The sequence below is a fragment of the Triticum urartu genome, chromosome 7 (genome assembly GCF_003073215.2).
Source record: "Triticum urartu cultivar G1812 chromosome 7, Tu2.1, whole genome shotgun sequence".
Classification (NCBI taxonomy): Eukaryota; Viridiplantae; Streptophyta; class Magnoliopsida; order Poales; family Poaceae; genus Triticum; species Triticum urartu.
The window spans coordinates 19,724,038-19,796,126 of NC_053028.1; the positions used below are offsets into that span (position 1 = coordinate 19,724,038).

Genomic DNA, 72,089 nt, shown 5'->3' on the forward strand with positions numbered 1-72,089 from the left:
ACGTTTCCCGGACTCCTGGTTGAAAGTGAAGAGGAATTGATTCACTCCAATCTCCTTACACCCGATCCCCTTGATAGGGCACCAGACCTTGCCAAGGGATAGACAGATTGCATCCGGGTGTGCCAGCTTCTCAGACATGACCTTGCCTACTGCCTTCAACTCCGATTCCTTCCCCTTCTCCTTCGCTGAGTACCGGATCTTGACCCCCTTCCTCTCTTCCTCTGACAGCCGCAAGCCCTTCATCAGCCCTGCCACCCCTTCCATCCCCCGATCTCCCATGCGACCAGACGCCTGCACCTCCTCCTCCTCCTAGGGTTGGAAGTGTTTTATGACCGCGCGCCCTAGGGAGCACACGGAAGGTTTCTGGTGGATGGGACGGGATGGGAACCTTGCACAGGGCGACGACCACAATCTGGATTCACCGGCGGCGAGACGGAGAAACCCTAGCGCGCAACCCAGATCACGATCGCCTCCGTAATCGTCGGACCTAAACGCTAACCGTCACCACGTGGGACGGACCCCAGAAACCTTGCTCTAGCAGCCCGGTTACAGTCCGAGCAGAATTCGGACTGTAATTAGGTGGCTGGATACTAACTTTGTATCCTGGGTAACTTGCTATACCCCCGTAAAACTCTTCTCTAATTTCAATGAAATGCTGCATCATGCAGTCTTTTCGTCAAAAAAAAGTTTATGATCAGCCACCTTGCTCCCTCTTCCAATCTTTCTTACTCTGCAGGATGGAGAATTCTTCAGCAAGTCCAACGAATCATTGTACGTAGCCCACTATCTTGGCGCTGGATCACAGAATTTGCATTGATGGCCTCAACAACAGCCGCGCAGTCTGTCTCAGACATCGGTGGACCAATATATACTTCTTCCAATGGTCGGATGCCTAAAAGCATCGTCCGCCCTTCAGCCTCTTCAGCATCACTGCAACCAGGAAGGGTTCAGCCCGCACTAAACGAAACCTCGCCGTCGATATTTCTTGCAACGACTCCAGCTGCTACCAAACCCGTATTATAAATTTCCTGGGTGTAGCCCATCCAAGCATATAACACAACAGTCGATAAAGCTATTAATTCACAACACATTCTTGGGAAACTATCTTGCAGCCGATCATGCATTTTCCCACGAAATAAAGTTACAGGTGATCCCAGGTTCACGAAAATATATTACGGCTGGACCAAGATTACAAGCAGATAGGTCTAGCTAAGCTAGTTGAGATTCCAGGAATAGGTTGATACAAGTTTCTGTGACTTTATTGGCCATGTTTGGCAACGACATGTACTGCCTACAGTATTCCTCCAGCTCCGGGCAGTTGTGACGTCGTGCTACCTTCACCGTGGCTAGCGCGCTCAGCACCGTCGCGACATTCTCGGCCAGCAAGTTTATGCACAGGCGCTTCATCCTCTCTAGTCGGAACCGGCACGCCGCCGCAAGAATTTCTCCAGCCATCATTGTAGAATCTCCGTCCGCAGGGACTAGGTCGTCGACATGAGGCGACTCGTCGGTGTAGATGAAGTGGAGCATGGCCTTGAAAGCCATGGCTCTTATTCCGTCGATCCTTACATGGTCAGTGCCACTAGCCGATTCCACTGCCTCATGTAGCACCGGCGACCGCGTGGCTATCACAAGCCCGTGCGCACGGATCTCACTGTCCTCGACCAGGAACTTCACGTCCGAGCCTTCCTCCGTCACCAACAACTGCTCAAGATGCCATGCGAAATTCGACGGTGGCACAACAATGATTGTGCCTACCACTACCAGACTCGCGGGCTATGCCTACGGCCACGGGCCGTCGGCATAGGCCCCCAGGCCGTCGGCATAGATATATGCCTACGGCTGCCGTCGGCATATCCCCGTCGGCGTAGATGTCGTCAGCGTAGTCTTGTCAGACCGTCGGCATAGTATAGCCGTCGGCATAGGGTCCTATGCCGACGGCCTGACGTCAGCCGTCGGCATAGTATAGCCGTCGGCAGTGTTTTTCGTCTGACGGCAACGGACGGCGCCGTCAAAAGCGCCGACGAATCACGCAATGCCACGTGGCAGAGATATGCCGACGGCTTTGCCGTCGGCATATCTCTGCCATGTGGCATCTCCTGGTTTCTCCTGGCAGCAGGGCTATGCCTACGGCAAAGCCGTCGGCATAGATTTTCATATATGCCTACGGCTTTGCTGGAGGCATAGATGTGCCACGTGGCAAGCCCTGGTAACTCCTGGGCGTATATATGCCGACGGCTTTGCCGTAGGCATAGTTTTTTTCCCCTGTTTTCTCTTTTCCAATTCATTTGACAGCATTTCAAAACAGAACAATATGAAATTATGCAGAAATATGACAATTCATCATGTAAACATACTCAAGTTCATCTAAACATACTCAAGTTCACCATCATCATCTAAACATACTCAAGTTCATCACATCATCTAAAGATCATCACCGACGGAAGTTCATGAACATAAAAGTAGTGCAAGACATGAAACATGATAAAAGTAGGAATATGAAAGGCATGGCACGATGGCCACATGCACGGAATCATCAAGCAAGAGCACCTCCGCCAAAACCACCACCTCCGCCATAACCACCACCACCTTCGCCAAAACCACCACCACCACCTCCGCCAAAACCGCCATCGCGACCACCACCACTCTGCCAGATCGGAGTGACTGGGGTCAACGGAGCAGGAGTCGAGCCACCGGTCCCCTACATGTTTCAGAAAAGATTCTAACAGTAAATATGATATGATAGTGTTTCATGAACGAGAACTAGTTTGCTAGTAGTTAGGCAAATGTACTAACCGGGCCATCACTGCCTAGTGCCACCCATTCATCGAACGTGGGCACATGTGGGGGTTCTCCCGCAGGTGGTGGTGGGGGTCCCATTTGTGGTGGATCCGTGCGGTTAGTCCAAGACGCCAACATAGCCTGAATGTTAGTTAAAAAAGCAAACTAGAAGATCAGAAGGAATGAAAGTGCAAAAATTTAGCTTGGTTTTAAGAGGGCAAAACTAACCGTCATCATCTGACGGTTGTAATCATCGTTTGCCTTCACTCGTTTCAAGTACTCCCGCACCTCGAGATTCCTATGCTCGACAAACTCCTTATATGCCTACATAATTTAGGTTGTTTCTAAGTGAGCAATGCTGAAAATAAACTGAGAATGCAAGATAGAAAAAGATAAAGAGGAAGTACTTACAGCATGCTGGCGGGCTAAGGGAGTCTGTGAACGCCCCGTACTCTCTAACTGGCTCTGGTTGGTAGCCCGAAGCTGTGTGTACGAGATCGAAGGAGTGATCAAGCCATCGAAACACGGATACCAGCCATTCTTCTTCCCCTGGATGGCCACCACCGCCGTGTCGTCGATCTGAGACTGGGCGACCTCAGCAACAGGAACATCCGGATGCAACTCCTGATAGTGATGAATGTAAGACCCCAGGTGCTCCTCGGTCTTGCCGTAGTACTGGCTCTCGCCCTCCTTGCGATGACTCCGCTCGCGGGCCAGCTTCCACGACTCCATGTCTGAGAGCGGCCTCTTCAACTTGTCCTCCTACAACGTCAAATAGAAGTCAGCCATACATAAGAACATGACATAAAGAAGAACAAAAATGCATCATGCACATAGATATACCTTCATGGCCTTGAAGCCCCAGTGGTTCCTGTTTCCTTGGCCGTGTGTCCCGTCGTCTCCACGGTTAGCCCGGGCCTTGATGCTCTTGGCAGCAAACTCTGCATCGGCGCCGAGCCACCTATCCACCAAACTCGCCCATCCGTCATGCCTTCCATAGCACCAACGAGGAACAACCTATGCAAATTTTGGAAGCATGACATGTGAGCACGAAACATATAGTTGACTGCTTGAAACAATGAAAAGTTAGTAATAGTTACCATCATGAACTGCTCCTTGCTCAAGGTAAGTCGTAGCTTCCGCGCTTGAGTTTTGGTCATCTTTTGGTGCAAGTAGTAGTGGTAGTACTGCGAGACGGCAACCCAGCGCACCTCGTACTGCAACTGACGAGCTTTCTTCTTCGCAGCCGCAAGCAAGACCACGTCGGCTCTGGCCTTGTGCTCGTCAAGAACTCTATAGAGTTGCTGCAATCATGCATAAACCAGAAGCAAACAAGGCATCAGTTGAGTGATTCAATGATAAACTATGAACGAAACTGAAGACAAGTGATTCAGAAGAGAACTTACCCAAAATTTGGTGATCACGGCCTTAGCGGTCGTCCCGTACTCCGCATTGCTGCAAGCCTCGTAGCGGGCCCAGCTCGTGGCCAAAACCCGCTGCTGCGGGTCCCTGTCTGGCCGCGGGCAGAATAGGCCAGGCCAAAACCCCTTCAACAGAACAGTGATAAGGCCGTTCGGTTTATGGCCCTTTCCGCGAAGGATCCAGTTTCTGCAAAAGAATCAAATGATTGCCATGTGTACAATAAGAAAATGTTGTCATGTGTTGAAAATATGATTGAGAGGCACTTACTCTGTCCCCACAGGTTCAATGAGCCACTTGTGCTCCTCGATAGAAGGTGGTGTAGGTAGTCCGGCATTACCACGCAGCCACCCCTGCGAAGAACCCGGTGGCAAGTCACCCCACAACGCGGGATCAACCTCCCCTCCACTCTCCTCGCCCTCCTCCTCACCCTCCTCCTCGGCCTCCTCCTCCTTGCCATCAGGAACATACTCCTCCTCCTCAGACTCAGAAGGTGCCTCTGTATAGGAGGGCATCGAAGAAGACCCTCCTATTTCAGACACGGCCCGGAGTTTTTTGCCCCGGTTGCCTCTCCCCCCACCTCCTCCTCCTCTAGGGGCTCTCCCCCCACCGCCTCCTCCTCTAGGGTCTCCTCCCCCGACCCCTCCACCTCCCTGTGAGGTGTCATCCTCGCGTAGTCGGGAGGGAACCTTGTGGGCTCGTCCACTCCGAGTAAGTCCTTTAAATTTACTGAGGAAACTAGCGCCGCTGGACTTGCCCATGATTAGCAAACCTGCATTGAGAAGAGAATAAACAATTAGTAAGGATATCAATTAAACAAGCATACAGGAAAAACATTAATACCAGAAGAGCACATTAAGCATACTATTGTAATGATCATTAAACATCTATGCCGTCCAGGCCGTCGGCATAGATTTGACGACGTTAGCCGCTGGTCACGGGCGGGGTCGCCGGGCCCACGTGTATGCCGACGGCCTGGGTATGCCGACGGTTGCTGTCGCCATGTTCGCAGCTGGGCCGACGACATATGTATGCCGACGGGTGCCGTCGGCTTAGCTCGTTGTAGCCCGACGGCCAAGATACGCCGACGGCCAAGACGTGGCTGTCGGCATAGTGCAAAGTAGGCCGACGGTAGCCGTCGGCATTGATTTGGCCGTCGGGGTAGGGCCAGTTTCTGGTAGTGTACGCCCATGGTGCTACTAGTGCAGGACTCTGTGTGTACCTTGACTTGGCACTGTATCGTGAATGAGCCGTCATGTCCCACGTAATGTGAGTTGGCAGATTTTGCGCTGATGAATTTTGGCCAAACCCAGCCATCGCAGTTCCCGCCAACATAGACGTGTGTAAAATTATGGGTAGGAAACGGCGGCAACTCACCGGTGGGGTCAACGGGATTTAAAGTCACCGTTGCTTCTACCTTGGTATCATCGCCATCAATTGAGGGTCTGACGAAGACACCAATCATGTCCGCGGTGTCTATAGCCCACTGATAACCCCCCACTTGAAAACTACCCGATCGTATGTATTGGCCGACACCATGCGTCTTTCTCATGGCACTCAAGCATTGGATGGTGAACTCGTGTGTGGCGCTCATCATAACCGACGAGGTATACTTCGACGCGCTTCTTGTCATCCTGTTGGTACCACCGCGGGTGGAAGAAGTAGATAGAGATCTGTCATGGGAAACTGCACTCTTGGCTATTTTCTTGATGATCTCATTTATAAAAGAGGGGCATGTCTTTTCAAGTTCCTTGTACTCCTCAGTGGCCTCCACGGTGTCATACACGTTGGGGTCAGACGCCAAGAACTCGACGCAGGATGCCTCAAGCTCCTGGCAGCTACGTCGGTCGTGGGCCAGCATCAGCGTTGTCATGACATTGCCGATGTCGATGCTGTCGGAGAGTAGCTTCTCGCACATGAGCCTTAGCCTCTCGAGGTCGTAGAGATCTGCTGCCACGAGCAGCTCGTGCGCCATGGCCACCGGGCATCTTTGTGTGTTGGGTGTAGGCTCCTCATCGGTGTAGATGAAGTAGAGCATCGCACTGAAAGCTGACGCGGTCACGCCGCTGATCTTGAGACGCCGCGCGCTCCGCTCCTTCATGTCCCCGCGCAAGAACTGGGAGTGGAACGCTGGCGATCGTGTGGCCAGCACCAACTTGTGCGCCTAGACCTCGGTCTCGGTGCCGTCGTCATCGAGGATGAAGGTCACGTCCGGCTCTGGCGACCGCCTCTCCCTGAGAAGGTTGTGGAAGTCCCGACAGATGCTCGGCGGCATGATGACGAGGCAGTTTTTGGTGGCGGTGGAGTCCTGCTGCTGCGGCTGCTGGAGGACGTCGACGGTGCAATGTATGGTGAGGCTGTCGTCGATGATGTAGCGTGACTCGTGGTCCCGAAACGTGTCCGGGACGGCGAGCTCCCAGGCTACGGTGCTCATGGACCGAGCACCGAAAGTCTTGGCCTGGTCACTCCGCCACACGGCAGCCGGGAACTGGCCGGTCCGGTTGGGTTCGTCGATCCTGTTGTTGCCGTAGCTTTGTCTCTCTAGCTCGCCCTCACTTGTCGTGGCACGAACCAACGAAGAAGGAGGTGGAGAAGAACACAAGCACAGAGATGACATGGTGATGTTTTTCCTGGAGCCCGAACTCCACCCGCCGCATGTACAGCGTCTTTTCCCTCGAGCACGTACTTGAGGTGAACCCACTGGCTACATAGTTTGGCAACTATATCTCCCCCGGTTACAACACACACTCGATGGCAGGCCTTTTTGTAGTCCCATAGCAGCGCAGCTCCCACGTTACCCATGCGCACCACGCGCTCATCGTGGCCGCTGGCAACAAACCCGCTAACTGCCTCGTGCATGCAAGCGATCAGCCCGGCTGTGCGTGCGACCCGGCCAGCTCCACCAGTTGATGCTAACAGCCTGCTAACTAACTCGCTAGCTAACCCACGCCACTGACCACCACGCCACGCACACCACAAGCACGCACACACGCACGCATCACGGTTTACTGGCTAACAGATCCGTAGGCTGGCCATGGCGACCACGTCCATGGACGTGTCGTTCTTGGAGAGCTCCAGCGAGATTGACGCGAGGCCGCATTGCCCGGCCGCCGGAGTGGGGGCTTGGAAGCGGCAGACGATGGCCCAGAGGAAGCCATCGGCGCCGAAGCTGCCAGACCGGACGGAGCCGCCGAGGGTCTCCCGTGCGGCGCTGTAGCCGACTATGTCGAACCGGTGCGTGCCCTGGGAGAACGCCGACCTGTGCGCCGACCACGTTTTGGGCGTTGTTGCGGCCATGATCGATCGATCACACAAGGAGCCAGATTGATCCACTTTATTATTTTACTAGCACTAATGCACGTGCGTTGCAACGGGAGAATACAACGATTCTTATGAACCACGTTGCCGAGCCGAGAAACTATATCGTGGGACAACGATTGCCGATGAGAAAAAGTGTTGAATCATTTGAGAAGGACAACAATCAAACCAACCTAGAATAACAATTGCAGCACCAACAACAGCAAGCGAACCAACCTACATGGAACCTAATTGCGAAAAACTTCCATAATTTAACATATCTATTTGATCGAATGCAACTTCATCATGCAAACCTGAAGAGTTTCATAAATATTAAGGCATTGACTTCACATGGAATTAAATTGCATATGTAGGTAAATTGTAATTGTGGCCAATGAATTGGGGACTCTAGATGAAAGTAGCAAAACACGCATGGAAGCAAGCAAAGAATGTATCAAAACAAAGGTGAGAAAAAAAAGAGGGTTGATAAAAATTAGCGGCCGAAGACTACATTTGGTTCGAGGGTTAGTGGATGCAGCCAGATATTTTATGTACTTTTTTGTTTTGTGATCCAGTCACATGTAATCGATCGATTTTATTATAGCGGCTGTGTTCTTGGAGTATGCGTGCCCCACGGGAATCCATAGCCATAATTTGTTTATTTAACTCGTCATTATAATTAGCTAATCATAATTATATGCGCCATGCATGTCTCTCGGAGATTGTCATATACTATACATAATTCATTTAATTAGCCCAACATTAATTAGCCAATCATAATTATATTTTTTCGCGAATACGCAAAACTTGCGTATCATTGCATTGATAGAAAGAGTAGAATGATTACAGAGAGGGGTACAACACATGGCACGCACACACGCATGCGTGAACATGGTGTCCAGAGCAGAGAGACAAGGGGTGCTCGGCCCGAATAGAGGAAAGATCACAGCTAAACCTACCAAGCCCAAACCAAGAGCGGCAATACCGAACCAGCACAAATTCCAACATCGCCTAAGCCAGAACCTGGGGACACCACGATCGAGCAAGATAGCGCCTTCAAGAAGGAAGTCGTCGCCGAGACGTCGACGCCATCCGATCCGGAAGAACCAGACCTAGGGTTTCCCCTGAGCTCGAAGAGGGGCACAACTGAAGGCCTTGACAGCGCCTCCAAGGAGGGAACGACATCCGCAGACGCCGCCGCTGCCAGCACCGGTATGCTGAGCAAGGATTTCTCCCAGGCCTCACACTGAGCAAACCCATAGCCGCCGTATCTGGAGTCGGGGATGAGGGGAGGGCACCATGTCGGAAGGGGATTGGCGGGGTTACACCTGCCGTCGGAGGGTGGCACCGCCTCCGGACACACGAGCGTTGGATCTAGCAAAAGGGAAGGCTTGGAGGCGTACAAGGTAGGACAGACGGCGAAGCAAACCACAAGGGCGTGGGGTGGTGGCGATTAGCAACGCCGGCAAACAAGGACTAGAGGGACGCAGATCCATGTTGCCGAGGCCATAGCCGTCGGGACGTCGGTGAGCCAGGCAAGCCGGAAGGGACACAGCTGCTGGGTCGTCGAGGCCGGAGCTGCCCGGCATAGGACGCCGTCAACCATGGACATCGGAGAGACGCGGCTCCAAAGTCGCCGGGGCCGGAGCAGCGCCAGCAAATACCCGCCTTGAGGAGCCCCGGGACTGTCACTAGCACTGTAGCATCGCCGCCTCCGTGCGAGAGCTGTCACCGTGGCTCGGTGGGGGAGGAAGGGCCGCCGGGGAGGAGGGGAGGGCACCTGCGCAAGAAGGCATGCTGCGAACACCCCCGCCACCGGCCGCAGATCCGCACCCAACCCACGGCCGAGCAGCACCAGGAGGGCTGGGCCACGCCAGGGGTAGGAAGACCGCATGGGGAGGGCGCCATGACCGTGGCCAGCATGCCGCACCGGTCGCTGGACCGGCAGGGACGCATCGCAGCAGGAAGATGGGCGCCCGACACGCGCAGGGACGCGGGGAGCTCGGGGACGCGCCGGGGGGAGGGGGTGAGGGTTGGGGAAGTGCGGGAGGAACGGATCTGGCCCGCCGACACCATCCCGAGGCACGGCGCGGCCTCGCCGGCCGGCCCTCCGGTGGCGGCGCAGCAGGATGGGGAAGCTTCTAAAGGCGGCCGGAAGTGGATCTCGGGGCTGCGCGGGGCAGGGAGCGCGCGTGGGGGACGGATCCGCCCCACCGCCACCATCCCGGGGCGCGGCACAGCTTCGCTGGCCGGCCCTTCGGCGACGGCGCAGCGGTGGCGGGCGGGGAGGAGCCTCCCTAGCGGCGGCGGCTGGGTGTTCCCCCGTGTCGCCAGAGGTTGGCGACGCGGGGCCGTTTTTTCCCGTCAAGTGATGATTTTACCAATTAATTATATCCAATCATAATTATATGCACCATGATGTCTTGTCTCTTGAGAATCCCATTCAATTAGCCCACCATTAATTACCATAATCATTTTAATTAGCCCACCACTAATTAGCCAACATAATTATCTCATTCGGGAATCCCATTCAATTAGCCCACCGTTAATTACCTTATTCTATAGGAATAAAATAGCCCAGGACACAGCGGACCAAGGATGACAAAAGCCATATGTCCGCTTCCTTTCCAAGCGACCAGGGATCGATTCCCTTATGGCTTCAATGGCTCTGCACGAGCTTTGATCGTGTCCGCATATAACTTGATCAGATTTGCTATTTTTAGATGGAGCTGCTACGCGTCGGCTGGCGGATCTGTTTAAAAGATTCACCACCTTGCGAGCCGTCGGATTGACAAAATTGAGCAGTTGCACGTCTTTCTTTACTTCACATCAGAGATCTTGTTGCAGAAACACTTGTAAAAAAGATTGTTTTGTGGATTTTTTTGCAACATAGGTGGTGTTGTGGGAATTTTTTTTGCAACACAAGTCGTGTTGCGGAATTTATTTTTCCGTCTCATTTTTTTCCAACATAGGTTTTGTAGCAGAAAAACTTTGCAACTGAGGTGATGGTGCGGATCTTTTTTCTTTGTCTTCACCTTTATATGCTGGTACAGAAGGAAGTTTTGCAACATGACTGATGTTGCAGAAATCTTCCTTGCAATAAATTGGATGTTGGAGAAAAAACACCACAAGCTCCAGCTGGACGGTGGTGAGGAGGAGCGATTTAAATCCGCGATTTAATATTTTGGAACTTCAAACGACCGACCAAAAAAACGATGTACGAAAACCATTGTAATGGACAAAAGAAGTGGAGAAACGATCCTTCTTTTAATATTAGGTAGAGATACACGATCCAAAAATTCCATGGTCAGCACCGATCGATCGACCAATATGGAGTGCATACGTGTCGTGATCATCAAGGGCTCGGCTTCGATCGTGTCCGCATATAACTTGATCAGATTTGCTATTTTTAGATGGAGCCGCTACGCGTCGGCTGGCGGATCTGTTTAAAAGATTTGCCACCTTGTGAGCCGTCGGATTGACAAAATCGAGCGGTTGCATGTCTTTCTTTACTTCACATCAGAGATCTTGTTGCAGAAATACTTGTAAAAAAGATTATTTTGTGGATTTTTTTTGCAACATAGGTGGTGTTGTGCGAATTTTTTTTGCAACACAAGTCGTGTTGCGGAATTTATTTTTCCGTCTCAATTTTTTTCCAACATAGGTTTTGTAGCAGAAAAACTTTGCAACTGAGGTGATGGTGCGGATCTTTTTTCTTTGTCTTCACCCTTATATGGTGGTATAGAAGGAAGTTTTGCAACATGACTGATGTTGCAGAAATCTTCCTTTTAATAAATTGGATGTTGGAGAAAAAACACCACGAGCTCCAGCTGGACGGTGGTGAGGGGAAGCGGTGCGACCCGCCCCGCCATCGCGTCGCCGCCGACGTGCGCCCGCCAGAAGGTGGTGATAGAGAAGAGGCGCCGCCCGTCCCCACCATTGCGCCGCCGCCGACAAACTTGCCATGTCACCATCCTCCTCACCAGCAAGATGTATCATTGATAGGCACTTGTATACGGGAGAGAGAGGTCGGGAAAGAGATGAAGTGAGGGAGAGAGACGAAGAGATAAGACGTGGGTGGCCACGTGTCAAGCAAAGGCAGCGGTGGATGTGGGCGTGAAAACAACCGGCTGACAGAAATCTTTTCCCTTTCTAGATACCTTGATACACAATTGAGAACGATTCATTTTTTGTCTGAGTTGTAAATGCACCCTCTCGACATGCAACTAGGGTTTAACCCTTTTGTCCCAGTTGCAACTCCACGCCCGACATGCAACTGTGAGCTCGTCTTTTTTTCTATCCTAACTGCAAGTCCCCACCTTCGTCACGCAATATTTTTTGGTGGGGCAACCATTTTTGTCCATAGTTGCAGGTCCACCCTTTTTGGTGGTGAAAAATTGCAAATAATTAAACAAAACTCCCCCATACTATTGTTGGTATGGACGGAACCCGAGGATTCGGCTAGCCATGACTTGTGTTTGATAGTGGAGGGGGAGTAAACTTTACTTTTACTGCTTGGGAACCACTGCCAATGTGTTTAGCATGGAAGATATTGATAACTCTTGGTCGTAACGTTGACAATAAGGGTATGCCTCCCAAAATTATATTTATCTCTGATTTGAGCTTCGAGCTCTCTCACCTCTGCAAATCCCTGCTTCTCTCTACGAAGGGCCTATCCATTTGCTTTCATGTTATTTTACTTTTATGTTGAGTCATCACCTTCTCAAGGAAGCACGAGACCTGAGAGCACTATTGTCATTCTCATGCATTGTGTATAGTTAATGTTAAATGCATCATGACTGGATCTCTTCTAACATGAATTATAATGTCTAGTCGCTGCTTGAACTTTGGAGGTGCTGTGCATTTATTTTTTGCGGTCGCAGAAAGGGCTAGCGAGGTACCATCATTGTCATAATATATCATGATTGTTTTGACAAAGTGTTGGCATTTGAAATAACTTATTATTGATATGAGTGAATATAATCTTTAAGAGCTATCTTCTGCATGGTTAGTTATGATCTTTGCTGAAAACCTGTGTGCTATTTAAGCATATTTATAAACACAAGAACAAAAGAATTCATAAAAGTTTTTCTTTGCCACTTTCAGTTTGTTAACTGAATTGATTGAGGACAAGCAATGAGTTAAGCTTGGAGGAGTTGATACGTCTCCATCGTATCTACTTTTCCAAGCACTTTTGCTCTTGTTTTGGACTCAAATTTGCATGATTTGAATAAAACTAACCCAGACTAACATTGTATTCAGCAAAATTACCATGGTGTTGTCTTTGTGCAGAAATAAATTTTCTCGGAATTGGACGAAACTTTTTGAAGAAATATTTTAGAATAAATGAGTATTTTTGGAACCAAGATCCACTGGAGGGGGTGCCCCAGCAGTCCACTAGGCACCAGGGCGTCCCCCCCTCAGGCGCGCCCTGGTAGGTAGTGGGGCCCACGAGGCTCCACTGACCCTAATCTTGATCCTATAAATTCCTATTTTTGGAGAAAAAATAGAGGATAAAGTTTCATCGTGTTTCACGATACGGAGCTGCCGCCACCTCCTGTTCTTCATCGAGAGGGAAGATCTGGAGTCCGTTCCGGGCTCCGGAGAGGGGGACTCGCCACCATCATCATCACCAACCCTCCTTCATAACCAATTACATGATGCTCCCCACCGGGAGCGAGTAATTTCTTCTTAGGATTGCTGGACGGTGAGGGATTGGATGGGATTCATCATGTAATGGAGTTAGTTTTGTTAGGGCTTGATCCCTAGTATCCACTATGTTCTGAGATTGTTGTTGCTATGACTTTGCTATGCTTAATGCTTATCACTAGGACGTGAGTGCCATGATTTCAGATCTGAACCCTATTTGTTTTCACCAAAATATTTATGTTCTTGATCCTACCATGCATGCTATACGCAACTACTACGAGTTTTGATCCGTGTACCCCAAGGTGCAACAATTGGAATTTTTTCCGGTGATTACCTTAGTTTGAGGTGCTCATGTATTCACTATGTGTTAATGCTTTGTTCTGGTTCTTTATTAAAAGGAGGCCTTAATATCCCTTAGTTTTCTTATGGACTCCGCTGCCATGGGAGGGTAGGACAAAAGATGTCATGCAAGTTCTTTTCCATTAGCACGGATAACTATTTACGTTTTGCATGCCTACATTATATTTATGAACTGGAACTAGTTCTGTGTGGCCCTAAGTTATGACTGTTATATGATGAATATCATCTAGCAAAATCACCGATCCAGTGCCTTCGAGTTTTTCACAAATTGTTCTTACTAAGTTACTACTGTTGATGCTATTGTTACAACTGCTACAAAATTATTTCTATCATTGTTACCGTCACTACTGCTGTTACCACTGCTATCAAAACTATCATACTACTGTGCTACTGATCACTTTGCTGCAGATGTTTAATCTCCAAGTGTGGTTAAATTGACAACACAACTGCTAATACTTACAAATATTCTTTGACTCCCCTTGTCTCGAATCTATAAATTTGGGTTGAATACTCTATCCTTAAAAACCGTTGTGATCCCCTATATACTTGTGGCTTATCATCGACCCAACCCATGATTGAGGGCCCGACATGGTTATCACCCCCTAGTTTAGGACATCGTCACATGCCCTCTTGATGGAGGTAAAATCCCTACTTCCTGCTCAATGCTTCATATAGTCAAGGTGATGGCATACACCATGTTACAACTAGGCCCTATAGAAAGTATAAATGACACACACATCCTTGCATTTTATAAAAATCACCCTAAAATGAAAAGAGAAAACGCAGTCGGGTCCTTGCCACACCTCGTTGGATACAATCGTCGTTGGTGCCGAGGTCGGGCCACTTGGTCCGGCGAGACCTCTGCAGCAGCGTGTGATGGCGTCCTGGATTTAGGGGTGCTAACCACGTCGGCTCCTGGACATATGGACCGGGCGGAGGACCCCCAAAGATTATCAACGCGTGGGCCACATTCGTTAGGCCTAGTAGCGCGAAGATGGAATCTTTCAAAGACTTGGTGCTTACTCCAAGATTTAGAGGTGATCTTCGACACGTTTATCCTTATATTTAACCGACCTATGTGTAACCCTAGGCACTCCTGATATTTATACAAGCCGAGGGGTGAGGACCATAGACGCCAACTCTGATACATACATGACATCGTGGTAGAACCCGTAACTTGTATTCCCTCCAAATAAATACAATCAAAGCATGGCATAGTGTATTATCTCTACGAGAGAGCCTGGACCTGGGTAAATCATGCATCCATGTCACCATCGTGCCAAGGCTACCAGCTCGGGTCCCCCTGCACGAGATCTGCTGGATTTGACTCCATCATCGGTGGCCCATGCAGGTCCCTCTGAGTAGTCGAAGCAATTCGATGGCACGCCTCCAGATGGACGATCAAGTTGGCTGCGGCATGACCTTTCAGCCAATCCTGGCCCCGCCACTGACCACAAAGCTGTGTCGGCGGCATCTACTGTGACCAGCTACTGATCTTCACTATGCCTACATCTAGTAGGCAGGGGGCATGGCCTTTGCCAACAATGGCCAAGGCCATCTCAGGTTCTTGCTACGCTTCCTCTTCAGCGCCTTCGTCAGGTAGAGAAAACAGGGCCGGTCTTGAGATTTTGGGGGCCCGGGGCGAAACTAAAATCCGGGGGCCCTTAACTAAAGCATCAAAATAATAGACTATGAAGAAAGTAGAAAACGATGCGTGATGCAAACTCATGTTTATTTCATGGGTGAACTACAACTGTAGGAGTATATTATTTTATGTACCAAAACGACAGAAAACTCTAGAATAGTCATAAAGAATTTGCATCCAAAATGCATAGTTGGATTCACATTTTTAGTTCTTGGAATGACTATGGCAAGACTATTAGTACAAATTAGAATATCTGAGAAATTAAATAGAGGAGCAAAATCCATACAGCTGATGTGAAAAATATTATTTCTTATATTAAAAAATTAAATACCTTCATAATTTTAAACAATAAATCTGTGGTGCCGCGATATTGCAAAGTTACTCCCACCTATAGCGAGTTGTGCAAATGATTAAATTAAGAGATAATTACCGGATTGTGCCGTCATTGCTCAGGTCATATATAAACCAACCGCCATGAGCAGCATCCAGAACCTGGTTCTTCCCTTGATCTACTTCATGATGAGATCTATACGAGGACCACCACATGAACACCAATATTAAACTGAAGAACTAGAACCATTAACTGTACTCTGTACAAACAAGGGACAATGTCGACCGGCCGGCAATACTCACCTCTACAGACGACACACAACAGCTCCGGCGCGCACCCGTCGCCCCGTCCGTTGAGATCTGGGCCTCCTCTCCTTGAGCAAGTTTTGGTTCATCCGTCATAATCCGGCCCTGTAGACAAAGCCCATAGCTTGGACTGCGAACGGCCAACCTCGAGAAAGACCACAGGCCATAGTGACACATATACACTGGTTAAACAATATTCCATTTTGCAAGACTGGGCCACGACTAGTATATGGTCCATCCGACGCGCTGCCCGGTTTGATGAGGTTTCCGTACATCGTTCACCGAAAGACACCCAAGTGTGTAACTTCCAGATAGTGGAAGGGGTCTGGTGTCTGCGTCAGGTTGACTGTCACCAATCTGTTAACTATAGGTGTAACCAGGTTGCCCACTTATCCCCCGATGAGGGTCAGCTTTAACTCTTAAACATTTTTTTTTGTGAACAGTGTTATATCCGGCTGGATATCTAATGGCGATTTGCGCTCCATAGCCAAATGACCTCCCGAAATCTTGTGCTAAGGCCATTGCCCGTTGATAAAGGGCTTCTGCGAAAACGGTCATTAATGAAACACCTTTCCAGAACGGCAAGTATATTGGCTTTGCTATAAATGAATATGGTTGTACATTACAAAACCTTAGCTGCACATTTCTAAAAGGGCAACTAGTGTAGATTACATGTACGTCCAACTGCAAACAAATCATCGAGTTTCATATCAAATATACACAATACAGTCAAACATACAACTAAAACTCTATAAATAAATAAAGCTGCACATCTGCGTAAACAAACGTGCAATTTTACAGTAATACGTATATAAATCAATCAAAATTGCTAAAGAACTGGCTAGAGCGAAAGTTCCACTGGACTCATTAGAAGTAAATTTTTAGTAATTTTATTCCCGCTAATCCGAGAAATGACTATCCCGTGCAGATGTACAGGTTGACGACCAGCTGATTTTATTTCTAACCAAATAATAGCCTGATACCTTTGGGAAAATATTAGGTGATACTAGGGAAAGTATCCGGTGATACCAGCCCTCACATACTGCCATGCTACCAACTTACAAAATTCAAATTTAAACATGTCAAAAAATTCTGAAAAAAATCATGGATGTTCACAACATACATCTCGACGGCCACTAAAACATCCAGATCGAAATTCGAAATACAAATGGAGAAACAAAAAAAAGACAAATCCATCATAAATAGTGTCATGAATTTGTCTTTTTTGTTTCTCTATGTGTATGTTGAATTTTGATCTGAATTTTTTTAGCGATTGTCAACATCTGTTTATTTCCAGAATTCTTGACATGCTTAAATTTGAATTTTGTAACTTGGTAGCATTTGAGGGAAAATATCAGCTAATACCTTTAATCCATGATGACCAGTTGGTTTCTAGTTAATCAAATAACTTGATACCTTTAATCCGAATCCCTTTGCCCACATCCTCACACTCCTTGACGTGGTGAGACAGCTCTTCCTTGTTCACCACCTTCCCCTGGCACTGCACATCGGGGGTCATGTGGAAGCACGGCTCCATGGACACGGCGCGCACGCACGGCGGCTCGGGCACCTTGCCATCGTCTTTCGGGATCATCAGCATCGTCGGCCGCAGTCCTGCGAGGCTGCTGCTCATGTAGCCGAACGTTGACACCCCCGTGGTGAGCAGCACGTTAGAGAAGCTGAGCAGGTAGATCTCCGCGAGCACCTTCTGGTTGTGCGAGCGTTGCCCCATTATCTGCTGCTCCTCGTGGGTCGGCTGGAACACCCCCACCATGCCGCCGCCCCTGGCTGCGTGCTCATAGTACGTCGACTTGATCCTGTCGTAGTAGTCTGCTTGCAGCGACGTGATCAAGACTGCCTTGGATTTGGAATTGGAGCCACTGCTCGCCGCGGCGTCAACGTCGATGTCTGGCAGTATGTGCTCCCGTCGGGAGCACGCCATGATTTGATTGTACATGTCGTCGACGGGGATGGATGCCCAGGAAAACATCCTGATCTGCACGCCGATCCTCTCCTCCGCCTGGGCCATGTACGTGTGGTAGTACCTGGTGATCATGCCCCAGACGGAGTTGGACGGGTGGAACAGGTACCGGCCGAGAAGATGCGACACGCTCTCCTTGGCTGGGAACAGCCTCCGGAGCTCACCTTCGAACTCGGCCATGTCGTACAGCGCCGGCACGAAGTAGAAGTCGCTCTGCAGCAGCAGCCAGTTCACCTTGGCCAGCACGAGCTGGTCGTCGTTGCAGTAGAAGAGCCGGTCCGAGCGCCGGAGGTCGTGCGCCAGGTGCAGGTACACGTACGGCGGCACCGATTGCGCCGTCGCCTTGGCCGGGTCGTTGTCGATTTTCTTGCCGTCTAGGAGGTTCCCGTACGACTGGTTGGAGCGCACCCCGAGCCGGGATATGTCGGCGACGGGGAAGTCCGGCGGGAGCACCCAGGTCGAATTCGCACCGGGGAACGGCTCGCAGAAGAGGCCGGAGAAGTCGTCCGGGGAGTGTACGAGGAGGACGCGGTCGGTGAGGAGCGCGTAGAGGAACGTGCTGAGCAGCGACAGCATCCGATTGCCGAGGCCATTGTAGGGGATCCACACGAGGTAGTTGCACTCCTTGTCGTCCCCCGTGCTGCTGCCGCCGTCGGACCGGAGGTGATCGACGGACTTGGCGTACGTCGGCGTGCCGGGGCCGCACTTGCTGTGCCGCGCCTCGTAGTCGCGCAGCTTACGCAGGAGGTGCGGCGAAGGCGCGTACGGGGAGTGCTTGTAGTAATGCGGGGACTGGTACCGGCTCAGGCACGCGCGTCGGTCAAAGCCCAGCGAGAGAAGGCTGCCAAACAGCTCGTCTACACCGGCGGCGCTCTGACGAGAGACGTTCAGTAATCCTGAGGAATTATCAAACACAAGAATTGTAACGTGTTTACCAATTTGATGTGAGACGATCACGAGATTAAATTCGATCAAGCATGAGCAGGCTTGCGTTGTGGGGATCGCTAAAGTGGACGACATTGCACCTAATCATGGGCATGCAAATCACAAGAGAGAGCTTGCTTGTACCTTCACCCATCAAGGTCGGCCGGGCGGCGTTCTGCCACTCGGCCAGCGTACCCGCCCGACGGCCGAAGTGGAGCACCATGAACGGCAGCGTGAACAGGCACACGATGTGTGACGCCCGGGTAATTAAGTTACAGTAATCCTCACTAATGATGCCACGTCACCTCTGTCACTGTACTTAATCTCGGGTTAAATCAAAACGGTTTCGAAATTCAATTCAAAATTATGATGGTAATAAAAGTTTTCAAAAAAATTAATCAAACTAAAATGTTCGGGGGTTGTCAAATATTACAAGGTTAGTTATGGTGGGGTGCACACATTTTTATAAAGTGTCTGAATATTTTAAAATGAAATAAGACAAAAGAGAAAATACAAAAGAGAAAAACTAAAACCTAAGCTAACAGGAAAAAAAAAGAGGGAACCCCCCCCTCCCACGGCCCACTGGCCCAACTGGTCGGCCAGCCCGCCAGGCCCACCCGGCCACCCCCCACTCTCTCCATAACCCCCTGGAGGCCGAAACCTAACCCGTAACCCCCCACCGACACCTACCACTCCCCCTCCCCTCGTCTGGATCTGGATCGGGGGATCCCGATCCCCTCGCCCCACTTCCCCGCGCGCCCGCCGCCGCCTGGAACCGCCTGACGCCGCCCGGAACCCCGTCCCCGGACCCCCCCCCCTCGCCGGCCTGCATCCTCCTCGCCGGACCGTCCCCATCTCTCCACCCCGAGCCCCATTGCCCCGATCCCTACACCCCTCGGTGAGCCCCGCCGCCGCGCTAGTCTCTGCCGCCCCCCTGCTACTCTGCCGCTGCCGCGCGACCTCGCCTACGCTGTGGCTGCTGGCGCCGCCTCTCCTCCTCTCTGCCCTCTACACGCGCCGTCAGTGAGCCCTGCTGGCTCGCGCCCACGGCGGCCTCGCCTCACGCCCGAACCACCTCGCCGCCGTCGATCCCGTGGCGCTCGACTCCGGCCACCACAGCCTCCGCAGTCACCCCCATTCGCTCCGCCGTCGTCTTGCCGTTCGAATGCGACCGGTCCCGCCCATTTTGGTGGCCTGCAGACGAAACCCGCCACTCACCCGAGCCCCGACGTCCGCCTCTCTCCTCGCCGGCGACAGCTCCGGCGGCCTCGGGACGAACCACCACCACCACTAGATGCGCGTCTTCGCGCTTGTTCGAACGGGCCCAGGCACGCGCGGATCCGTGCCCTGAGCACAAATCCTGGCGAACTCCGGCGGGTCGGCGCCGTGCTTTTGGTCGCCGGCGGCGAGAGCCGGCCCTGCTGACCTGGCACCGCGGGTCCCACCACCTGGGCCACTGACTGGTGGGCCAAGGGCCCCCCCTGTTGACCTGTTGACTGGGTCAACTGCTGACTGGGCCGCCCCTATCTCACTGACCTATAGGCTCCACTTCAATAAACAAAATAAAATAAAAATGAATTAATAAAATTAATAATTAATTAGTTAATTAATTAGTGAACTAATTAAGTTAATTAATCTTGTTTAACTAATCTAATTAAGTAGATAGTTTAATTAAACCCTAGTTAGACTAATCAGTCAATGACGAATGGGACCCACAAGTCAGGTTGACCAGGTCAACCGCTGACGTCATGCTGACGTCATGATGATGTCAGCAAAGACTATTCTGGATAATGTTGATTTAATTAATTAAATAAATCCTAAAAATGATTTAAATCTTTAGAAAATCATATCTTTTAATCCGTAACTCGAATTAAAATATTTTTAACATGAAAGTTGCTCAGAACGACGAGACGAATCCGGATACGCAACCCGTTCGTCCGCCACACCCCTCTAACCTATCGAACTCGCAACTTTCCCCCTCCGGCTCCTCTGTCCGAAAACGCGAAACACCGGGGATACTTTCCCGGATGTTATCCCCCTTCACCGGTATCACCTACTACCGCGTTAGGGCACCTCTAACGCCGTAACTTGTCTTGTCATGCATCACTATGCATATGCTTGCATTATATTTATTGTTTCTTCCCCCTCTTCTCTCTCTAGACACCGAGACCGACGCCGCTGCTACCCCGTACGACTACGGAGTTGACGACCCCTCTCTCTTGCCAGAGCAACCAGGCAAGCCCCCCCCCCTTTGATCACCAGATATCGCCTACTCTTCTCTATACTGCTTGCATTAGAGTAGTGTAGCATGTTACTGCTTCCCGTTAATCCTATATTGATGCATAGCCTGTCCTTGCTACTACTGTTGTTACCTTTACCTGCAATCCTAATGCTTAGCATAGGATGCTAGTATTTTCATCAGTGGCCCTACATCCTTGTCCGTCTGCCATGCTATACTATAGGGCCGTGATCACTCGGGAGTTGATCACGGGTATATACTATATGCTTTATACATGATACATGTGGTGACTAAAGACGGGTCGGCTTGTGGAGCACCCGCGAGTGATTCACGGATTGGGGGCTGAAAGGACCTTTGTCCCAACGGCCCTCTGTGTGGATCTTTGAGGCGGAGCGACAGGGCAGGTTCCGACCACCTAGGAGAGAGGTGGGCCTGGTCCTGGTCGGCGTTCGCGGATACTTAACACGCTTAACGAGATCTGGGTATTTGATCTGAGTCTGGCCATTTGGTCTATACGCACTAACCATCTACGCGGGAGTAGTTATGGGTATCCCGGCGTCGTGGTATCAGCCGAAGCCTTCTTGACGTCAGCGACGGAGCGGCGCGCGCTGGATTGGACTGGAACGCCACTAGGCTAGGTCTGCTTCCGGCCGCCCACGCAACGTGCAGGTGTGCTAAGGGCGATGGGCCCAGACCCCTGGGCGCTTAGGTTTAGACCGGCGTGCTGACCTCTCTGTTGGTCTAGGTGGGGCTGCGACATGTTGATCTTCCGAGGCCGGGCATGACCCAGGAAAGTGTGTCCGGCCAAATGGGATCGAGCGTGTTGGGGTATGTGGTGCACCCCTGCAGGGAAGTTAATCTATTCGAATAGCCGTAATCTTCGGTAACAGGACGACTTGGAGTTGTACTTTGACCTTATGACAACTAGAACCGGATACTTAATAAAACACACCCTTCCAAGTGCCAGATACAACCGGTGGTCGCTCTCTCACAGGGCGACGAGGGGAGGATCATCGGTTAGGGTTATGCTATGCGATGTTACTTGGAGGACTTCAGTCTACTCTCTTCTACATGCTGCAAGACGGAGGCTGCCAGAAGCGTAGTCTTCGAAAGGACTAGCTATCCCCCTCTTATTCCGGCTTTCTGCAGTCCAGCCCACATATAATAGCCTTATTCCAGTTGATACCAATGCATACATATGTAGTGTAGCTCCTTGCTTGCGAGTACTTTGGATGAGTACTCACGGTTGCTTTCTCCCCCTTTTTCCCCCTTTCCTTTCTTCCTGGTTGTCGCAACCAGATGTTGGAGCCCAGGAGCCAGACGCCACCGTCGACGACGACTCCTACTACACCGGAGGTGCCTACTACTACGTGATGCCCGCTGACGACGACCAGGAGTAGTTAGGAGGATCCCAGGCAGGAGGCCTGCGCCTCTTTCGATCTGTATCCCAGTTTGTGCTAGCCTTCTTAAGGCAAACTTGTTTAACTTATGTCTGTACTCAGATATTGTTGCTTCCGCTGACTCGTCTATGATCGAGCTCTTGTATTCGAGCCCTCGAGGCCCCTGGCTTGTAATATGATGCTTGTATGACTTATTTTAATTGTAGAGTTGTGTTGTGATATCTTCCCGTGAGTCCTTGATCTTGATCGTACACATTTGCGTGCATGATTAGTGTACGGTCAAATCGGGGGCGTCACACGATGAGCACCACACCCATCCTGCCCATCCTATCCCTCCACCTTGCCACATGCCTCGCAGGGCATGCCGGGTCCGCCACCGGATGATCTTCCGCCTTCTTGTTGCCACCCATGTCCATCATCTCCATATAGCATATCCATATATACGTCACCCGATCGAGCTGCGAAGTCCCCATGGTTTTAACAAGATCCATACCTTGTCATTATAGAACTGTGCGCATTAGCCAATTCACCCACAAGCTCAAGCTGATGAGAAAAGGTGGGCTATGCATTTATACATCAACAATCATGATCCTTTTGTCAAGATTCTGTGCTATGCTTTTTATTTTCCCTGTTTCATGATTTCTTAGGCTCGCCCCTGTTTAAAGGTAAGTAGATTTTTCTATTGGGCTTGAAGGCCTTTACCCATCACCTATATTTTTTTGTTTGTCGGTGGTTTTAATTTCCTTTTTATTTTTAGTCGGTTTTTCTTTTCTCTACATGTATATTTTTGGCATGTTGGTGAGTGGAAATGTATACACGCAAGTACTACATGGTATATGTATAAGTAACACCAAAGTGTGAAAATTGCACTGTTATATGCTTGTTCTTTGCATATTCAAAAAGTGCAACTTCAGTGCAAAGTTGGGTGATTCTTTCTTTCTTTCTTTCTTTCTTTCTTCTTAAAGGGTAATAACAATGCCATCAATTAATCTTTTCTAAACTTGATCATTTCAGTTTTGTTTTATTTTTTATTTTATTTTTATTCTTCCTAAAAGACAATACAAAAGGCGCTAATTCATTCTTTCTTATAAAACTTCATTATTTTAATTTTGTGTTAGGTTTTATTTTAGTTTTTTATTTCTTTTTTAATGGTAATACCAATGTCACTAATTCATTCCATCTTAGAAATCTTCCTTTTTAGTGTAAGTTCCACTATCATATTTATATGTTTATTCTTGCATATTATTAAAAAAACATCATTTTTGTGTTAATTGTTTATCAATTTTTCATCAATTTTTCATCAATTTTTAATTTTATTTATTTTAAAGGGTAATATGCATGCACTAATTTATATACTGATTTTATTTTAGTTTACATTTAATTTTCTTCCATTCTTCCTTAGAAAACTTCATATTTAAATTTTCCATTAGTTTCTATTTCTTTTTTTTCTTTAAGGGTGATACCAATGCACTAATTCACTCCTTATTGGAAACTTCTTTCTTTTGAAAATTTCACTATTATAGGCTTATTCTTGGATATCATAAAAGAACACAATTTTTATGTAATTCTGTGCTAAATTTGTTAATTTTTTATTTTCTAAAGGGTAATACCAATGCCATTAATTCCTTCTTTCTTAGAAAACTTCATTGTTTTGATTATGTTATCATTTTTATTTTATTTTATTTTATTTCTTATTTAAGGGCAATAAGAATGCCCTGATTCATTTCTTCGTAAGAAGCCATTTTAAAAAATGCACTATGTGCTTATTCTAGCATATTATAGAAAGTGTAATTTCTGTGCAAATTTTATTTTTGTATTAAAAAAACTTTAGTACCATTGTTAGTAATTTATTCGTTCTTAAAATGCTTATTTGTGTGTGAAAATTTCATTATTATATACTTGTTTTTGCATCTTATAAAAAACACAATTTCCGTGTAAATTTTATGCAAGTTTTCTCATTATTTGCTTTTTTTTGTTCTTAAAAGGTAATACTAATGCCACTAATTCCTTCTTACTTAGAAACTTCATTGTTCAATTATGATTTAGTTAATCTTTCAGTTTCTTTCTTCTTCAAGCCTAATATCAATGTCACTAATTAATTTCTTCATAAGAAACCATTTTTTTAATTCGATGATGTGATTATTCTTGCATACTATAAAAAAATAGTTTCTCGGTAAATTGTGCGTAAATTTATTTATTTAATTTTCTTTTATTTTTAGATTATCACTAACTTGTTCTTCCTTAGAAAACTACATTATTTTCATTAAAGGGTAATAACAATGTCAATAATAAGAACACATCCCATTGCACATGCAGGGAATCTGTGCGGTAGGACAACGATGGGGCGTTCCGTGGACTGATCCACTGTTCCAATCAAAATCCGTGCGTCCACTACACAATTACTTTAGTACATGTGCATACACAATGGGCTGGAGAGTGAGAGATGTGGAATGCTATAATTAGTTACTACTCCCTCTGTTCCTAAATATTTGTCTTTCTAGACATTTCAAATAACTACTACATACGGATGTATGTAGACATATTTTAGAGTGTAGATTCACTCATTTTGCTCCGTATGTAGTCACTTGTTGAAATGCATAGAAAGACAAGTATTTAGGAACGGAGGGAGTACTATGTAGATAGGTGACCGGCAGGCTGGGCGAATGTACGCATCGGCATCGGTCCTTCTTAGTACCTAGTTGTACTAACCATTTCTCAAGAAAAAAAAAACTAGTTGTACTAACCATGATTGTTCAACATTGATTTTTTTTAAAAAACTTCTAATTTATTTATAATTATGGCAGTACAACGAACACAAGAAATAATAAAAATTACATTGGTATTCATAGACCACCTAGCGATAACTACAAACACTGAAGCAAGCCGAAGGCGCGCCGCCGTCATTGTTCATCCCTTGTCGGAGTCTTGTTGTACTAGACAATCAGCAAGTCGTCATGCTAATGCCTCATAGCACTGATACTTGCTCCTTCTCGTGACTCCTTGCATTCTTTAGCCGGTCTTCAAAACAAGAAAAAATGACTGACCCAAATTATAAAATCACCTGACCTTTTCTACGTCAAATTTTATACGGTATAGATATCTAGCGGATGTTCGCTAGCAACAAATCCCTAGCGAATGCCCCCATAGCCACATGATCTAGATTGTATGGATGGCGGTTTCAGAAGAAATTTACCTCGAAATAAATGAGCTGACATGCCCCACCAACACTAAAAATGACATCCGCGTCGTCCGCAAATGCCATCTCTTGCAGCGAATGGTTGTTGGATATTGCCATCCAACTTTATAAATTTTAGCCGTGTATGCTAGTGTGTTGATGGGATGCCCAAAGAAATCGCCCGATTCGATATTTCAAGATCGACGATTCCTCAGCGGCGGCGCCCATCACTTGTCCTCCCTTCCAGCGTCCTCGCCCATTGATTAGTCCCTTTAGTGATATCGTAAAAGAGCAGAAATGGTTTTCACATGTTTCTCTAGAGGTCACCTTGAGTTATCAAATTCACGAGAGGAAGAGGGTTTCTATCAAACTTCCGCAAGAATTTTAGTTTAGTTTTTGACTGGATCAAAATCAAGTTTAAACTGAAGACACTTATAATATAAATAGGCATGAGTATGAGGACTTGTTCTTATAACTATATATTTGCGAACGAGGTTATCCTATATACCTAAGAGATTCATACCAACTGTCCTATTTATCTTGACATGCAAGCTATCCACATCATCTAATAGGTCCATCATTTAAAAATGTTCCCCACTAACTCTTCATGCACATGCTCCCACTAACTCTTCATGTGCATGCAGTCTACACAAAAAAATCATTAACTATTTTTCTCATGCACTCTCAAGCAAGCACGCCATCCTAGGTCTCTTTTGCTATTTGTATATGCATTGACGCCATCCAATCTACTGCAGACGTACATCGCGAGTCCCCGTCCAAGCATTTGGTTGGACTTCATGTGTTGTTAATACTCTCTTCTGATTCGGAAAGCTCAAACGACCGTCTTTTTTCATTCTCATTCTCTTGGGCTTTTTTTCTGGAATTCCAAACAGCCCCAACATGTTTTCACCATGGGTTTCCAAGTAGCAGATGACACGACACCATGGGCACATGACAAACGTGCAAAAATTCTACACAACAATATTTCCCCAAAGTAAAAGCTAGCAATATCTAGTGCGTAATTTGGATTTCACCTTCGAACCACTTCAGCGTGTATGGTCTTTCAAGCGGTGTCATTTTCAGCCCCAATTTTTCCACCACCTCGATACTCACCATATTGACTGCAGTACTCTCGACGATTGTCAGATTGACACGTCGTCCGTTCACAACGCAACGAGTGTGAAAAAGAATGACCTCCCCAATGCCTTCCTCCTCCATCAATATGTTCCTGCTCAACATGTTGATGCTCGCCTCTGCAGACGATATTGCAAATTGAATCGCCGTGACTAACCTTAGCTCTTAATACAACTTGATGAAGCATAAACTAGCGAGATGCTGATTCGCACGCGTAGACGGCCTAATCTTTTACGGTGATGCTTGATCAATTGTTTGTCTCCCGTATTCCTCCTCGCAACCTTTAATAATAATTTTCACCCGCGTACAAAAATACACGAACAAAAATAATGACCCCCTTGGATCAGCACATAGGTGTCGATGTGATGATCAACCCTCCGTCACTAGCAAATTTCCACGATGAAAAAATCAAAGATAATACACAAGATATAGTCACCCAAAACCTGAATGTTTTACTGTGTTGTTCATAACTCACGAATAACATAAACTTAAAACTAATATGCTCCTGTACACGGCCGTAGCCTGGCCTTTAAATAGCCAACTTACGCCCCTTCCAACAAGCAAAATAACTAACAAGAATATCTTGCCTAAACAAGTCGTGCAAGACTTGGACTATGAAAGGAAACAAAAATAAATCTTAGCTAACTAGCCAAACCGTGACTAGTAGTCCATATAGAAAACCTTTTAATAAAATATTCTAGACAATCCTATACACATGCAAGTACTTTTTAGATTGCATGCACCATGAACATCTTGCTCCAACGCAATTAAAAATTGCACCGATCCTGACCCATCCTAGCGGAGTTCTCAACGTGGGTCGCACCTCTTCTGGTTCTGGTTCATTGCTCTTCATCGATCGAACAATGTTATAGTGAACCCCTGACGCCTGTACACATTTAACCCCTCGCAGATGTATATATTTATTTTCATCTTTTATTCTTGGAGTGCATAATGCTCGCAACTTTCCGTCGATGAATTTTATGTAGCACCACACTAGGTCTACTCTGAAAAGCGGGTGTCACCGTGGTCCTATCACCTAGGTTAGGTCCAAGGATCAGTCACCGCCAAAGCTACAACAACAATGTGATCACCCACCGCCTCCTCTCCTCGCTACCCACATAGCCAATACAGGAGCCACCAAGTGTTGTCGCTTTGCTCACCGCAGAGCCAATCCACGCAACCTCACCATTGGGGCGTCGCTGCGACATCCGAAGCCCTGCCCCAACACCACGCAAACTTACGTCACGTCCATCACCCACCAACAGAGGGACGAAAACCATCTTGTTTTTCCATGCCTGAGATCCTAGCCAACCCTCCCGGAGAGGTCAGAGAGGGGCCACCCTGATGATGACGCACGAGAGGCAGATATGCAAGCGACCAAGAAAGAGGGGCGCCGTAGCCCACCTGGCCGGAACACCCACGAGCCCCGTGCCCAGCATCCCGGCATCAGCGCCAGCAAGGGCGCCGCAACCACCAACCACGGCACCCGAGCGGAGCCAGCACGCCTAGGGAGGGACCATGAGCGCACTGGCTATGGATCCAGAATGATAACAACTCAGTCGCTGGAATCCGGGGCATGCTCCCATGGACAGGGGCGTGACGCATTTACATTATCAATCCGTGGTTGGGTGATTAGGAGGTCAAAGTCCTAGTACTCGTATTTTTATAGATTTATTTCACATACATGGCACGTTAACAAGTGGGAGCAGCAAATCTGAGGGCCATCGCTGCGTCATGCGTTTTTCGCTTATTTATTGGTATATACTCCTAATATCAGATGTGGCAGTGTCGTACAAGGATCATGCTGTGAATAGGGATGTGTCGTGGTTGCTAGGTGTGGTTGAGGAGCTATAAAAGGACGCTTGCTGCCGGTAGCTAGCCTCATCACCCCATTCAGCAAAATGGCTGGTAGCGAAACGGCTGGTCTCCAGGTCCCCGTGGCGTTCAAGGACGCCGACGACGGCACCATCCCAGTGCGCCCTCCTACCGAGTATGCCGCCGCCGTGGCGTCCCTGCCGTTGAACCCTGCCAGCAAGCTCAAGTTGCGCTGCTATCAGGGCGTGTGGGTGCTGGAGGACTGGGTACCAGGCATCATGGCCATGCAGCGCAGCTTCTCAACGCGCCCCGGTGACGTGGTTCTTGCGAGCTTTCCCAAGTGCGGCACCACTTGGCTCAAGGCTCTGATATTCGCCACCATGGCCCGCACCGCATACCCGCCGACAAGCCCCGCCCACCCGCTCCGCCGCCTCAACCCGCACGACTGTGTGATTCTCTTGGACAGGCTCTTCGCCGTCGGCCGTGAGGCAGTGCTGGACAGGCTGCCCTCGCCGAGGCTCATGTGCACGCACATGCCTCTCTCGGTGCTGCCGGCGTCTATCTCTCGTGGATCCGACTGCAAAATTGTCTACATATGCAGGTAATGTTGTTGATGTTACAATAGTACAGTTTTACATGATCCGTTCAACAAGCCCTGACCCAAGGATGTCACATCTAACAACAAGAACAGCGGCAGTCATGTCTTTCCGTCATCCGCTATTTCTTGTTATTTCTCTCATGCATGTTAGCATATGACTTTACAAGAAGTGAGGATATGACTCGAATCTCCATCTAAAAGCTGGGAGAGGATTAAGTAAAATTTTGCAAAGTGGATCTCTATTTGAAAGGACGTTTGTAAAAAATATGTAATCCACATGATCTCTTTTTTTTCGATAAAGGGTGAGTTTTATTGGCTCAAATGGAGCACCGAGGAGATACAATATGAGCATACACCCAGCCTCTACATAATTAGAATGCACACAGCCAACCCAACACACACACAAAAAACGCCAATAACTAGCAAGGTCACAAGACCAAAAGCTATGCATAGGCGTGGAGTAGAGAAAATAAAAAGGAAAAAAAAACTCCAAAGCGATCAGATCAGCAATGGACAAACTACAACTAAGACCATATCCACATGATCTCTTTTATACTCATTCTTCCGTTCTACTCAGATAGATGCATGGCTTCTTAATTAGATATTAGCATAATCTTCAACAAAATTTTCTTCTGTTACTTAAAATGGCAAAAAATATATTATGTGGATATATTTTTTGTTACAAATAGCATAATATTCTTATTTCATCTTTTTGACTAGGCGCCATGTATTTTGCAAATTAGGAGTAGTATGTATGTCCCTTTTGTATGATTTATATTATTTCTGGTGCTCTATGTACTACCATGATAGTTGATGAACAGAGCACAAAGTTTTTCTGGAAAAAAAATGCATATTTCCTCCCTAGAAGATTTGTTTGCTTCTCCCTGTATAAATATTTATAGACATTTTTTGCTTGCACTTAAAATGCAAAAAAACTTCTTATATTTTGATACAGAGGTTACGGTTGCATAAGATACATTGAGTTTTATACTAGTAGTAAAACATTCAGTTAACATATCTTAAAGAGAAATCTATTTTGTTAAACGTCCCATGTGTTTGAGATCTGTGAATTTTTAATCAGTCGCTGATTGGCAGGGATCAGAAGGACATGGTTGTCTCGATGTGGCACTTTGCCAACCGTGCTCGACCTGACATATCACTCCAAGAGGTGTTCGAGACGGTCTGTGACGGCACATGTTTTGCCGGGCCTGTCTGGGATCACATCCTTGGATACTGGAGGCTAAGCAATGCAGAGCCAAACAGGGTGCTTTTCTTGACCTATGAGCAGATGCGTCAGGATCCGGTTGATAAAGTCAGGAAGCTAGCTCAATTCCTCGGGAGGCCATTCTCCGACTGTAACGTCCTCGATGCGTCTATAACTCCCACGTGTCGAGGCACGACTTAGAGACATAACCGTATTGAAAGCAATATCGTAAATTAGGCAATCATCACAACATCCCATGTAATATAAAATAAAAAGGGAAGATACATAGTTGGCTTACACTCGCCACGTCAAATCAAAGTACATAAATAACATACATCATCCAAACACTCATGGCCCGACTACGGCGCCAAAATAGAAGAAAACCCAACATGCGACACGGTCCCAATCACCCCCAACTGGGCACCACTACTGATTATCAGGAAAAGACACATAGTATCACTGAGAGTCCTCGTCGAACTCCTACTTGAGCTCGAGCGCGTCACCTGGAGCGGAATCACCTGGACCTGCATCTGGTGTAATAGGAATCTGTGAGCCACAAGGACTCAGCAATCTCGCACCCTCGCGATCAAGACTATTTAAGCTTATAGGAAGGGTAAGGTGAATATAAGTGGAGCTGCAGCAAGCGACTAGCATATATGGTGGCTAACTTATTCGTAAAAGAGAGCGAGAAGAGAAGGCAAAGAGCGAACGCATAACTAAAGAGGCAATCCTGCGGAAAACATTACTCCAACACCGTGTCCACTTCCGGACTCCGCCGAGAAGAGGCCATCACGGTTACACACTCGGTTGATTCATTTTAATTAAGTTTAAGGTTCAAGTTATCTACAACCGGACATTAACAAATTCCCATCTGCCCATAACCGCGGGCACGGCTTTCGAAAGTTCAATCCCTGCAGGGGAGTCCCAACTTAGCCCATGACAAGCTCTCACGGTCAACGAAGGAATATACCTCCTCCCAAAACGTTCCGATCGGACTCGGTATCTCGGTTCTTCAAGACAACTCCGACAATGGTAAAACAAGTCCAGCAACACCACCCGCTGTGCCGACAAATCCCGATAGGAGCTGCACATATCTCGTTCTCAGGGCACACCGGATAAGCTAAGTGTACGGGAGCCAACGTAACCCAAGTTGCCAAGGGACGGCCCCGCACGGTGCTCTAGGTTGGACCAACACTCAGAGGAGCACTGGCCCGGGGGGGTTTAAAATAAGATGACCCTTGAGTCCGCGGAACCCAAGGAAAAAAGGGGCTAGGTGGCAAATGGTAAAACCAAGGTTGGGCATTGTTGGAGGAGTTTTATTCAAGGCAGACTGTCAAGGGGTTCCCATTATAACCCAACCGCGTAAGGAAGGCAAAAATCTGGGAACATAACATCGATATGACGGAAACTAGGGCGGCAAGAGTGGAACAAAACACTAGGCGAGAGGCCGAGCCTTCCACCCTTTACCAAGTATATAGATGCATTAAGATAACATAGCAATAAAATGATATCCCAACAAGTAAATAAATGTTCCAACAAGGAACGGACTCCAATTTTCACCTGCAACTAGCAACGCTATAAGAGGGGCTGAGCAAAGCGGTAACATAGCCAATCAACGGTTTGCTAGGACATGGTGGGTTAGAGGTTTGACATGGCAATTGGGAGGCTGACAAGCAAAAGGTAGGCATCGTAGCATTGGCATATCAAAGAGCGAGCAAACTAGCATAGCAAAGATAGTAGTGATTTCGAGGGTATGATCATCTTGCCTGCAAAGCTGTCAGAGTTGACTGGATCCTCAAAAGCAAACTCAACGGGCTCCTCGTTAGCGAACTCATCTCCCGGCTCTACCCAAATAAGACAAACAAGAAACAAAGATACAATCAACCACGTGCAAGCTCAAACAATAAGATGCAATGATGGTATGCTATGCGGGATGCAAAATGCAAGATATGACAGGAAATGCATGAACCTGGCCTCAACTTGAAAAACCAAGTGTTACAATGGAAAGATGAGATGAAATCGCTTGAAAACGATATAAAGAACGCCGGAATCGGAGTTACGGTTTGGAAATGGCAAGCGATTCAAATATGACACCGGTCTGCGATTTACAGCAAGTAGGCCTCTAAATGCAACGAAATGAACATGCTACAGCACTCAAACATGGCAACAAAATACATGGCAGAGAAGCATTCAAGATGCTTAACAAAAGACTAGCACTGAGCCACGGCCAATTCATCAATTAACAGGTTCAAACAAGCATGTCAAAAACGCAAATGGTAAACAGATCTCAGACTTAGTGAAATTAACACTTGTCTGAAATTTCAGATCATCAAGCCCTCTTCGGAGCAACAAAACAACATGCTACAGGACCTGATTATGACAAAGAAGAACATGGCATGGAGCTACTCAACAAGCTTAACAAAAGAACCTTAGTGACCTTGAGCCAAAAGGGATCACAAAATATACTAAAAAGCACACGAACATAGCTAAAACATAATCAATTTTCAGACTTAGTGAAAACTGACACATGCTGAAACATAACTCATGAAGGCATGTTAACGAGCTCGATGCACTCACTACGGTGCAAGTCATGGCAAGGCAAGCATAAATCCATAAATAAGGCACAAAATGCAAGCTAGACATGGCAAGAACAATGGCATAGCATGCACGGATCAACTACAACAACATCGGCAAAATCGCAAATATGTTGACGATCTGCCCAGATTCACAACGAAGCAAAAGTAGAGCTCGATTGACTCAAGCTAGGGTGCTCCATAATTGCAAACAAATGCATGGATGGATAGAGCATCACAATATTAACAAAACTCCTTTACTGATCATCCTAAAAAGAGGCACGGATCACTAGGAAACAACCTGAACATATGGCATCATGAACTAAACAATCCCAGGACTTAGTGAAATTACTAAGTCCCTGAAAACAGAGTTACCGGGTGCCTCTCTTTGCAAGCTTGCACTAGGCACCACGCATATCACAAAAATACATGGGTTGCACCTCTGGAAAGATGACAAAACCCTTAACAAAATATATGTAGGACTCATGGGCATATCATGCACACAACAATCATGCCAAAAATGACAAAAGTCTAAGATGAACTAGCAAATCTGACAATTAACTCACGAAGCCCTCTTCTAACAGCATTTCGGGCATCAAGATGAACTCAAATGAAAATGATGCAATGGAATGAAATGATGTACTCATCGAGACGAACATATTGATATGATATATGTCCAAATCGGAGCTACGGATGCGGAGATATCACGGGTCAAAGATAGCATAAAAATTTAGGGTTTGGAGGGAAAAGTCAACCGGAATCTTCTCAGATCCAGATCCAGATCGGGTTACTGTAGCACAGCGGCGCGGAAGCCGAGGTTCGTCAGCCGGAGAAGAGCTCGTCGGAGGGAGGCCGTGGCCGGGGCGCTCGCCGGCGACGAGGCGCGGGCCCGGGGAGGCACGGCCGGGGCGCAGGACGGAGGGGCGCGGGCCTGGGCGGCGGTGGCGGCCGCGGGAGGCGGTGCGGCGGCGGTGGAGCACGGCGGGGGCCGGAGCGGCCGGGCGGCGCAGGCGAGAGGCGGGCGGCGCGGCGCCGGCCGGGTGCGAAGGAGACGGCGGCGGGGCGCTCGGGGGCAGGCGGCGGACGGAGTGGGCCTCGGGGGCCCGGTTTGGGCCTCCCGGGCCGCCGCGGCGGCGAGGTGGCGAGTGCCACGTGGCGGCAGCGGACTGGCTGAGGCGGCGGCGGCGGTTTCGTCCGCTAGGAGGCGGACATATCCGGTGACGGCGGGGGCAATTTTAGGGTTTCGGAGAGGGAGAGAGATCCGAAAACGGAGGGGTCTTTAAATAGGCATAGAGGGAGCTAGGAGAGTCCAAATGAGGTGCGGTTTTCGGCCACGCGACCGTGATCGAACGCTCTAGATGATGGAGCAGAGTTTGGTGGGTTTTGCGCCAATTGGAGGGGTGTTGGGCTGCAACACACACGAGGCCTTTTCGGTCCCTCGGTTAACCGTTGGAGTATCAAACGGAGTCCAAATGATACGAAACTTGACAGGCGGTCTACCGGTAGAAAACCAAGGCCGCTTGGCAAGTCTTGGTCCAATCCAGAAATGTTTAATCCCCACACACGAAAGAAAGCTAGAAATGACCACCGGAGGAGAACGAAGCGCCGGAATGCAAAACGGACAACGGGGAAAACGCTCGAATGCATGAGATAAACACGTATGCAAATGCAATGCACATGATGACATGATATGAGATGCATGACAACGAAAACAACACACGGAGACAAAGACCCGAACCCGAGAAATAATATAACTTAACGCCGGAAACGGCAAGAGTTGGAGTACAAATTGGGAAAGTTATATCCGGGGCGTTACAACACTCCACCACTACGAAAGGATCTCGTCCCGAGATCTAGGACTGAAAGAACGTCGGGTACTCAGAATGGAGGTGATCCTCGCGTTCCCAGGTAGCTTCACGGTCGAAATGGTGTGACCACTTGACTTTGAGAAATTTGATTGACTTGTTGCGAGTCTTGCGTTCAGTCTCTTCAACAATGGCAACTGGGTGCTCACGATAAGAGAGATCTTCTTGGAGCTCAATGTCCTCGAAGTTGACTGTGCGGTCAGGAGTCTTGAAGCACTTTCGAAGCTGTGAGACATGGAACACATCATGAACATTTGTAAAGTTTGAAGGAAGCTCGAGTTGATAGGCGAGGTCGCCTCTCTTGCTGACAATCTTGAAAGGTCCCACGTATCTAGGGGCAAGCTTCCCTTTGATACCGAAGCGACGAGTGCCTTTCATAGGAGAGACATGGAGGTAAACATGATCTCTGATCTCGAAAGCCAAATCACGGTGCTTACTATCATAGTAGCTCTTCTGGCGGGATTGGGCTGCTTTGAGGTTATCACGAATGACTTTGCACATTTCTTCTGCCTCTGTGATTAAGTCATTACCCAGCAGCTGACGTTCACCGGTTTCAGACCAGTTGAGAGGGGTACGGCACTTCCTGCCATACAGAATTTCAAATAGGGCCTTGCCCGAACTTGCTTGAAAACTGTTGTTGTAGGAGAATTCAGCATAAGGAAGACAATCCTCCCACTTCATGCCGAAGGAGATCACACAAGCCCTGAGCATATCTTCAAGAATCTGGTTGACACCCTCGACTTGACCGCTTGTTTGAGGATGGAAAGCAGTGCTGAAGCGGATGTTGGTGCCCATGGCCTTCTGAAAAGAATCCCAAAACTTGGAGGTAATGATGCTGCTACGGTCTGAAGATATCACTTGAGGAATACCGTGCAGAGAGACAATTCGAGAGGTATAGAGTTCCGCCAATTGAGCTGCAGTGATCGACTCTTTGATAGGCAGAAAGTGAGCCACTTTGGTGAGCTTGTCGATGACAACGAATATAGCATCATTTGCCATGCTTGGACTTTGGAAACCCAGTCACGAAGTCCATTTCAATGTGGTCAAACTTCCATTCTGGAATGGCAAGAGGTTGGAGGAGACCAGCTGGCCTTTGGTGTTCTGCCTTCACTCTTCTGCAGACATCACATTCATTTACGAATTGAGCGATCTCGCGCTTCATTCGAGTCCACCAATAAGCTTGCTTGAGGTCCTGATACATCTTCGTGCTCTCAGGGTGGATGGAGAGGAGAGAATTGTGAGCCTCGTTCATGATCACTTTACGGAGGTCACCTTTGGGTACAACAATTCGATTCTCGAAGAAGAGAGTGTCCTTGTCATCAAGGCGGTAGCACTTGTACTTGGACTGACTCTTGGCAATCCCAATCTTCACCTTTTTCACCATAGCATCAAGAAGCTGGGCTTGGCGAATCTGGTCTTCCAAGGTAGGAGAGACTTGAAGGTTGGCGAGGAAACCTTGAGGAACAACTTGCAGATTAAGTTTGCGGAAAGCTTCACAAAGCTCGGGTTGATAAGGCTTAAGAATCAGACTGTTGCACTACGCTTTTCTGCTCAATGCGTCAGCAATCACATTGGCCTTGCCTGGAGTATACTCGATACTCGGATTATACTCTTGAATCATTTCGACCCATCGAGTTTGCCTGAGGTTGAGATTAGGCTGAGTGAAGATGTACTTGAGACTCTTGTGATCAGTGAAAATGTCCACTTTTCTTCCCAATAGAAGATGTCTCCAGGTCAAAAGAGCATGCACAACTGCCGCCAACTCGAGATCATGAGTGGGGTAGTTCTTCTCATTAGGCTTCAACTGGCGAGATGTATAAGCAACAACTTTTTTCTCTTGCATCAAAACTGCGCCAAGACCTTGGAGAGAGGCATCACAAAAGACCTCGTACGGTTTGGATTCATCAGGCAGAGTCAGAACTGGAGCAGTGATCAACTTCTCTTTCAAAGTGTTGAAAGCAATATCACACTCCGGAGATCAAACGTACTTGACGTGCTTCTGGAGAAGATTTGAGAGAGGCTTTGCGATCTTAGAAAAGTTTTCAACGAATCTTCGGCAATAGCTTGCGAGACCGAGGAAACTACGGAGTTGCTTCACGTTCTGAGGAGGTTCCCAATTCACAATTGCAGACACCTTCTCAGGATTCACGGCAATGCCCTTGGCGGAGATGATATGACCAAGATAAAGAACCTCATCGAGCCAAAATTCACACTTGGAGAACTTGGCGTAGAACTGATGTTCCCTGAGCTTATCAAGAACCAAACGCAAGTGCTTGGCATGATCTTCCTTGTTCTTGGAGAAAACCAGAATGTCGTCGAGATAGACCAAAACGAAGTCATTGGTGTAGGCGTTGAAGATGAAGTTCATCATGCGAGAGAAAGTGGGAGGAGCGTTGACGAGGCCAAAAGACATGACAGTGTATTCATATGAACCAAAGCTTGTCCTGAAAGCCGTCTTGGGAATATCTTGCTCACGGATGCGAATCTGATGATAACCCATACGGAGATCAAGCTTGGAGAATACTTGAACACCTTTGAGTTGTTCGAATAGCTCATTGATGTTGGGAAGTGGGTATTTGTTCTTGATAGTCTTCTTGTTCAATGGACGGTAATCAACACAAAATCGGTCCGATCCATCCTTCTTCTTCACAAAAAGAACACCACAACCCCACGGAGAAGAACTAGGCCGGATGAGACCCATTCTCTCTTGCTCATCGAGTTGCTTCTTCAGCTCCTTCAAATCTTCAGGTCCGAGCTTGTAAGGACGTTTGCACACAGGTTCCGTGCCGGGCTCAAGATCAATAACGAATTCAACTGGCCGGTGCGGAGGCATTCCTGGAAGCTCTTCTGGAAAGACGTATTGATATTCGCAAACGACTGGAATTTGCGAGATAGCATCCAGTTCACCCTTCTCATTGAGAGAAAATAGACGGATGGTATCATCATTCGCGGCAAAGACAATTACATCCTCAGATGAATGAGTCAATTGAATCTGCCTGGCTGCACAATCAAGCTGAGCCTTGTGCTTAGAAAGCCAGTTCATTTCGAGAATAAGATCAATATCCGAGTTACCAAGAACCATTGTAGAAGCGAGAAAATTGAAATCATCCATCATGATAGAAATATCCGGGACTATGGTAGTAGCCCTCATAGACTTAGCCGGAGAAACCACTCCCACAGGTTTACCCAACATTTGTGAAACAAAGTCATGCTTGGAAACAAATGATCTTGACATGAAACAATGCGATGCACCAGTGTCAAAAAGAACTCTTGCGGGAAAAGAGTTAACTGGAAAGTTACCCATGATGACATCTGACGAATCCTCTGCCTGAGCTGCGTTCATCAAGTTGACCTTGGCATGCTTGGGGTTATGCTTGACCACTGTTGTACATGCCGATCTCACAGGAAGAGGAGGAGGAAGACGCCTCTGGTTGAAACACTTGTTGGCATAGTGACCCTTTTCTTGGCACTTGTTGCACGTGACCTCTGAGAGCGGACGGTGGTACGGAGCACTCGATCTTGGAGGTTGAGACGAAGACTTGTTCTGAAAGCCAAGGTTGGGTGGGTGGGAAGAACCACTGCCACCTTTGCTCTTCTGCTGATACGGCTGACGGAAAGGAGGAGGAGGAAGCCAATACTTCTGCTGCTTGGCCACTTGAGTAGAGGAAGAAGGAGTAGCATCTCTGGCTCGCTTCTTGGAAGCATCACACCTCAACTGAGCAGCCTCTTGCTTCAGTGCCATGTTGTAGAACTCATCGTATCTCAACGGCTCAAAGAGGACAAGAGCGAGCTGAATTTCTTCTCTGAGACCACCTCTGAACTGGTATATCATGCTCTTCTCATCAGGTACGTCCTGCTTGGCAAAGCGGGCGAGCTTCTAGAACAACTTGTTGTAGTCATAGACAGACAAAGAGCCTTACTTCAGATTGCGGAATTCCTGACGCTTACTTTCAACCACACTTTGAGGGATGTGATGAGCTCGGAAATCTTGACGGAATTCATCCCAAGTGATCAGGCGTCCACCTCTGGAATCCTTGTACTGCTGGAACCATTCTGCAGCTTGATCTTTGAGTTGGAAGGAAGCGAACTTGACGAAATCTTCAGGCCTGACGTTGCTGCACTCAAAATGCTTACCCAGATCCACAAGCCAATCGTCAGCATCGAATGCCTCAACACAATTGCTGAACGTCTTTGGCCCATTAGCAAGGAACTGGTTCAGTGTAGCAAAATGATTCTGATTGTTGCCTTGATTCCCTTGACCCCCTTAATTGTGCTCTTGGAGGATTTGCATGATCAACTGTGTGTTTGCATTAGTAGCGGCCATCACAGCTTGCCATGCCTCCGGAGGAGGTGGAGGTGGTGGCGGATCTTGATTCTGGTTCTGGCTGGTGCTCTTAGCGGGAGCCATCCTGAAGAGGTTGACCACCGTTAGCACATAGACAGATAAATGAAGCTGAAACCAACGGAATGAAAATTGCAACATAAAGTCTTCATATCCGAACAAAATGAACGAATGCACTTCTCTTGAAGTGGTCACATATCCATAAATTGCGAAGCTACGTAGAATGAAGGTAGATAAATAAATCAACAAGGTACGGCTCAAGAACGAATAATCGGTAAGAAATCCCAATCTCAAACCAATATCCGTGGAAGAAGAACTAGAGCTACGAGAATTCCCACCTATGAAACTCCTGAACCTTTCCGATTATGCAATCAGGTGTTGGGGATACAGGGGAAGCATAATATCTCACCCAAATCTAGCAATTCCTACATCCAGCTGTATCCATCCTTCAACACATAACCAAGAAACCTTCGAAAACCATCTACCTCAACCTTCGAAAAGCATCTGTTATACAAGTTATGGCGATACTCCCGAACTCCCGCCCCAGTACTGGGTGGCGTCGAGGTTATCTCACCAACGAACTGCATAAAAGAGATTTTTGATGTCGGCGAAAATATCTCAAGTATTCCAGAATTGCAACGATAAAATTATGATGACAACACCTCAGAGCTCAACTCCCGGGGACACTTCCACTAAACCCCTGACAGGAGGCACCAAGACAATGTTCTCATCATAAAACCATCGGAAAAATTCCAAGATACCCGCGTGATCCTAAAATTTTTTTTAGTGAAATTTGAGAAGAGGAGAGTCAAAACTCTACGTCAGGATGCCTTACCAGAGCGATGAGGAGACTGGGAAGTAAAAAGAATTCCTAAGCTCTCCGATATATAATTCCTAAATGACTCAAAACATTTTTCTAGACACAACTCGGCTGCTAAAAACGATCAAGCAATGGGGTCTCCGGAGTGTGATATTGCTTTCAACACTTTGAAAGAGAAGTTGATCACTGCTCCAGTTCTGACTCCGCCTGATGAATCCAAACCGCATGAGGTCTTTTGTGATGCCTCTCTCCAAGGTCTTGGCACAGTTTTGATGCAAGAGAAGAAAGTTGTTGCTTATACATCTCGCCAGTTGAAGCCTAATGAGAAGAACTACCCCACTCATGATCTCGAGTTGGCGGCAGTTGTGCATGCTCTTTTGACCTGGAGACATCTTCTATTGGGAAGAAAAGTGGACATTTTCACTGATCACAAGAGTCTCAAGTACATCTTCACTCAGCCTAATCTCAACCTCAGGCAAACTCGATGGGTCGAAATGATTCAAGAGTATAATCCGAGTATCGAGTATACTCCAGGCAAGGCCAATGTGATTGCTGACGCATTGAGCAGAAAAGCGTAGTGCAACAGTCTGATTCTTAAGCCTTATCAACCCGAGCTTTGTGAAGCTTTCCGCAAACTTAATATGCAACTTGTTCCTCAAGGTTTCCTCGCCAACCTTCAAGTCTCTCCTACCTTGGAAGACCAGATTCGCCAAGCCCAGCTTCTTGATGCTATGGTGAAAACGGTGAAGATTGGGATTGCCAAGAGTCAGTCCAAGTACAAGTGCTACCGCCTTGATGACAAGGACACTCTCTTCTTCGAGAATCGAATTGTTGTACCCAAAGGTGACCTCCGTAAAGTGATCATGAACGAGGCTCACAATTCTCTCCTCTCCATCCACCCTGAGAGCACGAAGATGTATCAGGACCTCAAGCAAGCTTATTGGTGGACTCGAATGAAGAGCGAGATCGCTCAATTCGTGAATGAATGTGATGTCTGCAGAAGAGTGAAGGCAGAACACCAAAGGCCAGTTGGTCTCCTCCAACCTCTTGCCATTCCAGAATGGAAATTTGACCACATTGAAATGGACTTCGTGACTGGGTTTCCAAAGTACAAGCGTGGCAATGATGCTATATTCATTGTCATCGTGGTCTATCAAAGAGTCGATCACTGCAGCTCAATTGGCGGAACTCTATACCTCTCGAATTGTCTCTCTTCACGGTATTCCTCAAGTGATATCTTCAGACCGTCGCAGCATCTTTACCTCCAAGTTTTGGGATTCTTTTCAGAAGGCCATGGGCACCAACATCCGCTTCAGCACTGCTTTCCATCCTCAAACAAGCGGTCAAGTCGAGCGTGTCAACCAGATTCTTGAAGATATGCTCAGGGCTTGTGTGATCTCCTTCAGCATGAATTGGGAGGATTGTCTTCCTTATGCTGAATTCTCCTACAACAACAGTTTTCAAGCAAGTTCGGGCAAGGCCCCATTTGAAATTCTGTATGGCAGGAAGTGCCGTACCCCTCTCAACTGGTCTGAAACCGGTGAACGTCAGCTGCTGGGTAATGACTTAATCACAGAGGCAGAAGAAATGTGCAAAGTCATTTGTGATAACCTCAAAGCAGCCCAATCCCGCCAGAAGAGCTACTATGATAGTAAGCACCGTGATTTGGCTTTCGAGATCAGAGATCATGTTTACCTCCGCGTCTCTCCTATGAAAGGTACTCGTCGCTTCGGTATCAAAGGGAAGCTTGCCCCTAGATACGTGGGACCTTTCAAGATTGTCAGCAAGAGAGGCGACCTCGCCTATCAACTCGAGCTTCCTTCAAACATTGCAAATGTTCATGACGTGTTCCATGTCTCTCAGTTTCGAAAGTGCTTCAAGACTCCTGACCGCACCGTCAACTTCAAGGACATTGAGCTTCAAGAAGATCTCTCCTATCATGAGCACCCAGTTGCTATTCTTGAAGAGACTGAACGCAAGACTCGCAACAAGTCGATCAAGTTCCTCAAAGTCAAGTGGTCACACCATTCCGACCGTGAAGCTACCTGCGAACGCGAGGATCACCTCCGTTCTGTGTACCCGGCGTTCTTTCAGTCCTAGATCTCGGGACGAGATCTTTTCGTAGTGGTGGAGTGTTGTAACACCCCAGGTGTAACTTTCCCAATTTGTACTCCAACTCTTGCCGTTTACGGCGTTAAGTTATATTTATTTCCTCGGGTTCGGGTTTTCGTCTCCATGTGTTGTTATCGTTGTCATGCATATCATATCATGTCATCATGTGCATTGCATTTGCATACGTGTTCATCTCATGCATTCGAGCATTTTCCCCGTTGTCCGTTTTGCATTCCGGTGCTTCATTCTCCTCCGGTGGTCATTTCTAACTTTCTTTCGTGTGTGGGGATTAAACATTTCCGGATTGGACCGAGACTTGCCAAGCGGCCTTGGTTTACTACCGGTAGACCGCCTGTCAAGTTTCGTATCATTTGGACTTCGTTTGATACTCCAATGGTTAACCGAGGGACCGAAAAGGCCTCGTGTGTGTTGCAGCCCAACACCCCTCCAATTTGGCCCAAAACCTACCAAACTCTGCTCCATCATCTAGATTGTTCAATCACGATCGCGTGGCCGAAAACCGCACCTCATTTGGACTCCCCTAGCTCCCTCTATGCCTATATATACACCCCCCATTCTAAATCTCGGATCCTCCCCCCTAACCCTAAAAAATCCGTCTCCGCCGTCGCCGGACGTGTCCGGACGGAGCCGGACAACGTCCGATCCACCCCGCCGCCACTCACCTACCGCCACGTGCCACGCCGGGCTCCTCCCGCCGCCGGCCCGTCCCGGCCCGAAGCCGGCCCTCCGCCACCTCCCTCAGGCCATATCCGGCGCCGCCCCGCGCCCTTCTCCTTCCCGCGCCCGGTGCCCGGCGCTGCCGCCCGCCATTGCCGGCCGCCGCCGAAGCTCTCCTCCGCAGCCGGGCCGGCCACCGTCCCGCGCCGGCGAGCGCCGCCGTCCCGCCGCCACCGGCCGGCTCCGCCTCACTCCGCCGCCCTCTCCACCGACCTCCTCGCCTCCCCGCATCGAGCTCCGGCCACCACCACCATCTCCGGCGAACAGGGCATCTCCGGCGAGCTCGGATCTCACCTCGGTTCGCGCGCCCGCGAGGAACCCTAGATCTGGGTTGACTTTTCCCCCTCTCCTCCTAATTTTTATGCTATCTTTAACCTGTGATATCTCCGCATCCGTAGCTCCGATTTGGACATACAGCATATCAAAATGTTTGCCTCGATGAGTACATCATTTCATTCCATTGCATCATTTTTATTTGAGTTCATCTTGATGCCCGAAATTCTGTTAGAAGAGGGCTTCGTGAGTTAATTGTCAGATCTGCTAGTTCATCTTAGACTTTTGTCATTTTTGCCATGATTGTTGTGTGCATGATATGCCCATGAGTCCTACATATGTTTTGTTAAGGGTTTTGTCATCTTTCCAGATGTGCAACCCATGTATTTTTTTGATGTGCGTGGTGCCTAGTGCAAGCTTGCAAAGAGAGGCACCCGGTAACTCTGTTTTCAGGGACTTAGTAATTTCACTAAGTCCTGGGATTGTTTAGTTCATGATGCCATATGTTCAGGTTGTTTCCTAGTGTTCCGTGCCTCTTTTGAGGATGATCGGTAAAGGAGTTTTGTTAATATTGTGATTCTCTATCCATCCATGCCTTTGTTTGCAATTATGGAGCACCCTAGCTTGAGTCAATCGAGCTTTACTTTTGCTTCATTGTGAATCTGGGCAGATCGTCAACATGTTTGCGATTTTGCCGATGTTGTTGTAGTTGATCCGTGCATGCTATGCCATTGTTCTTGCCATGTCTAGCTTGAATTTTGTGCCTTCTTTATGGATGTATGCTTGCCTTGCCATGACTTACACCGTAGTGAGTGCATCGAGCTCGTTAACATGCCTTCGTGAGTTATGTTTCAGCATGTGTCAGTTTTCACTAAGTCTGAAAACTGATTATGTTTTAGCTATGTTCGCGTGCTTGTTAGTATATTTTGTGATCCCTTTTGGCTCAAGGTCACTAAGGTTCTTTTGTTAAGCTTGTTGAGTAGCTCCATGCCGTGTTCTTCTTTGTCATAATCAGGTCCTGTAGCATGTTGTTTTGTTGCTCCGAAGAGGGCTTGATGATCTGAAATTTCAGACAAGTGTTAATTTCACTAAGTCTGAGATCTGTTTACCATTTGCGTTTTTGACATGCTTGTTTGAACATGTTAATGGATGAATTGGCCGTGGCTCAGTGCTAGTCTTTTGTTAAGCATCTTGAATGCTTCCCTGCCATGTATTTTATTGCCATGTTTGAGTGCTGTAGCATGTTCATTTCGTTGCATTTAGAGGCCTACTTGCTGTAAATCGCAGACCGGTGTCATATTTGAATCGCTTGCCATTTCCAAACCGTAACTCCGATTTCGGCGTTCTTTATATCGTTTTCAAGCGATTTCATCTTATCTTTCCAGTGGCACACTTGGTTTTCCAAGTTGAGTCCAGGTTCATGCATTTCCTATCATATCTTGCATTTTGCATCCCGCATCGCATCCCGCATAGCATATCATCTTTGCATCTTATTGTTTGAGCTTGCACGTGGTTGATTGTGTCCTTATTGCTTGTTTGTCTTGTTTGGGTAGAGCCGGGAGACGAGTTCGCTAATGAGGAGCCCGTTGAGTTTGCTTTTAAGGATCCAGTCAACTCTGACAGCTTTGCAAGCAAGATGATCATACCCTCGAAATCACTACTATCTTTGCTATGCTAGTTTGCTCGCTCTTTGCTATGCCAATGCTACGATGCCTACCTTTTGCTTGTCAGCCTCCCAATTGCCATGCCAAACCTCTAACCCACCATGTCCTAGCAAACCGTTGATTGACTATGTTACCGCTTTGGTAAGCCCATCTTATAGCGTTGCTAGTTGCAGGTGAAGATTGGAGTCCGTTCCTTGTTGGAACATTTATTTACTTGTTGGGATATCATTATATTGCTATGTTATCTTAATGCATCTATATACTTGGTAAAGGGTGGAAGGCTCGGCCTCTCGCCTAGTGTTTTGTTGCACTCTCGCCGCCCTAGTTTCCATCATATCGGTGTTATGTTCTCGGATTTTTGCGTTCCTTACGCGGTTGGGTTATAATGGGAACCCCTTGACAGTCCGCCTTGAATAAAACTCCTCCAGCAATGCCCAACCTTGGTTTTACCATTTGCCACCTAGCCCCTTTTTTCCCTTGGGTTTCGCGGACTCAAGGGTCATCTTATTTTAAACCCCCCCCGGGCCAGTGCTCCTCTGAGTGTTGGTCCAACCTAGAGCACCGTGCGGGGCCGTCCCTTAGCAACTTGGGTTACGTTGGTTCCCGTACGCTTAGCTTATCCGGTGTGCCCTGAGAACGAGATATGTGCAGTTCTTATCGGGATTTGTCGGCACAGCGGGTGGTGTTGCTGGACTTGTTTTACCATTGTCGGAGTTGTCTTGAAAAACCGAGATACCGAGTCTGATCGGAATGTCTTGGGAGGAGGTATATTCCTTCGTTGACCGTGAGAGCTTGTCATGGGCTAAGTTGGGACTCCCCTGCAGGGATTGAACTTTCGAAAGCCGTGCCCGCGGTTATGGGCAGATGGGAATTTGTTAATGTCCGGTTGTAGATAACTTGAACCTTAAACTTAATTAAAATGAATCAACCGAGTGTGTAACCGTGATGGCCTCTTCTCGGCGGAGTCCGGAAGTGGACACGGTGTTGGAGTAATGTTTGCCGCAGGATTGCCTCTTTAGTTATGCGTTCGCTCTTTGCCTTCTCTTCTCGCTCTCTTTTGCGAATAAGTTAGCCACCATATATGCTAGTCGCTTGCTGCAGCTCCACTTATATTCACCTTACCCTTCCTATAAGCTTAAATAGTCTTGATCGCGAGGGTGCGAGATTGCTGAGTCCCTGTGGCTCACAGATTCCTATTACACCAGATGCAGGTCCAGGTGATTCCACTCCAGGTGACGAGTACGAGCTCAAGTGGGAGTTCGACGAGGACTCTCAGCGTTACTGTGTGTCCTTTCCTAATGATCAGTAGTGGTGCCCAGTTGGGGGTGATTGGGACCGTGTCGCATGTTGGGTTTTCTTCTATTTTGGCGCCGTAGTCGGGCCATGAGTGTTTGGATGATGTATGTTATTTATGTACTTTGATTGATGTGGCGAGTGTAAGCCAACTATGTACCTCCGCTTTTATTAACTATATTATATGGGATGTTGTGATGATTGCCTAACTTGCGACATTGCTTTCAATGCGGTTATGCCTCTAAGTCGTGCCTCGACACGTGGGAGCTATAGCCGCATCGAGGGCGTTACAAGTACTGGGGCTATGTGATGGCCTGACTTATTAGGGATGATAGACTACTCATATCAATAAGGAATTCCTTCTTTTCCGGGAGCCCATTTGGACAGAACTCCAAAGTTAAGCGTGCTCAGCTTGGAGTAGTGTCAGGATGGGTGACCGACCGGGAAGTTGCTCCCGGATGCGCATGAGTGAGGACAAAGTGCGCAGAAAAGACTAGCATTGATCTGTGGGGCCAGTCTAGATCCCGCCAGGAGTAACGACCACCGGCGGGTGTGTCCGGAGCGTTACAAGTTAGTATCAAAGCCGACCCTCGCGGTTACACGGATGGTTGCAGACAGGTGCGTGGTCATGTTGTTCATGACGTTTGTGACCCGTCGAGGCACGCGGCATGGCACATGTACTAGACTGGAAGCACAGACGTATGTGCCAAGAGGGAACGTAGTGTCAGGATGGGTGACTGACCGGGAAGTTGCTCCCGGGTGCGCATGAATGAGGATAAAGTGCGCAGAAAAGACTAGCATTGATCTGTGGGGCCAGTCTAGATCCCACCAGGAGTAACGACCATCGGCGGGTGTGTCCGGGGCGTTACACCGACACAGAGGAGGAGGCCGGTGCTGTTGCAGAGATAGTTGAGCTTTGTAGCTTGGAGCATCTAAAAAATCTAGAGGCCAACAAGAAAGGCTCCCACGGGGTGTTCTTGAAGTTTCCATATAACTCCTATTTCAGGAAGGGGGTGGTGGGAGATTGGGTGAACCATTTGACACCTGAGATGGCTAAATGTCTAGATGCGATATTCGAGGAGAAGTTCAAAGGATCAGGCTTCACTCTGCCGTGATGCTTTTTCTCCGTCAAATGGTGAATTTTACGGATTTAAAATAAAGCATCGAGAGGATATGCTAGCTGCCTCTTGTCTTCCGCAATGGCCGTGTTCCCACGGTTATGCTTTCTATGTTGATTACATAATGAATAATTTCTTCTTTGCACTATTGTACTCTCTTACATCGTCCAGCTGCTCAAAACTATCCACATCTTAAATCATTACGTATGCATTGCAGTGTGAGTTTGGTTAGTTATATTTGCTACATTACTTTTTACTTCCAACATCGTTTACTTTACAAATCTGCACATCATTTTCCAAAATACAATTGTGTCTCGACCTTCGATGGACCAGCAAGTCTGCGGTAGGCATCTCATTTGCCCATAGGGGTTCCCTTGTATGTCGACAATGTGGTTTCGACCGGTGTGCTCTTCGATCATCTTCAACAGATGATGTATAATACATCACCAAAAAGTAGTTAGAATAAAATTTGCGTCACCAAAATGTGATTTTTTACATTACAAAAAACATTCAACTCCAACAGATGATGTAAAATAAAACAATAGTGCTCCAATAGATGATATGAAATACGGTAGCTGCTCCATAATTTAACTGGACATGCCTTGATGGACTAGTACTAAAATCGACTGGTAGCTAAATCAATTAGTACTCAAATCCACTAGTACCAAGATCGACTAGTACCTAAATCCACAGAAAACTGAAGATTGCAGGAGTAGTACCGAAGAAATCCATAGAACATTGAAGATTGATGGACTAGTATTTCGAAAATCGACTAGCACCTAAATAAATCAATACTCAAATCCACTAGTACCTAAATCAGACTAGTTCCTAAATCACAGATCACTGATGATTCAAGGAGTAGTACCAAAGAAATCCGTAGATTACTGAAGATTGATGGACTAGTACTGCAGAAATCCAATGCTGCAGCTATGGCCACCATCCACTAGTAGGAAAAAGCCTAGTAGGGGCATCGGAAAAGCAGCGTCACCGGCACGGAAGGCCAACGCCGGTAGTATAAGGTCTATGATAAGGCATTATCACCGGTGTCGGTGGCTGATGCCGCAAACTGTAGGTCGATAGTGGCTTTGGCTCTGGACACCTATAATGTGTAAGGTACTATCGGCGTCGAATCTTATGAACGTCACTACTTAATAATATACGACGTCTCTTTTCCTGTCACTGCCACTGTAAGTATTTGTGAATTAAAAATATATTTATAATTCTCATTTATTTCATTTATATAAAATCAAATACTCCCTCCATTCCCTTAGACAAGGCCACAAACTCAAATTACATGTACCAAGATAAAATTTAATGACTGCTTTGTAAGCCAACTTTTCTTCTCGTTAACCAGGATTATTAATACGCCTGCATGCGTGCAAGGAATAAATGAGAAGGAAGTATAGCACAATGTCATCATGACTACATGCATGCAAGTATTAAACAAGTTGCTAGTACGAGAAAATATCATTAAATTTTACCTCGATTACTGTTAATGGCCTTGTATAGATGTAAAATGTATTTTTCATAGTGACCTTGTATAAGGGAATGGAGGGAGTACATATGTACAATATAGATGAAACTTCAGAAACTTCCTTTGGTGCAGCAGTCACTTTGGTTTGTTCAATACTTCCAGACTTATAAGAAGTAGCCAGTGTAGAACTAAACTCACCATCAGTGGGAGAAGAATTATGTCTCCCACTATTGTAGTTGGACGAGTCTCTGAACCTTGCTTCTCCAATATTTAACATTAAGCATGCTTCGCTTGATGAACTAACTCATGAATATCATTATATTGCATTAAATCAACGAATCGTTTCTTCCACCCCATCAAACAAATGAACTGGTTCATCCCCCGACTCATGTATAGCTGTATGGATCATCAAAACTTGCATCTCTTTGTAGTATCCATCGACTGATTTTGTACATTGCAATATACAACGCAATCTACTATGAGGCTCTTGAGTGTAGTAAGTAGGCAAAAAACGTCCCCTCATGATTTGCCTCATGTCACCCTATGACACTAGTCGCTCGTGAGTGGGGTTTTATTATTCCACCATACAAGAGCATATTTAGATATTCTATGAATTCCATTGATGCAACATGATCCTCCTTCTCTTCGGAGAAGTTGTGACCATCAAAATTTTGATGTACATGCATCTCCCACTCTAAATATTTGCCTGGGTCACAACAACGTCTCAAGAATTCAGGTATGGTTATCTTGATTCGGCCCATCATTACCGCCATGATCGTGTCACTACCCAGCATAACGGTAAGCCTCATCCCCGTGAATGTGGTCGGTGAGGTAAGCCTCCACGAGCATCGAAGTACTCAGAAAAATCACCATCATCCTCGGGGTACGTGGTCATCACAATGACGTCGTGGTGGGCGGGGCTGTCGGGTGCCACGACTCCATCCAGAAGTCGCTGAACTGCTGTGGTGAACCGATTAAGGCGTTTGCTTACCACTTGTAGACTATCAGTATGTTGTCGGTCACTAGCAGTCAAACGCTCTTAAAACCCGTCCTCAACTCCTGAAATATTGGTAGACAACCCAATAACCTTTGTTTGAAGCTTCTTGTTGGTTCCCCTGATTGACATATGATGGATAAGCAAATAATCTACCAGAAGTATGCCCCCCTTGTCATGATCAGATTTCTCATGCTACGAGTTCATCATCTTTCAAACAATTGCATCAAATAGAAGAAAAAAATTTGTACTGCGATCAATGTCACTCTGAATACCACATAATGGGACGCCCGACAGAGAAACGATTCCGACAATAAATTTTCCAATATTTCATGGTAAGATTTATGCGATGGTCTAAAAAAAACACTAGCAGTGCCGCGGCGCTCGCAATCAACTGATGCAATCACCACGAAAAACAACACACACCTTGATGAAGAAGCAAGTGGACGACCGTCCAAGAATAAACAGCAAGTTAGAGATGACATCTTTAATCTCTCGCCAAAAAACACAGGAAATTAGCTGGAACTCCTTGACAGAAACACATGCTACAAGGAGATACCCCGACTTGCTATCCCTCTGTTAGAGAACCAAAATATTCCAAACTTCCTCCCCTGACCCTGTCGATACAGATGGTATAAATAGTACGATGGCTTGTTGAAAGACGGATCGAAGTACCAGACTAGTACTTCCTCAGTTCTAAAATAAGTGTCTTAATTTTATTACAACTTATATATAATTAACAACCGGCCATTAGGCACGGCAAATTAGGGACGCGGGCCTTTAATTTTGTAAGAAAAACGTGCATGTATAGAACTCCATGCTTGTCATTGCATGTGCACAAGTCCTCTCCTGATTTTGATTAGCACTACTACGTTTTTGGACATCACTACAGTTTCTAGGCTCCCAGAAATTACTGCCTCCCGGTGAACCGGGGCTGCGGGGACGCTGTGGGCTCCATTTGACAGGGGGTGCTTTGGGTCGGTATCTGCCACCGTCCAGCCACCGCTCTTTGCCTTCGCTGTGGGTTTCATCCCATCCAGATTATTTGTCGATGCCACTCCGCCGGTCGACCTTGAGGTGTTGCTCTCTGTCGTGCACGGCGCTCGCTCCCCTCCACGCAGCGGCCGGAGTGGGCATGAGGTTGTCTCCCCGGACTTGTGGAAGGCGAGTCGTGCCCATGAAGGAGTGCGAAGAGGACACCTCCTCCACTACGTCATCGCCGCCGCCGCTAACCCGAGGCGAATCGTCGGGACGCGCGCGCCTCGAGCGCGGGCTCCATCGTCTTCAAGGATTGTGCGGGCGGCTTCGACTCCTCGCGCCGCCGCTGTCCTGCAGGTTTGTTACTGGGTGCTTTCCCTCGTTTGCGGCCAAATCTAGGCACCAATTAAACGCGGCCCCCCTTTCTGTTGCGATTTGCAAGACGCATGCGAGCTTGCTGTCTCTCCGAGGCTGGTGGCGAGGAGGTGTGGCTAGACGCCTGGACTATGATCCTTCGTCGGTGGGCGGTCTGATGCCAAATTTCTAGGTGACTGTTGATTTCTTCTCTACCTCTCCCTGTACGAGACTACAGTTGTGATGTGATGTTCTTCCTTTTATAACGTCTTGAGCAGAGTTCTTGATCCTCTCTGCTGCTGATGCTCCCGTGCGTCCATCCCCGTCGTGAAGTGTGGATCGCCCTTTCAGTCCCAGGTTGCTCTCTGTTCGCTATATTTTTTTTTTGTTTCAGCTTGATTTCTTCCTTACCCTTTTATCTGAACATTGTCTGAACCTATAATTGCCTTGCATGTGAATGTGCTGCTACTTATTCATTTGAAATTTGTGCATTCTGCGTTGAGGATTTTTCACCATGAACGCGTCTATATGAACTAATCTGTAGTGCTACTATGTGAGTAGGTCTGCCTTTGATTTCAGGCTACGTAAGTAACATGTTGCCCCCCTGCTTCTACTGAATCCCTGAAAACCATATGGAGTTCTGAACATTGAAACTCTGGAGCATTTAGATCCTTCTGTCACATGCCCATTTTATATTATTTTCTGAATAATCTCATTTTATTTTATAGTAACGGACAAGCAGATATAGTTACACAACCCATTCTCAATCTTGGGTATTACATAGTCCATCAATTCTTCATTTTTTAGTTTCTTTTAATGTCTTAGAATAATCATTCATCGTTTCTCATTCATTGCCAATTAGGCTCCTATGCCTGGATTCTTGAACATGTATCCGTGCAATAGAAATTCAAGCGCAGCACATTGCTCGGGTGCAGTTTTCAAGCCATCGTAGATTGATTTCAAGGTAGGGACACAAAAGCAATGGCCGTATATATTTTTGTAAGGACTGCACGATGTCATAGCTTTGCAATAACATTTTGATGAATGTGGGGGACGAAAAAATTACTGGAGCAAATGTCATACATAAACCAGTTATTAGTTAGACCACAATCATTTCCTACTCGAGTTCTAACTCTCTAATTTTACCTTTTGCTGGAAAAAAATGACATTATCGTCCTGCATTGTAAAGATAATAAATGGCATAAGAATACAAGAGTCATACAAAATGATAAAAAGGAAGGAAAAACAAATGGTTATAGTGCAATGCTCTAGATTAGAGTAATATTCTTTTCCTCAAAAAATGACAACTTCAGCTCTATAAATTCTTGACCTACTTACAGCGATATGTTCTTTTTTTTCTAGGTTCGCTCAAACCCACTGGGTGTTGCACGATTCAGGGGTGACGTCAGACTCCACCATTATTAGAAGCCCGGTTTCTCCATCGTGAACATGTTGCTATAGGTTCCTTTCACGGGGTTTCTGGCCTTAGTTTTAATCATCCCTACCCCTATATGTCTGTCAGTTACTAGTTTAGGACTCACCATGAATTACTTTTTTCATGGCATAACTTACATGAGCATGAGTACGAGTACCAAAATTATTCTCTTTGTGTCTTACATGAGCATGGATATATGCACCTCAAATTACTTTTCTCGAAACATCATTCATATGACTAAAGGTTGTATTTTCATAGAAAGAACCGAATATCAAGAAACTGTAATGTGTGTTTTTTGAGAGAAAAATTACACACCCGCAAAAAAAGAGAGAAAAATTATAATGTGCGTTGGATGTCTCTTTTTGTGAGGAAGATACAAAGAGTAATCAGTAGGTAGACATGGAAGAGCTTCGCCACTTATGTTTTTCATGATACATGGCCAATCGATTTGTTGTTGAATGGTTTGACTTCCGCTGTCTTTAGTGTTCTTGAACCTTTTGCCTGCCTGGTATGGTGCTCATGTTCCTGTAAATTCTGATTTCATGACTTGGCAGTGTGCAGTTTTCGCAGCCTACATTCTTCTTTATTTATATTCCTTTAATACTTCTTGCAGGCTTCCTTCCAAGTTTATTGGTCTATTTCCCTATGCTCCAAATCTTCTTGCTAGGTTTTGATGCTTTTAGGAATAATTTGAATGGTATTCCTTATTATGTCTTTTTAAGGACTTCACCATGTTCTGTTCATTCTGGAATTTATTGGTCATCCTGTACCTTAAATCACCCCAAGGCATGCTTACAGCCAACTTGTTTGATTTAGTGATAGTTAGACTTAAGCGGGGTGATTACGACCACATAACAAATTAATTGTATTTTCCATAGGATTTAGTGTATGGTTCGTGAATTTCTTTGTTTTGCTGGATGGTTTGATTGTCATGACAGTTTAAGATTATTTCACTGTCCTTCTTTTCTTCTCGATAAAGTTCTACGCAGCGGGCCTTCACCTGTCTTACTGTGATGATACCTGCCATTTGTATCTTGGTAGCGCATCTCACTTTCTTGCTGCATGTTGATTTCTAAGGCAATTGTCTTACCCATTGCCACTGTTTCATCGATAGGCATACACGAAACACACCTTTATGTTCCACAAGAAAATATCATTCTTCTGGTATCTTCTATTTTAGACCATCTATTTTCGGGTTGACGTGATTATCAAATGCAAATGGAGTTCATAAATATATGTGTGTTTTCCGTATCTTCTAAGATTCTAAGCTCCCTAGGAATGATGACTTCAGTGCCTCAGGGCTTCGGGGGTTGCTGGTGGGCCCATCTATCGATAAGGGAGTGAATCGTTCATGTGTGTAGTGGTTGGGTCAACTCCCATGTAATTATGTAAATCGTGGCACACACATATATATTTTGCATTAGGAGTAAGAACATCACAACCAGACACTCAACAACTTAGTCCAGCTAACACATGAGATGCCACCTCCATCGGATAAGAGTGAAGCCAACAATAAAAAAACACCATCTAAATTAAAAGTCAGCCCGACTCAAGTGAAACACAGAACGAAGCAACGATTGTAACAGTCTGAGTGAAAACATAAAGCTCAGCTCATGACCGTACACTAGTAGAAATACGACATTTAGTGCCGGTTCGTAAGGTCCTTTAGTACCGGTTCTGGAACCGGTACTAAAGGGTGGGCACTAAAGGTACCCACCCCCCCCTCCTTTAGTGCCGGTTCAACACGAACCCATGCTAAAGGCCCACCACATGGCACCAGCCCGCGTCGTGGTCTGGGCGACCTTTAGTACCGGTTGGTGTACACCACTATATTTATTTTATTTTATTTTTGAAATTTTGTTTTCAATTTTTTGAATTTTTTTTGTTTTTTTTCGAATTTCAGTTTTTTGAATTATTTGACGATTTAGCCTCTAATCACCGTTCATAACTTGTCAAGTGTAAATCATCTAACTTCCCGGTCGGTCACTCATCCTCTCACTACTCCAGCCTAAGCACGCCTAACTTCCGAGTTCTATTCCCCCTAGTCTCCAAGTCAGCACTTGTTGTTTTCTTGACAATAGTAAGCTGTCAATCCTATTAACCCTCAAGAGTTTAGCTCAAGTACAAAGTCACAAGTATCACTGTTTGAGCTTGAAACTATTATTTTAAAATACAATAATTATTTAGTAACACTAATATTTCTCGAATAAGTAGTTTGACCATAGTTTGACTACAGTTTGACTAGATTTGACCAAAATTCAAAAAAAACTGACTAATTATTTATTAACTCTAATATTATTGAATAATTATTTAGTAACACTAATATTAATTGAATAAGTAGTTTGACCAAAAATTAAAAAAAAACTGAAATTTGAGCATAACTTTTTTTCCTTTGTGAATTTGAGGATTCTAAAAATCTTCAACGGGGTTCCCCCGGTTGAAATCGGATGCGGATTTTAATTCCCTGCATTTTGATATATTATACATTTTTTCCGAAATCGTATGCAAAAGTTATAGCTGTTTTACGTTTTCATTACACTTTTTTGCAAAACATGTCCAAATTTATATTTTTAAATTTCCCTAACTACTAGATGTAGTAACATAACTACATCTCGAAGGATTTTAATTTTTGAAGTTTTTTTAATTTTCTTTTGGTTTTTTTGCAAAACTGAAAAGGCGATAGGGGGGGGTAGAGTTTGAAAATTGCCCTCTTTAGTGTGGGTTCGTGGCACGAACCCACACTAAAGGCTTGTCTCCTTTAGTGTGGGTTCCACTAGTAGAAAACAGGGCTATGGTCCAGGCCGGCTCAGCCCATTAGTCCCGGTTCAGTGTAGAACCGGGACTAATGTGGGCATTGGTTCCGGTTCGTGAGCCCAGGGGGCCGGCCGTACCACGTGGGCCATTGGTCCCGGTTCGTCTGGACCTTTTGGTCCCGGTTGGTGGGACGAACCGGGACCAATGGGCCTCGCTCCTGGCCCACCACCATTGGTCCCGGTTGGTGGCCTGAACCGGGACCAAAGGCTCCCCTTTAGTCCCGGTTCTTGCCTCAAACCGGGACCAATGAGGTGCCTATATATACCCTCGCCCGCGAGCAGAGCACTCAGTGCTCTGTTTTTCTCTGGCCGGCGAGGGGAGGGGTTTGTGGTGCTCTAGCTCACCTCCTATGCACATGAGGTGTTCGATGGAATGCCCGAGCCACACTACTTAAACTTTCTCCTCTCGAAGCTCGACCTCCAAGCTCCATTTTCCTCGAGATTTGTCTAGATTTAGCGGTCCGTCACGCCCCGTCCCCGTCTTCACCGCCGTCGATCACCCGCGCTGATCTCATCACCGACACCACCGTGGTGAGCCTCTTGTTCTTATCTTCTTTCTGAAGGAAAAATATTCTTACTTGTCTGTTTAGATAGATACTTGTATCATTTTCTTACATTTATTATTGCATCTTATATAGTGCGATGGTTTTCGTATCCGCCCCCGTCGGCCCTCGTCCTGTCTATGATTCGGATTTGGTATGTATATTATCTTCATAACTATTGGTTCATTTATTGTTTATGAAAATTATGCCGACCAACGTGACATAGATTTTATTTATCTAGGATGTATGTGAATTGGAAATGCCAACCGACCCTATTGTCGAGAGGTTAAATTTAGTTGAAGAAGAAAACAATTTGTTGAAGGAAAAAATAAAAAAAATTGAGGAGGAGAAGATGATATTGGAGTTGCATGTTGCGGATGTCGTCGATGATCACAAGATCAAGATGGATGCAATGCGCTTGAAGATTAGAAAGATTAGAAAATATGCCATTCATACCGAGGCTTGGTATCATTATGCCGTTGGATCAATTGTTACCTTGGTTGCGATTATGATCGCATTTGTTTTCGCATTGAAATGTTTTACATAGTTTCAATGTATGGTTTAATTAATTAGATGCTCTGGAGAGCTATATGTTGTTAGATGAGAACTATGTATGCACTTTGGTTTTAATGTGATGATGAACTTCTATTAATTTGGACACTTAATTATATATAATGCACGCAGATGAACCGGCAATGGATGTATGGTGACAGACACACCCGCGAGTACATTAAGGGCGTGCATGAGTTTCTCGATGCGGCTGAGGCAAACAAGCAGAATGGTTTTATGTGTTGTCCATGCACTGAATGTGGGAATACGAGGTCTTACTCTAACCGGAAAATCCTTCACTCCCACCTGCTTTACAAGGGTTTCATGCCACACTATAATGTTTGGACGAGGCACGGAGAAATAGGGGTTATGATGGAAGACGGCGAAGAAGAAGAGTACGATGACAACTATGTGCCCCCTGAATACGGTGATGCTGCAACGGGGGGAGCTGGTGAAGATCAAGAGGAACCAGACGATGTGCCCAATGATGCTGCCACGGGTGAAGCTGCTGAAGATCAAGAAGAACCAGACGATGTGCCCGATGATGATGATCTCCGCCGGGTCATTGTCGATGCAAGGACGCAATGCATTAGTCAAAAGGAGAAAGCTCGGTACCGTACTGGAATTGCTGCAGTGGAAGGCAGAGAATGCTGTGGCTGACAAAGGATTTGAGAAGCTACTGAAAATATTGAAGAAGAAGCTTCCAAACGATAACGAATTGCCCGACAGTACATACGCAGCAAAGAAGGTCGTATGCCCTCTAGGATTAGAGGTGGAGAAGATACATGCATGCCCTAATGACTGCATCCTCTACCGCGGTGCATACAAGGATCTGAACGCATGCCCGGTATGCGGTGCGTTGCGGTATAAGATCAGACGAGATGACCCTGGTGATGTTGACGGCGAGCCCCTCAGGAAGAGGGTTCCTGCGAAGGTGATGTGGTATGCTCCTATAATACCACGGTTGAAACGTCTGTTCAGAAACGAAGAGCATGCCAAGTTGATGCGATGGCACAGTGAGAACCAAAAGAAAGATGGGAAGTTGAGAGCACCCGCTGACGGGTCGCAGTGGAGAAAAATCGAGAGAAAGTACTGGGATGAGTTTGCAAAGGACCCAAGGAATGTATGGTTTGCTTTAAGCGCGGATGGCATTAATCCTTTCGGGGAGCAGAGCAGCAATCACAGCACCTGGCCCGTGACTCTATGTATGTATAACCTTCCTCCTTGGATGTGCATGAAGCGGAAGTTCATTATGATGCCATTTCTCATTCAAGGCCCTAAGCAACCCGGCAACGAAATTGATGTGTACCTAAGGCCATTAGTTGAAGAACTTTTACAGCTGTGGAATGGAAACGGTGTACGTACGTGGGATGAGCACACACAGGAGGAATTTAACCTTAAGGCGTTGCTGTTCGTGACCATCAACGATTGGCCCGCTCTCAGTAACCTTTCAGGACAGACAAACAAAGGATACCACGCATGCACGCACTGTTTAGATGACACTGAAAGTATATACCTGGACAAATGCACGAAGAATGTGTACCTGGGCCATCGTCGATTTCTTCCGACCAACCATCAATGTCGAAAGAAAGGCAAGCATTTCAAAGGCGAGGCAGATCACCGGAAGAAGCCCGCCATGCGCACCGGTGTTCACGTGCTTGCTATGGTCAATGATTTACCCATGTGGAAGAAGAAATCTATATTTTGGGACCTACCCTACTGGAAAGACCTAAAGGTCCGCTCCTCAATCGACGTGATGCACGTGACGAAGAACCTTTGCGTGAACCTGCTAGGCTTCTTGGGCGTGTATGGGAAGACAAAAGATACACCCGAGGCACGAGAGGACCTGCAACGTTTGCACGAAAAAGACGGCATGCCTCCGAAGCAGTATAAAGGTCCTGCCAGCTACGCTCTTACGAAAGAAGAGAAAGAAATCTTCTTTGAATGCCTGCTCAGTATGAAGGTCACGACTGGCTTCTCGTCGAATATAAAGGGAATAATAAATATGCCAGAGAAAAAGTTTCAGAACCTAAAGTCTTATGACTGCCACGTGATTATGACACAACTGCTTCCGGTTGCATTGAGGGGGCTTCTACCGGAAAACGTTCGATTAGCCATTGTGAAGCTATGTGCATCCTGGGGGCTTCTACCGGAAAGCGCCACATAGTTCTTTCAGGAAAAAGGGACATCCTGGGAGTGGACGGCAAGACAGACATGTCTGAAGATTATGAAAAGTTTCATGAAATTCCTCCCTTCAATGTCAAGGCTGACCCAAGCATCCTGATAAACAATGAAGATTATCCATGGTTACGGCGCAATAAGCAAATGACACAAGCGAAGAAAAAGTGAAGACTTTCTCCCGCAATAAGCAAATGCTATGTGGGTGAAATTATGATACCATCCCAACTTTCAACTTTTTCAGAGTTCATTTGAAATGCTTTCATGTCTTATGGTTTGAAACTTTGATACTTCGAAAGTTATTGTCCATTTTGTACACGAAGTGCATCAAGTTTTTGTCGTAACCCTCTCTACTTTTTGGAACATGCTATGTGGGTGAAATGATGATACCATGCCAACTTTCAACCTTTTCAGAGTTCATTTTGAAATGCTTTCCAATTTCAGAGTCATTTAGCTCAAAGAATGAATTAATAGCAAACAGAATGAACTACAAAACTTTTATGAAAATAAAAACAATCAATTAAAATATTATGTTATGATCAACTAAAATAAAACTATAATATTCTTCAATAGCAAAAAGAATATAATTTGTGTGACCTAAAATCAATAGTAAAGTTATTCTAATTTTAAATAGAAATAAACTAGTGATTCACAAACTAGTGATTCATAAAAATAAATAGCAAGGAAGAAAAAATTCACTAAAAAACTGTAAGTATTTAGTTTTAAGTAGAAATAAAAAATAAATAGAAAAAAAATTCTAATTTTATAGTAAAGTTATTCATAAACTAGTGATTCACACAAATTTTTAAAAATTCAAATTTAAACTATTTAAAATTTAAAACTAATGGCACTAACAGAAAATTTATAATTTTTGTGACCTAAAAGCAAAAAGAAATCACTAAAAAACTGTAAGTATTTAGTTTTAAGTAGAAATAAAAAAATAAAAACCAAAAAAATATAGAAATAAAAAAGAAAAAACCAAAAAAATGCCACCTACTAGGCCTCCACGGCCTGAATACGACTAGAAACCCTACATGGGCCAGGATTCAGGCCCGCAGAAGGCCCAATAGGCCCACAGGCAAAGCAGTGTCAAATTAGGCCCATAGGCCTGCTATTCAGAGGAGTTCGAGAGGGAGGAGGCAGCAGAGCTTATAAACCAATGCCGGGCGCTGTCAACTAGCGATGTGGGACTAAACTTATGGGCGCGGGCAGCACAAGAGCATTGGTCCCGGTTGGCGGCAACAACCGGGACTAAAGGGAGCATTGGTCCCGATTCGTGGCACCAACCGTGACCATTGCCCCCCTTTAGTCTCGGTTGGTGCCACCAACCGGGACCAATGGCCTTCGCTTCCCGCCCTTTCGGCTGCCGAAAATTGGCCTTTGGTCCCGGTTCGTCGCACCAACCGGGACTAAAGGGGGGTAATGGTCCCGGTTTGTGCCACGAACCGGGACCAAAGCCTTTTCTATATAAGCAGAGACTTAGTGTTTTTTCAGATTTCATCGCCAGTTCCCCGCCCCGACGCCGCCGCCAGGCTGCCTGAGCTCGCCCCGACGACGCCGTCAGGCTGCCCCGCCGTCGCCATCGCTTCGCCCGTGCCCGTCGTCGCCCGCGCCCTCGCCGTCGCCCGCCGTCGCCCGCGCCCTCGCCGTCGCCCGGGCCCCTGCCACGGCCCGCCCCTGCCCCGACGCGGCCGCCCCGGCCCGCCCCCGTCGCCGTCGCCCGCGCGCCGCCCCGGCCTGCCCTCGCCGTCGCCCGCGCCCCTGCCCCGATGCCATCCTCGCCGCCGACCTCTCCTTAGCTTGGTCCGGCCGCCGGCGCCATCCCCTTTGCAAATTTTTGTTCATATATAGATGATAGAGATCAAATGATGATTTTTTTTGTTCATAGATGCATGACAGAAGATCAAATGATGATTTTTTTGTTCATAGATGATCATATGATTTTTTTTAGGTTATTTTCATTTGTAGAATTTTTTTATGTATCTAGGAATATTTTTGTTTATAGATGATAGATGATCAAATGATGAATATTTTTGTTCATAGATGATAGATGATCAAATGATGATTTTTTTGTTCATAGATGATAGATGATCAAATGATGTTTTTTTTGTTCATAGATGATCATATGATTTTTTTTAGGTTATTTTCATTTGTAGAAATTTTTTATGTATCTAGGAATATTTTTGTTCATAGATGATAGATGATATATATGATGATGTTTTTTTTTCATATATGCATTTTTTCATATATATGATGATGTTAGTGGAGAGGAAAAAGTAAAATAAGGAAAAGGAAAATAAGTAGAGAAATAAGGAAAAGTAAAATGATGAATATTCTCCTCTTCTTTTTCTTCTTTTTTTTCTTCTTTTTTTTCTTCGACACATGGGGGGGGGTCGAGAACGTCGGACATTCATGAGAGAGGCGAGGAAGAAGGGGAAGAAGAGGGAGAAGAAGAGGAGAGGAAGAAGAGGAAGTCTTCTCCTCTATTCTTTCTTTTCTTCTTTTTTCTTCTTCTTCTTCCTCTTTATTTTATCGGGAACGAGGGTTGTCGAGAGGTCGAGGAGCGGTAGAGGAGAAACCCTAAATAGAAAGTATCGTCGGTGTGAGATACATGTACCGTCGGTGTCGGACACTACACCCACATCCCACAAGTGGCGCGGGCTTCGACGCCCACGTCACTTGTGGGACGTGGATGTAGTGTCCGACACCGAAGGCCACATGTATCTCACACCCACGATACTTGCTAGCTATTTAGGGTTTCCTCTACCGAAAAGAAGAGGAGAAATAAATAAGAAGAAGAAAAAAGAAGAAAAAGAAGAGGAGAAGAAGAACTTCTTCTCCTCTTTTTTTCTTCTTTTCTTCTTCTTATTCTTCTTCTTCTTCTTATTCTTATTAGCCGGAAGTAGAGAGAGGTTTCCTAGTGTCAAAGTATTGAAGAAATCCATGCCTTCATCATTAGCCGGAAGTAACCAGGGCATGTTGGTACGATGTTCTGCAAAGTTGTTTTGGAATGGAGTCCCGGATAGAATAATCCGCCTTTTGGTACCAATTCAGCAAAGGCCTTCCAAATAGCGATATTCGGAAGGCTCTTGCTGAACTTTGTACCAAAAGGCCGATTATCCTATCTGGGAGTCCGTTCCAGAACAACATTGAAGAGCTTCATACCATCATGCACATGTTACTTTCGCCTAATGATGAAGACATGGTTTTGTTGAATCCTGAGACACTAGGCAACCTCCCGACCCCTCGGCGATCCTATCGAACATGAGAGGAAGAAGAGGATAAAAAAAGAAGAGGAAGAAGAAAAAAAGAGGAGAAGAAAGAATAGAGGAGATCTTCTCCTCTATTCTTTCTTCTCCTCTTATATTTCTTCTTCTTCATCTTTTTTTTATCGGGAACGAGGGTCGTCGAGGGACATAGATGTAGTGTCGTCGTTGTCGATATATACCCCCTCCCGATAGCTTACTATGATTAGGTAGCTAGTTCTACGTTTGGCACTAATATATCCATCTGTCGTGTTTGAATAATAATTGCCATGTTGTAAATATTTGTAGAAACTATGGACACCGCCCTAGACGAAGCAACAAAAGAAGCGTTGTTGAGGGACATAATCGCAGAAGGAAGTGATGCCATCTCGTTGTTTCTCAACGAAACCGATGGTCTGGAAGGAGAGGGTGAACAAGCTGGCTACGGTGACCTAATGCCGGTGCAAGAAGAAGAACATGAGGACGGCTCCGGTGACCCAATGCCGGTGCAAGAAGGAGACCGTGATGACGGCTCCGGTGACCGAACCGAGTCCGGCCAGGTATATATATTAGTTAAGCCTATGCTGACTAGCTGATTGATGCATTCATTGTTTTGGTATGTACACATATTAATTTAGTCTTTGTTCTTTTTTCTAGACCTCCGAATCGAGCACAACTTCGGTAAAGAGACGAGGCCCGAAGAAAAAGTTGAGCTCGGATGAAAAGTTTGAGATCATAGCAATCGCGCCCGACGGCCAACCTATTGAACCCCTCCGGACAAAGAGCGCATTTGTTGCTCAGTGCGGGGTTCTGGTTAGGGACAAGATCCCGATAAGCATCCAGCAATGGTTTAAGCCAGCTACAGAAGACCCTGAGGTGTCTTATGTCAATGATATGCAGAAAAATGATCTTTGGACTGAGCTGAAGTCAAATTTCACCCTACCGCCTGAGGATAATCCAGAGAACCCAGTTAAAGAGAAATTAATCAAGTCTTTTGCTCTGAAGAGGATGGCAGAACTATTCAGGAGGTGGAAGAAAGAGCTGAATAAGTTTGTCGAAAAAAATGAGACACCAGAATTCAAGGGCAGATATGAGAAGATCAGAGATCACTGGCCCGCATTTGTGGCCCACAAGACATCAGAAAAGAGTAAGAAGATGTCGGCGACAAACAAGCAAAATGCTGCGAAGAAGAAGCTTCACCATCGCACGGGGTCAGGTGGCTACCTCGTAGCCCGGCCTAAGTGGTCCAAGAGTGAGAATGATCTGGTTCATAAAGGGATCGAACCAGAGACAAATAACTGGCCAGACCGTTGCCGGACTTGGTTCTTCGGGGCTGGCGGAACCCTGGACCCTGAAACAGGGAAGTGCATTTGGACGAACGATCAAATGGACATACCAGTCAGTAAGCTCAAGCAGTATATCGAAGCAGCGCAGGAAGGGACGTTCTTTCCAGACAGAGAGAACGACGAGCTCACAATGGCCCTCGGGAATCCTGAGCACCCTGGACGGACACGAGGCACGCCAGGCTCCGTTCCGTGGAAGGTTGGGTTTTCGGACGCAGGTGGTTACAAATCCCATGAGAGGAGGAAAAAAGTGCAGCAGACCCAAATGCAGGCGCTGCAAGCAAGGGTGGACGCGATAGAGGAACGAGAAGCAAATCGCAGCAAACGTACTGCCGAAGCCTCCCCCGAAGCTACCCCGCCATCTCAGCGCAGAAGCAGCGTGGTTTCCACCGAGCTGCTTCAGCTAGAGCATGCCTTGACGGCTCCTGCCAGCTATCCCGTGGATGCTATCACGGAGTCTCAAAATTGCCACCTTATGACGCAATGGATGAATTTGAAGGTCAAGGCGGCTGTTGGCTCTGTTTATCCTACTGAATCCGGCGCAACTTTTCACTGCCGGCCGATTCCAGAAGGATATGCTAGGGTGATGGTGGATGAGATAACGGAGGGATTTGAGGACCTCCAGCTTGACCACCCTACCGGTGAAGGGGAGACTCGGCTGGGGTCTGCTCTGAAGACTCCATGCCTATGGCGGAAGGACCTCATCAACCTTCCGAACTGGACGCCACCGCCTCCTCCTCCTCCTCCGGCGAGTCAGGGCACTCCGCCTCCACCGCCTCCTCCTCCTCCGGCGAGTGACGATCAGGGCCCTCGGCCGGCTCCTTCTCCGGCGCGCGGCGGCACTCCGCCTCCTTCTCCGCCTGCGCCGACGCGCCCGAGCAGCCCGCCTCCTCCTTCTCCGCCTCGACAGCAAGGGCGGAAGAGACCTGCCGCCGCTCCAGCTGCTCCGGCGCGTCGTAGTCCTTCTCCTCCGCCGCTTAAGCAAGTAAAGAAGACAACCGCTACGTCTTCTCGGTCGGCGTCTAGCAGTACAACCAGAGGCGGGAGGACATACAGATTCAGTCCTTCTCTGAAGACTCCAGAGAAGTTACCATACGAGAGGACCCAGGAGGAGAACGTCGAGATCACGCGAGAAGAAGTGAAGAAATTCTTTGAAGGGGTGAAAGCAAAGAAACATCCACCTCCGGAGGAGAAGGTAGATCGGGTGAAAGTGAAGCGCACTCTGGCCGCCCTGACAAAACCACCGAAGTCTGATTCGCCAAAAGGAAACTATGACCGCATTATTGGAAAGGAATTTGCCGAAGCGGAGCGGTCGGGAAGTACTGTCAGTGATCAAAGGCTGAAACAACGACGAGGTGGGAAACAAATTGCCCAGCTCGGCGAACAAGCGAAGCAATCGTGCCCCCCGCTCAAGGTGCCTAGCCACAACGTCGATAATGATCCGAGGATGGTGCCCGGTTATAGCAATCCTGCAGATTACCTGCCCGACGAAGTACATTATGACCCCATGGACGTGCAGATACAAAGATACGAGTACGGGAAGCCTCTCGTCAAAGATGAAAGATCTCTATCAACGATGATGCGAAGATTGCATGATTGGTACTTGAAAATCTGCAGAGACTCTGGGGGGAGGAGTACTTTGTATGCGAGAGTTAAACCGGAGCATGACCTCGTTGGAATTGATCTGTTGCCTGTTCCATTTGAGTAGTTCTATCAGTTCTTCAATCAATTGGCCCTCGATAAAGCAACTGTCACCTGCTACTGTCTGTAAGTAGTACTACTTCTGTCATTAAGTTTCTCTATATAGCTTAGCTCTTTCATTGCATGTATTTATAATCATCCTCACTATATTATGCAGATTGAAGATCATCAAATTGAAGAAAAGACAAGTCGGTGATATTGGGTTCATTAACACAAATCTCATAGATGCAACTCATGTTAAATTTCATGCCGCAGAAACCGAGGCCAGCATGCTAGAATCGTTGATAATAAATCAAAACAAAGATATAATACTCTTTCCTTACAACTTCAAGTGAGTGTTACTGTCTTGTGCGTATTCGGTTTCCCTTATATATTAGTCAAGGTTATAGTAATGTAATTGATGAGTTATGCATGCGTGTGCAGTTTCCACTATATTCTCCTACATATTAAGCTTGAGCAGGGACTAGTAACCGTCTTAGACTCAAGACGAAAAGATCCCAAGGACTATGCAGACATGACTCAAATACTCGAGAAGTAAATTAAATCGATCATTATCCACCATATCAGCAACTTTGTTCATTTCCTGATATATCAAGTAATTGTTTTCTTTGTCCGGCAGGGTTTGGAGAAAATTCACCAGAAAAGCTCCGGGACTGCCGAAGGAGCTGCAATTTAGACACCCGAAAGTAAGTACTAGCTATAGTAGCATTTTAAGCGCATCTACTAGTCATTCAAGCGCTAGTTTCATCAATACCATTTGGCATTCTTGCTTATCAGTTTGATTAACCTCTATTTCTTGTAAAGTGGTTGTGGCAGGAACAAGGGAATGATTTCTGTGGATACTATGTTTGCGAGTCCATCCGCCACACGACCTGTGAGCGGTGCTACACTGACGAACAATATGCAGTACGTAAATAACAACATTCACAATTTTATTTTATTACCATCATTTGTGTTGAGTTTCATTCATTCATATATATATGTATTGACCCCCTTCTTTAAATTAGATGTTTCGGAAGCGGGATGAACTCCTAGCACCAGCTCGCATGCGAGGAATTCAAGAGGAATTGGCGGCATTCTTTCTTGACCACGTGATCCCTGAAGACGGAGAATTCTATGTTAACCCTGAGTCCGTATGATTATATTTGTAAGAGATAATTACTGTATATATGTAGCCGGTAGTGTCAGATAGATATATGAGAACTTGTTGTTCGACCAATCTCTCGGAGAAGGAGAGGTGGTCGATATCACTTCTCTCTGTATATATGCATATATGTTCATGACGATCTTCTGTTTCCTTCGTTTGCTTACTAGCTAGCTAGCGTGTCTAGTCCTCTCTATATACGTATGTATAGTACGTAGCGTCGACCAAGCACAGACATAACAGAGCACACTTCTCTCTATTAATTATAACTAGCTAACACAATATATGAAACACCTAAATTAACCCCCTAAAACCCCCAACCCCCCCCCCCCTTTCAAAAAAAACAAAAACCCTAGCCACAGAAGTGCTGACGCGTGGATGCCTATTGGTCCCGGTTGGTGCCACCAACCGGGACCAAAGGGTCTCCACGTGGGCAGTGCGCAGAGCCCAGTCAGGAGACCCTTTGGTCCCGGTTGGTGGCACCAACCGGGACCAAAGGGTCTCCTGACTGGGCTCTGCGCACTGCCCACGTGGAGGGCCTTTAGTCCCGGTTCTGGATTGAACCGGGACTAAAGGGTGGAGGTATTAGTACCGACACTTTAGTCCCAGTTCCTGAACCGGGACTAAAGGCCCTTACGAACCGGGACTATAGGCCCTTTTTCTACCAGTGTTCGTGGCATGAACCGGTACTATAGGTTAGACCTTTAGTACCGGTTTGTGTCACAAACCGGTACTAAAAGGGCTCGTGGGGACCCGGCCTGACGCCAGCCTGCCACTACCCCTTTAATACCGGTTCGTGGCACGAACCCACACTAAAGGCTCAACACGAACCGGTACTAATGCATATGGTGCCTTTAGTGCCGGGCCAACTTCAAACCCACACTAATGTGTCTCACATTAGACCCTTTTTCTACTAGTGGTAGAACGGCGCAGCAAAGCGCGCGTCACCCTCTAGTAGCATGTATGCGCAAAGAGCCCTGGTAATTCCAGCTTCTCATGTCTCCTGCATACTTGTCACTTAACATAAGTATGTTATAGCTTCTTCTGTGAATATTATCCTTCTGTTACCTTGCCGAGGTTGGACAGAGTGCAGGCACCTCATACCTCTCCTTACCTCCTGGGTTGACCTTATTAACAAGATTTGTAGCGGCGGCACATAGGAATGCATCACCGAGGGATTATAGAATTACACTAAAAGGCAACTCATAATCAGATGGAATTGAGACAGATTATCAGTGTTTCACGTATAAATGTATTGCATAGTCTCTTTCATCAGATCAGTTTTTTGGTTGCATTGGCTAGAGCATGCACTTCTATATGATATCGGTGCCAAGAGGTCTTGAGTTCAAGACCCGGTTGGCGGAATTAAATACGTATAAATGTAGTTCCAGTATTTGTAATTGGTCAAGGTATGGGGCACACAATTAGAGGACAGACACCAGATCCCTAGTCCAACACAACACTGTCGTAAAAAGAGATTTCAAAGCATTCTCATATGTTCTTACTAGATCATTGATGGTCCATTCTTCTGAATAGGATGAGATGTATTGATGTAAATATATGGATACATATTTCATTTATTTATTTCAAGGTATTAGAGTAGATGATTCATTGCCAACCTATGGAGGTTAATTATCAGTGAAATGATATATTAAGGGACATAGCTCCTATAGGCTTCATAGTATTTGATTTTGTAAAGAGTTTGTAAAAGTATTTCGGTTACCTACCACAAGCTATGTCATAAATAGGTGAAAGAGCCAATCATCTGTGTACAACAACATGAGTGTAGAGTCCAACGAAAAGCAATTTTTATAAGGCGACTGCTAGGCGCTGGCGCAACGGCCGAAATTTCGGCCGGTCGGCTGCCTAGCGTTCGATCAAGCGTGTATTAAGGGCCACGATTAGAGCACAGGCTAGACACGTTCGTCTTCCTCCCCACGGCCCACACACCCTTGGAGAAAAAAGAAGAACGACCGCAGCGCTCGCCGGCCGCCCTTGCGCTCGCGCCGCACTCGCCATATGCACCTCCCTCGCCGGCTGCATAGATCTGCCGCTGGCCAGACGCAGCTCCGTCCTCGCCCCCTCCACCTAACCCCGGCCCGCTTGCAGCTCCGGCATGGCAGCTCCATCGATTTGTGATTGCAACACCTCGTCCCCCCAGCTCCGGTCTGCACTAGGAGTCGTCGCCGCCGTTCTAGCATTGCGCGAGAACATAGGGTTGTAGCGTTTTGTTTTAACGGTTGTAGCAAAACGCAACTACGGTTCCAGCTCTTCTAATCGTGGTTCCAGCTCGGCGTGTTGACCGTCGCAGATGGCCGCGATGGATGAAACTCTGCCGTGGTAGCCATTGCAGCTCGCCTTGGGTGCAGTTCCAGCACGCCGAGTCGTGGTTGCAGCAACCCCCCCCCCCCCACCCGGGCCACAATCCCAGCTCACAGTCCCCCGTCGTTTTCAGCTCGCCGTGGTGACCGCCGCGCTCACCGCGGTCCCCGGTTGCAGCAAAAATGAGTCACGGTTGCAGCTCCCCCACAATATGGTTGTAGCATCGAATGGTCGCCGTCACGCCTTGCCGTCGAGGTAGTAAGAAAAACAATTACCGGTTACAGCTCGCCGCGAGCCGGTTGCAGCTCCTCAGTACGTCGGTTGCAACGCCCGCCACATGAATCGAACGCACGTCCTTGGTTGTAGCATTCGTCGTCGCCAGCTGTTGTCTATGGTCGTAACATTCGTCGTCCAGGGTTGTAGCATCTGTCAAAGAGCTTGTAGCTTCTCAATACTTCGGTTGCAACCCTCGCTGTCGTTCCAGCAAGAAAGATGTCCGTGGTCGTTGCAGCAAAAATCCGCAGTGTTTGCACCCCCAACTTCAGGAGGTTCCAGCAAAAAATCACCATGTTTGTAGCTGCCGACGCCGCCCCGTTCGAGCGCACGGCGCCACATCTCCAATCCTCGGGTTGCCGGTCGCAGCTCCGGTCATCGTTGCTCGCATCACTTTGCCTGCTGGTCGCAGCATCCGGTGCTCGGCCCCCTCGAACGCGGCCATGGCGACCGCCCCGAGCCGTCGTCTCTTTGCACGAAAAGCAAACAGATCCGTTCTGTCCTGCGGGCACGCGGCGGCGCGTGAGGTCGCTGGGCAGTGATGCTCGCCGTCGGGGAGGGGGGGGGGTGAAAGGAGGAGGTCCGTCCAGCGGTGGAAGGAGGAAGAAGATAAAGGGAAAGGAAAAAAACTGAGGCGAGGATGCGCGACAGACGCAGGATCCATGTGGATCGAACACGAGCGACGCGACCGGCCCAATGCTTCGGCCGGCGCACCGGGTGGAAATGTTTCCCTTTTTCTAAATAAACGGTCAAACACAATTTGCTATAGGGTTGAATATAATCAACATACATGAGCGTAGAGTCCAACGAAAAAGGATTTTACTAAATAGATGGCCAAACACAATTTTTTTACAGTTTATTATAATCAACAGAGCTACTCCATGAACACATTTTTTAGAACATTTTTGCGAGCATAAAAGTACATCACAACACTTGATGATATTTGGCTACCATGATTATGTTTATCAATAATTTGTGTCAAACAAATTGGAAACTCAATGCACATCACGTTCAGTAATAAGAATTTCCTCCGGCATTCTGCACTTCATTTGATTTTCTCTCTACCAACATCGACAGATGTGGAAATTTATCTCAGTTATAGCCTTCATTGCATTGTCAGTTTTACACATGAGAAGATCATCAGTACAAAATATTATCTTTATCAAAATGTGCTCCTTTCTCAGCAACTGAATAGATAGTACCATGACCGAGGTTCGGTGACCTGATGGTACATGGATCTTGTCACCTGAAACACCTATTTTCTAGATACCGGTTTGGCCGCATCAAAGGTAACATACAGAACCACAAGCATAGATTGTAGCATGTAAACCATAATAACCGATAGCATATTTGCTACCGAAGACAACCACCCATGTGTTGCAATAGCATGGGAATACTTGATGACACGCTTGATGTGAGGAACTATATGCATGTAGCCCCTAAAAATTAGATAAACAGAGAAACAAAATGAATAGATCACATTAATCCCAAAGCGCTTTGTAAACTGTAGAGTGGAAACAAGATGGGAATTCTCAAAAGAATAATGGTTAATTATCAGGTTGCAGATAAATTATTCATGGAAAGTAGAACAATAGCACAGAAACTTGTAGGGCATTACCTTCTCTAACACGTCCACAAATGAAGACGACGACATAAATTGAAGAGAGATAACGATTTCAAAGCTTGCAAAAAACATTTCAGGAGACGCACACATTTAGGTTGGTACATGCCTATCAATTGAAATCAGTGCGACTACCTTTTCTGCAAAAGCAAGGATTAATTTTAAACTATGTGCAAACAAATATTACAAATGCTTCATCCACATTAGGAAAATATGGACAACCTGCATGGTATTTCATTTAGCTATCTGTAGAACATATCTGCATAGAGATGAAAGGTGAGGCTATATTAAAATTATGCTGAACATCCTATCAGTTTAGTATACGTCCTCAAGTGATGGAGCAAACCTCTGCAACTCTGCATTCTTCTTTGCCTATACAAACGCACTACAATATAAGTTATATGATCCAGAATCTTCTAACGTGAGAATTTAGTATAGATGGCAACACACCACAATGAACAACCACCAGAAGGTCAGATTTTTGCCATCCGAAGTTAATGAATCTGCCATAAAAAAACACAAAATGTAAATGTCATGCCCATTAGTAGAGAAATTCTAAATACATTATGCCCTTTCGCTGAAGGTTAATTAACATTGCCATGGTCGGCATAGCTATGCGAGAGACGTCGTGTGTAGCGACCCGACCCGAATGGATCAAGTGCTCTGTGCTCAGGTATCATCCCTGGATCAGTAATGCTGACACCACACAGTACATCGAAGGATTTATAGCAGAGTGGCAATCACACACTTATTACATCGTGGCCTCAAAGAGAACTTATTACAATAAATATGGCTTAAGGCCATCTAATAATGATAACAGCGGAAGACTCGGAAGATAAATGGGTCCATCAACTCCAACGGCATCACTGAGTATAGAACCACGACCTAAAAGCACATTACTCGTCGTCTGAAAAGTCTGCAACATGAAAGTTGCAGCCCGAAAACGGGTCAGCACATGGAATATGCTGGCAATGTAACACATAGAGAGTAATGGAATGAAACAACTATACTATATGCATATATGGCTGGTGGAAAGCTCTATGGTTACAGTTTTGCGTAAAGCCAATTTCTCCCTACTGCAAAGGAATAAATTTATTTAACTATCATGGTAGTTGTTAAACATCGAGAATGGTTGACAGCATTCCGATCCCAATTAAGTGAACAATTAAAACCCAACAACATTAATTAGAAGTAACATGTTGAGATTCACATGATATTCAAGTACTAGATACTCAAGTTGTCCATAACCGGGGACACGGCTAATCATGATTAGTTTGTACACTCTGCAGAGGTTTGCGCACTTTTCCCCACATGACTCGATCGCCTCCGTTTGGTTTCTCGCACTACATGGTGTTTGAGAAACGGATGACCGAGACATAGTCTTTCAGAAGCGCTAGCACCTTACATGTGGGGTAGACCGTACCACCTACAACCCCTACATCTGCTAGTCCACCCCGTAAGAGTTCGCACAACTTAGTCAACTATGCCAGAGCCCATAGTAGCATGTGGCTGCACACGGAAGTTTCTAGCATGAATTATCTTATGATCCCTTTGAGCCTGGGTGGCGGTCCAAAATAAAACAGGCAAGTCCTGATAGACATCAGGTGCCTCAATCCACCCAGATGTGTGTTTAAGTGGCCACCTTAGATAAACCATTAAAATTATCAACTCACGTCTGTCATGGATATCACTCACCCAATCCACGTCTACTAGCATAGCATGACATAATAAGCAAATGTAGAAGTAACTCCCAAAGGTTTCATAATAATACAGGTGATAGGTACTACCTCATCTACTTCCCATCCCACAGTTTAATTAGATCCTAATCATGCAATGTGATAAGATTGATCTAATGCAATAAAACATGGGTTGTAGAAAAGGTATGATCAAAGTGTTACTTGCATTGCTGATGATCCGCGAGACCTAGGGTTTCGAAGTAACAGGCGGCGCAATCCGGGTGATCTATCGCAGACAAACAACAAGCACACAATAAGTACTCATCTAATGCACAGGTAAAACTCGAACAAGAGAACGAACCAGAAAGTTCAACTTAAGAACTCCGGTTGCA

The 72,089-nt window shown here is 46.6% G+C and overlaps 2 protein-coding genes, 1 long non-coding RNA gene and 1 pseudogene across 3 annotated transcripts; 1 reads left to right on the forward strand and 3 right to left on the reverse strand.

Moving 5' to 3' along the window:
* Window positions 1–1,209: 1,209 nt before the first annotated feature.
* LOC125518172 lies at window positions 1,210–6,817 on the reverse strand (annotated as a pseudogene).
* Window positions 2,844–3,277, reverse strand: LOC125523643. Its single transcript, XR_007290333.1, has 3 exons — window positions 3,193–3,277; window positions 3,010–3,105; window positions 2,844–2,922 (listed from the first exon to the last, which is right to left on the reverse strand). It is a non-coding gene; the product is annotated as an uncharacterized LOC125523643 (long non-coding RNA).
* A 10,366-nt stretch (window positions 6,818–17,183) lies between the features above and the next one.
* LOC125518173 (probable fucosyltransferase 8) lies at window positions 17,184–19,567 on the reverse strand. The gene is made up of 3 exons (XM_048683096.1): window positions 19,539–19,567; window positions 18,837–18,979; window positions 17,184–18,664 (listed from the first exon to the last, which is right to left on the reverse strand). Exons 1-3 carry the CDS (start codon window positions 19,565–19,567, stop codon window positions 17,184–17,186), a joined length of 1,653 nt encoding a protein of 550 aa, XP_048539053.1.
* Window positions 19,568–28,541: 8,974 nt separating this feature from the next.
* Window positions 28,542–47,052, forward strand: LOC125524926 (cytosolic sulfotransferase 5-like). Its single transcript, XM_048689954.1, has 3 exons — window positions 28,542–29,056; window positions 30,149–30,413; window positions 46,819–47,052. Exons 1-3 carry the CDS (start codon window positions 28,542–28,544, stop codon window positions 47,050–47,052), a joined length of 1,014 nt encoding a protein of 337 aa, XP_048545911.1.
* The last annotated feature ends 25,037 nt before the right edge of the window (window positions 47,053–72,089 follow it).

Excerpts from the sequence above, each read along its gene's own strand:
- LOC125518173 (XM_048683096.1), bottom strand. The coding sequence starts at position 19,567 with ATGGGGCTCGGGGTGGAGAGATGGGGACG. Across the intron at positions 18,980-19,538 it reads GGGGTGGAGAGATGGGGACG|TGAGGATTACTGTAACTTAA; the intron begins GTCCGGCGAGGA and ends TGGCATCATTAG. Across the intron at positions 18,665-18,836 it reads GCCGACCTTGATGGGTGAAG|GATTACTGAACGTCTCTCGT; the intron begins GTACAAGCAAGC and ends ATAATTCCTCAG.
- LOC125524926 (XM_048689954.1), top strand. The coding sequence starts at position 28,542 with ATGGCTGGTAGCGAAACGGCTGGTCTCCAGGTCCCCGTGGCGTTCAAG. Across the intron at positions 29,057-30,148 it reads AAAATTGTCTACATATGCAG|GGATCAGAAGGACATGGTTG; the intron begins GTAATGTTGTTG and ends GCTGATTGGCAG. Across the intron at positions 30,414-46,818 it reads GGCCATTCTCCGACTGTAAC|GAGGAGGCCGGTGCTGTTGC; the intron begins GTCCTCGATGCG and ends ACCGACACAGAG.